Source organism: Mustela putorius, unplaced genomic scaffold, assembly GCF_011764305.1.
Source record: "Mustela putorius furo isolate JIRA1106 unplaced genomic scaffold, ASM1176430v1.1 tig00000430_pilon_pilon_pilon, whole genome shotgun sequence".
NCBI classification, from domain to species: Eukaryota; Metazoa; Chordata; class Mammalia; order Carnivora; family Mustelidae; genus Mustela; species Mustela putorius.
Genome location: NW_025421377.1, coordinates 4642177 through 4714265, shown reverse-complemented (window position 1 = coordinate 4714265; position 72089 = coordinate 4642177). Strand labels below are relative to the sequence as shown.

Sequence of the window (72089 nt, the reverse complement as noted above, 5' to 3'; positions counted from 1 at the left end):
AGTCGCTGGAAGGGAACACGGGCTATGAGAGTAGACCCTGACCCCAAAGGAGCCCCGCTGTCGGTAGAAGGAGCTAATGTCCTTAACCACAAGAGGGTCCTTGAGTCTCTGTCCCCTCAAAATTTCCAGCAGAGGCAAAGTCCTGCCTCCTTCAGGTGGGAGTGTTGTTGGAGGGGCAGAAGAGAGAGGGGGAGTAGGGGAAAGTGGGAGGAACTCTAACAGCCAGCCAGCCAGCCAGTAGGCAATCCATTGGTGACCAAGTTAGCCAGCGGGTGGACATGGCTTCCCTCTCGTCAAGGGACCTCACGAGATGGAGGAAGTAGAGCTTCCACAAGGTGGCTGACGCTGGGTCTGACAAAGTGAAGGGGACACATGAGGTCAGAGGGGTGGCTGGGAAAGAAATCTGCCCCAGAAATGTGGGCCCTGCCCCAGTGGGGGATCAACTCTGCCCTAGCAGGGTGGTAAATCCAGGACGAGGGCCCCGTCCGTGTATCTGAGACATGTGTAAGTCAGGCAGCTGTAACTCAGGTTGGAACGTCAGTTTTCATAATAGAGAGCTTTGGACTACGCATCAGATTTTTATGATAGTCCCTGGAAATGCTTTTCCCCAACAAATTTTACAAGAGGCAGGACCCTGAGGAAGGTGGAATGCTGGGCCAGGGAGTCAAGAAAACTGTGGGGGCACCTGGGGGGTTCAGTGGGTTAAGCGTCTGCCGTTGGCTCAGGTTATGATCTCAGGGTCCTAGGATCAAGCCCCGAATTGGGCTCTCTGCTCAGCAGGGAGCCTGCTTCCCCGCCTCTTTCTCTACCTGCCTCTCTGCCTACTTGTGATCTCTGTCAAATAAATAAATAAAATATTTTTTAAAAAACCTGCATTCTTGTTCCAGCTTTTCAACCATTTAGTTGTATCCTTCCATCAGTCACCCAGTGCCTCTGAATTCCGTCTTCTCACCTGTAGAGTGAGAGCTGATTTACCTGGGTTCTGGAGTCCTCTCCAGCCCTGTGATGATGAACTCCAGGATGCTGAAATGGGCAAATTCTCTTAGGATTTGCCTAAATCCTAAATTTGATCCCAGGGTCCTGGGATTGAGCCCCGCATCGGGCTTCCTGCTCAGCCGGGAGCCCGCTTCTCTCTCCCTCTGCCTGCTGCTCCCCCTGCTTGTGTGTGCTCTCTCTTTCTCTCTCTGTGTCAAATAAATAAAATCTTTAAAAACATTTAAAAGAGCATACTGATGCTCAAAAAGCAAATAAGAGGGGCGCCTGGGTGGCTCAGTGGGTTAAAGCCTCTGCCTTCAGCTCAGGTCATGATCCCAGGGCCCTCGGATTGAGCCCCACATTGGGCTCTCTGCTCAGCAGGGAGCCTGCTTCCCCTCCTCTCTCTCTGCCTGCCTCTCTGCCTACTTGAGATCTCTGTCTGTCAAATAAATAAATAAAATCTTTAAAAAAAACAAATAAGAAATGAGAGGCAAGAGAACACAACTCTTGAGTTACCAGATTCCACTAAGTGAAAATTTTGTTGGAGAGCAAAGAGAGAAGAAAGGTGAAGCCTGGTCTCCGGAACAGAGGAGACATCAGCTATTACAAGAGTGACCACTGTCAAGTAGGGTTAGAGATTGGAATGTTTCCATTTCTCCCCACTGGACTCCCTTCCTCTCTACTGACCACCCCCACCCCAGGTTGAGTCACTGGGTTATCAGAGCTATTGGGCCGATATAACAAATGACCATGGACTGGGTGGCTTCAACAAACAACAAATACTTCCCACAATTCTGGAGAGGGGGAAGTCCCAGATCAAGGGGCCAGCAGATCCACTATCTGGTGAGGGCTCTTTTCCTGGTGTGTAGACGGCTGTCTTCTCCTTGTATGGTCACATGGTAAAGAGCAGAGAGAGAGACAGAAAGCTTTTGGGTCTCTTCTTTATAAGGGCACCAATCGGATTCATGACAGCTCCACTCTTGTGACCAAATTTCTTCTCAAAGGCTCTACCTCCTAATGCCGTCATATTAGACAGTAGGATTCCAACATAGGAATTTGGGGGGGCAGACAGTCCGTCCATAATACCTGTCTCCCTGGAGGCATACTGAAGAAACAAGTGAATTATCATCTTAAATGTAAAAAGAATCTGGAAAAAAAAGAAAGAAAACAAAAGCCATAGTCAACATATTGCTAGATAGCTAAAATTTTTAAGGGAAAAAAATAAATCCAAGTGGAAAACTGCCAGAAACATTAGAAAATGTTTACAAGGATATTGTTAGAAAATTTCTGTTATGGCAAAGAAAATGTTTATATAGTATCTTACTCTGCCAGGAAGCAGTACAAACATGAGGAATCTGTCCACTTTCCTTTTCTACAAAGTAAGCTACAATTGAGGAGGAATTAGAATTCCCAGTCATCCTGTAGCCAATTATAGAGTAGGAACTCTGGTGCTATCATTAACAGGAACCCCAAATTTCCCTAGAGTTGATTTAACTTCTAATCCATAGATTTCTTCAGAACCCCTAAAAATAAGGAGAGCTAAGAGCATGTTGTATTTTAAGGAGAGCTAAGAGCATGTTGTATTTCGCTGGGTTGCCAGCTTATTAATCATTTCAAATTTAGCCACCTTCTCGAAGTCTCCAAAGCAGTCCCCTTGAGCTTCTTTCCCCCAATCTACCACAGGCCTGAGCCTCCTACTTCAAGGCAGTCCAGCGGGTCTACTCAGAGGGCCCAGAGTCAGGGAAGTTGTGGTCAGCCACACCCTCAGCCCACCCCAAACATCAGGGCCTTTATTTTACCTCAGGACTCAGCAATGGCAAGTGTGTGCCAGACCACACGGTTAGAGGCCCTCTGACTAAACTCATTGGAATAACAACCAACAGGTTAAGGGGGATTACAGGGCTCTGTGTACTTTCTGTTAAAACCAGTGAAGGGTGTATCCTTAGACTTGCACAGAGCACACGACTTTGAAGCACACTAGCGTAAAGGTGTAAAGAGATTATTAAATATGTTTTTCTTTTTTTTCTAAGATTTTATTTATTTATTTGACAGACAGAGATCACAAGTGGGCAGAGAAGCAGGCAGAGAGCAAGGGGGAAGCAGACTCCCCGCTGAGTAGAAAGCCCAACTTGGGGCTCAATCCCGGACCCTGGGATCATGACCTGAGCCAAAGGCAGAGGCTTAACCCACTGAGCCACCCAGGAGCCCCTACGTTTTTCTTTAAGTGTAGACCAAAGATAATGTCTTTGCAAAAATAAAATGCATGCATTTGCCTTTTCCCCTTTTCTCTATTTCCTGGGAGACTTCCATCTCTGGATCTGAGTTTCTTCTTACCTATCTTCAGTTCTTCTGCTGGTTTTCTATTCTGGTATTAAAACGTTTCACTGAGGGCACGTAGGTGGCTCAGTCAGTTAAACTTCTGACTCCTGGTTTCATATCAGGTCATGATCTCAGGGTCCTAAGATCAAGGCCTGCATGGAGCTCCCTGTTCATTGTCGAATCTGCTGGAAATTCTTTCTCCCTCTCCCTCTGCCCATACCCCTGCCAGCTCTCTCTCTCAAATACATAAATAAAATCTTTTTTTTTTAAAGATTTTATTTATGTATTTGAGAGACGGAGATCACAAGTAGGCAGAGAAGTAGGCAGAGAGAGGAAGGGAAGCAGGCTCCCCACCAAGCAGAGAGCCCGATGTGGGGCTCCATCCCAGGACTCCGGGATCATGACCTGAGCCGAAGGCAGAGGCTTTAACCCACTGAGCCACCCAGGTGCCCCTCTTTTTTTTTTTTAAACATTTCGCTGAATTCTTAATTTCAAAGATAGTTTTTTTGAGAATTCTAGAATTTTTTTTTCAAACCTGCCACGTCACTTTTTATAGTTTTCGTTTCCTGTCAGAATATTCAAGCATGGCTTTTATGTCCTTGAACATAGTAAGCATAATTTTTGTAGTCTGTATCTGATAGATCCCATACCTGAAGCCTCAGTGTGTCTGTTTCTGTTGTTTCTGCTCATCATGGTTTATGGTGTCCTATCCCCTATTGTGCTCAGTTATCTTTGGTTATGTAGTGGACATTTTGTGTACGAATTACTTGTAGAAATACTTTGAGATCTATTAGCTCCCTCCTAAGAGGATTATTCATTGGATTTTATTTTATCATATTTTATTTACTTATTTTGCCAAGAGTCTTGGGCCTTCAGCCATTTGGAGTCACCTCAGTCTCAGTTCAGGGCTTGAGATTTTTTTGGTCCACCAAGATCAGAGCTTCTCCAACTGACATAACTTGTGGCTCTTGTTAAAGTGAAAATTTTGATATAGGAGAACTGGGGCAAACCTTGAGAATCCTCATTTTCCAGAAGCTGCCACCACCCCAGTGATGTCAGTGATGTGATGGTTAAGTTTACATGTCAACTTGACAGGCCAGAGGATGCCCAGATTAAGCATCATATCTGAGTATTTCTGGAAGGGTGTGTCTGGATGAGATTAGCATTTAGATCTGTGGACTCAGTATATTTCTCTCCTCATATGGGTGGACGACATACAGTTTAGTGAGGGCTTGAGTAAAACAAAAGGTGGAAGAAGAGGGAATTCACACTTTTTTTCTTCCTGCCTGGTTGCTTGAACAGAATATTAGCTCTCTTGGTTCTCGGGCCTTCAAACCCAGACTGGAATGTGTATCATTGGCTTTCCTGGTTCAGGTCTTCAGATTCAGACCGAATTATACCACCAGCTCCTCTGGGTCTCCAGTTTGCCGATGGTAGATTATAGGACTTCTCAGCCTCTGTAATTGTATGAGCCAATTTCATATTATAAATCCACTTATATAGATGGATTTATCTATCTCTATCTATCTATCTAATCTCCATCCTATTGGTTCTGTCTCCCTGGAGAATCCTAATGCAGGACTGATGGTCCATGATTCCATACTTTAAGGAGCAAGGACTTAGAATGACTTGAAGCAGGCTTGAAGTTCTTTTGAGTGATGACTTATTTCCAGTTTGTCCTAACATGGGTTTTCCATTTCATTTCTGCTTCTAGTAATTCTAAAAGTTTATCTGTAGATTCTGGTGGGTTTTCTTACATAAACAAATCATATGGTCTGAAATAATGACAATTTTATTTTTTCTTTTCCAATTCTTATACCTTTTATTTGTTTTTCCTTATACCTTTTATTTGTTTTTCTAGCCCTATTGCTGTGGGTAGGACCTCTAGGACAACTGAAATGGTCATAGCAGGCATTCTTTGACCTCATCAAAAAAGCCATGTCTGGGAACATCTGTGTGGCTCAGTTGGTTAAGTGTCTGCCTTCAGCTCAGGTCATGATTTCAGGGTCCTAGGATTAAGCCCCCACGTCAGGCTCCCTGTTCAGTGGGGAGCCTGTTTCTCCCTCTCCTTCCTCTTGTGCTCTCCCTCTTGCTCTCTCTCTCTCTCTCATATAAACAAATAAAATCTTTAAAAAAAAAAAAAAGCCATGCCTGATCTCAAGAAAAAATTTTTTTTTCAATAGTTTTCTCAATAGTTTTTTTCAATAGTTTTTTTTCCAGTCGTTTTTTTCTCAATAGTTCAGTGTTGCCATGTTCACTGTAAGTACATATACATTATTAAGTTTTCTTCTTATTCCCAGATTGCTAAGACATTTTCTAAAAAATGGTGAATGAGGGATGCCTTGGTGGCTCAGTCAGTTGGATGTCCAACTCTTGACTTCATCCCAGGTCATTATCTCAAGGTCATGGGATTGAGGCCCACGTGGGGCTCCACACTCAGCGTGGAGTCTGTTTGGGATTCTTTCCCCTCCCTCTCTCTCCCCCTCTACTCCTCCCCCTGCTCACATTTTCTCTCTCTCATTCTCTTTCTCAAATAAATGAATGAAATCTTTTAAAAAATAATGAAGGGTATCAAGTTCTAACAAATGCTTTCTTAGATAAATCTTTTCATATATTGCAGAGGTGGAGAATTATATTGGTTGACTTTCAAATGTTAAACTGAGACTGCTTACTCCGTCATTTACTGAGAACAGAGGATTGACATCTCCACCTTGGATAAGCCATTTGAGATGTAAGTAGGTCCTGAGAGCTTGATGAATGAGTAAGAAGGAGACCAAGAGAAAGAGATAATCGGATCTGCATTAGAAAGTAACAGATATATGGGGTAGATGTGGAAACCAGAAAAGGTTAAAACAGAGATTCCTAAACTAGCTGATGTGGAGGGCACAGAGGATTTGTAAAACAAAGGAATATCTATTTAAAGTTGTTTTGGGTTTCTATAATGTAAACTCCTCCCTGTCTTTCCAAGATCTTCAGCAAAATAAGCTAATAAACCCCACAGTGAGAGTGTTTTATTTTACTTTGTTTTGAGGAAGTCAAGGGAAGACTCGAGTTCTAGGTGTGCTTGTCACAGTAGAGAGGTGACACTTGCTGTCAGTGTAGACCTGCTTCCTCAGAACTTTGGGAAATACTGAGCGCCTGCAGAGGGCCCAGCCCTGGCTGGGTGTATTAAATGCACTCTCTCTACTTTGCATTGTAGCCTTACCCAAGTCAGAAATGCAAGCGTGAGACCAGCTATGAACTGAAATATGACAGTGGAAAATAATTGAGAGAGACCTTAAAAACCTGAACCTTGCTCTTTAACCTCCCCACAACTCACAGGAATCTTGCAGGGAGAGGGGGGCAGGGACACTGTCTTTGGGAAGAAGTGGAAGGTGTATTCAGGCCATCTTTTTTTTTTCTTTTTTCTTTTTTTTAAGATTTTATTTATTTTTTTATTTGACACAGAGAGAGAGAGAAATCACAAGTAGGCATAGAGGCAGACAGAGAGAGGGGGAAGCAGGCTCCCTGCTGAGCAGAGAGCCCGATTCGGGGCTCGATCCCAGGACCCTGAGATCATGACCTGAGCGGAAGGCAGAGGCTTAACCCACTGAGCCCACCCCAGGTGCCCCGGATTCAGGCCATCTTACCCAGAGCTGAAAGTAAGGGGACCTCAGTTAGCATCTAGGTCACATAACTTAGCGGTATTTCTATCAGGAGATAAGGTTGCTAAAGCACTTGGCTTAGTAGACGGTCAAGAGTCAATAGTTACTATTCAAGCTGTTTCTGTATCTTTCTGTCCCCCCAAATTGGCAGTAAGAATTCAGAGAAAAGGGCAGTGTTGTTCCAGTTTGGGGAAACCTCTACCACCACCTGGTGCTAGCACAGAATTGTAAGAGACATGAAGTAATACGGTTGCTGTTGTCAGGTTCTCGAAGTTCCCCAAATATGATTAGGCTCGAGGGTTGAATTAGTGATTTACTGACACACAGCAAATTGTCCCAGTCCCCTGGGGCTTAAAACACTAGTTACTGTCTGTTAAGAATTTTGGAGCAGCCAAGCTGCATGGTTGGGTTTAGGTCTCTCGTGAGTCGCCGTCAAGATGTCGGCTGGGGCTGAAGCAGAGCTTGAAGCTTGGCTGAGGCGGGAGGTACCATGGCTGAGGTGTTTCACCAACATGGCCGCTGGCAGGAGGCCTTAGTTCCTCAGCACCTTTTCCTCACGGCTGCTTATGATATGGCAGCTGGTTTTCCTCAGATCCGGGAGAGTGAGACGAAGGCGGGAACCACAATCTCTTACAACCTAAGCTTGGAAGTCGCATGCCGTCACTTTCACTGTATTCTCCTCATCGGGAGTCACTCAGTACGTCTCTCCCACACTCAGAGAAGGAGAGTTAGGTGGAGCCAAATCACTTGTAGACGTTTTGTATTTTTTTATTTAAACTTTTTTTTGAAATGTGAATATAGTTGACACACAATGTTACATGAGTTGCAGGTGTGCAACATAGTGACCTGACAAGTGTGGGGGGGCCCTCTGTCCCCATAGAGCGCTAGTACAATTGCATTGACTATATTCCCTGTGTTACGCCTTTTATTCCCATGACTTATTCATTCCATAACTGAATAATGGAATTATTATTCAGTTATGGAATGAATAAGTCATGGAAGTGGAATCTCCCATTCCCCTTCACCAGTTTTTTTTCACCGTGATAATATCATTTTATTATCATATCTACTATTTATGAAGTAACCAAATAATGCACTTAATCTCTACCAGGCATTTGATTTGTTATAGAACCAATCCCGTCAACAATCGTACATTATAGATCCCTTCACCAATTTTGTTTTTACTGATTATTTATTTATTTATTTGACAGAGAGAGAGCAAGCGAGCATGAACTGGGGAGAGGTGCAGAGGCAGAAGCAGGCTCCCCAGGGAGCAGGGAGCCCGAAGCAGGACTCCATCCTGGGACCCTGGGATTATGACCTGAGCTGAAGGCAGATGCACAACCAACTGAGCCACCCAGGTGCCTCCCCCTTCACCTATTCTGCCCAACCCCTCTTCCCCCTCCCCTCTGGCAACCATCAATGTGTTCTCTATATTGATAGGTCTGGTTCTGTTTTTTGTTTGTTCACTCATTTGGTTTTGGGTTTTTTTAGATTCCACATATGATGGAAGTCATATTTTTCTTTCTCAGTCTGACTTACTTCACTTAGCACAATACCTTCTAGGTCCATCCACGCTGTCCCAAATGACACAATCTCACCCTTTTCTATGGCTGCGTAATATTTTTGTGTGTTTATGTATACATATCCCATCTTCCTTACCCATTTATCTATCCATGGACACTTAGGTTGCTTCCATATCAGGGCTACTGTAAATAATGCTAAAATTCCAAAGCAGTGATTCCATTTTCTTTGAGAATATACCCAGTAATGGAATTGTTGGATCATATGGTATTTCTATTTTAATTTTTTGAGGGACCTCCGTACTGTTTTCCACAGTGGCTACACCAATTTGCATTTCCATTAGCAGTAAACAAGGGTTCCTTTTTCTCCACATCCGTATCCTTCATTCACTGTGCAGAAGTTTTTTATTTTGATGGAGTCCCAATCATTTATTTTTGCTCTTGCCTTAGGAGACATATCTGGAAAAATGTTGCTACATCTGATATTTGAGAAGTTACTGTGTTCTCTGTTAGGACTTTTACAGTTTCAGGTCTCACATTTAGGTCTTTAATCCATTTTGACTTTGTGTGTGTGGTGTAAGAAAGTGGTTCGTGACCATTCTTGCATGTAGGTGTCCAGTGTTCCCCAGTACCATTTATTGAAGAGATGGTCTTTGCCCCACTGTATAATCTTGTATCATTTATTGTAAATTCATTGGCCACATAAGCTCGTATGTATGTCTAGGCTCTCCATCCTATTCCATTGATATATGTCTTTTTTTGCTTCAGTACTATATTGTTTTGATAACTACCACTTTGTAGTATATCTTAAAATCTGGGAGTGTGATACTTCTAATATTGTTCATCTTTATCAAGATGATTTTTGGCTATATGGGGTCTTTTGTGATTCTATATAAATTTTAGGATTATTTGTTGTAGTTCTTGGTATTTTGATAGGGAATGCATTGAATCTGTAGATTGCTTTGGGTAGTATGGATATTTTACCTCTTAATTCTTCCAATCCATGAGCATGGAATATCTTTCCATTTGTTTGTGTCATCTTCAATTTCATGCAAGTTTTATAGTTTTTATAATACAGGTCTTTTGCCTCCTAGGTTAAGTTTATTCCTAGGTATTTTATCCTTTTTGGTGCAGTTGTAAAGAGAACTATTTTCTTAATTTCTCTTTCTGCTACTTTGTCCTTAGCATATAGAAATGGTATTGATTTGGGGGTATTAACTTTGTGTACTGCAACTTTACTGAATTCATTTCTTACTTCTGGTAGTTTTGGGTGAAGTTTCTAGGATTTTCTATGTATAGTATTATGTCATCAGCAAATAGTGACAGTTTAATTCTTTTTTTTTTTTTTTGCCTCTATTTTTTTGGCAATTTCATTTTTTTTTCAGCATTCTAAGATTCATTGTTTATGCATTACACCCAGTGCTCCATGCAATACGTGCCCTCTTTAATACTCACCACCAGGCTCATCCAACCCCCCACTCCCCCTCCCCTCCAAAAGCCTCAGTTTGTTTCTCAGAGTCCACAGTCTCTCATGGTTGTCTCCCCCAACTCATTTCTCCTTTCCTTCTCCCAATGTCCTCCATGTTATTCCTTATGTTCCTCAAGTAAGTGAAACCATATGATAATTGACTCTTTCTGCTTGACTTATTTCACTCAGCATAATCTCCAATCCCATCCAAGTTGATATAAAATTTGCATATTCATCCTTTCTGATGGAGGCGTTATACTCCATTGTATATATGGGCCATATCTTCTTTATCTCTCCATCTGTTGAAGGGCATCTTGGCTCTTTCCACAGTTTGGCAACTGTGGCCATTGCTGCTATGAACATTGGGGTACAGATGGTCCTTCTTTTCACTACATCTGTATTTGGGGGACAAATACCCAGTAGTGCAATTGCAGGGTCATGGGGAAGCTCTGTTTTTAATTTCTTAAGGAATCTCCATAGTGTTTCCCAAAGTGGCTGCACCAACTTGCATTCCCACCAACAGTGTAAGAGGTTTCTCCTTTCGCCACATCCTCTCCAACACTTGTTGTTTACTGTCTTGTTGATTTTGGCCATTCTAACTGGTATAAGGTGATATCTCAATGTGGTTTTGATTTAAATCTCCCTGGTGGCTAATGATGATGAACATTTTTTCGTGAGCCTGTTAGCTGACAGTTTAATTCTTTATCAACATAGATGCCTCTTATTTTTCTGTCTTTCTTTTGATTACTGTGGCTAGGACTTCCAATAGTATGTTGAATAGAAGTAGTGAGAGTGGACATCTTTGTCTTATTCCTGGTCTTAGAGGGAAGGCTTTCTCAGTTTTTCACCATTGAGTATGACGTTAGCTGTGGATCTTTCATATATGATCTTTATTATACTGAGGAATGTTCCCTCTACACCCACTTTGTTAAGTTTTTGACATAAATGGATGTTGAATTTAATCAAATGATTTTCGGCATCCATTGAGATGATCATCTGATTTTTATTTTTCATTTTGTTGAAGTGATGTGTCACATTGATTGATTTGCACATATTGAACCATCCTTACATCCCTGAGGTAAATCCCACTTGACCCCAATGATCCGTTTAATGTATTGTTGAATGCAGTTTGCTGATATTTTGTTGAGGAATTTTGCATCTATGTTCATCAAGAATATTGGCCTATAGTTTTCTTTTTTTGTTGTCTTTGGTTTTGGTATCCAGGTAATGCTGGCCTCGTAGAATGTATTTGGAAACTTTCCTTCCTCTTCTATATTTTTGGGATAGTTTGAGAAGAATAGATATTAGCTCTTCTGTATTTTTTTAATTTAAATTCAATTAGCCAATATATAGTACATCATTAGTGCCAGCTGTCAAACTGATAATAATTTATCAGTTTTGTATAACACCCAGTGCTCATCACATCATGTGTCCTCCTTAACGCCCATCACTCAATTACCCTAATCCCCAGCCATGTCCTTCCAGCAATGCTCAGTTTGTTTCCTATAGTTGAGAGTCTGATGATTTTTCTCCCTCTCTGATGACTTCCCATTTTGTTTTCCCCTCCCTTCCCCTATGGTCCTCTGCCCTGTTTCTTATGTTCCACATGTTAATGAGCCCATATGATAATTGTCTTTCTCTGATTGACTTATTTCACTCAGCATAATACCTTCCAGTTCCAGCCACAACAATGTAAATGGTAAGTATTCACCCTTTCTGATGGCTGAGTAATATTCCATTACATATATATAATATACATATATATATGTATGTATATGTATATGTATATTATTATATATATTATACATATATTATTATTCCATTACACATATATAATGTACATATAATAATAATAATGTACATATATGTACATTATATATGTGTAATGGAATAATAATATACCATTATATATATAATGGAATATTATGGATATAATATAATAGAATGGATAAAGAAGTGGCATGTGTATATACATATATATACATACATATATGTATATGTATGTATGTATGAAGTGGTATATATGCATGTATATGTACACACCTATGCATATGTGTATGTATATGTATATATACACACATGTATATGTGTATATGTATGAAGTGGTATGTATATGTGTACATACATACATATATGTATGTGTATATATGTGTATATATACATACCACTTCTTCTTTATCCATTCTTCTATTGATGGACATCTTGGCTCTTTCTATAGTTTGGCTATTGTGGACATTGCTGCTATGAACACTGGGGTGCAGGTGCCCCTTTGGATCACTACATTTGTATCTTTGGGGTAAATACCCAATAGTGCAGTTGCTGGTCATAGGGTAGTTCTATTTTTAACTTCTTGAGGAACCTCCATACTGTTTTCCAGAGTGGCTGTACCAACTTGCATTCCCACCAACAGTGTAAGAGGGTTCCCCTTTCTCCACATCCTCGCCAACATTTATTGTTTCCTGTCTTGCTAATATTAGCCATTCTGATTGGTGTGAGGTGGATCTCATTGTGGTTTTGATTTGTATTTCGCTGATGCCAAGTCATGTGGAGCATTTTTTCAGATGACATGACACTTTATGTGGGAAACACAAAAGACTCCACTCCAAAATTGCTAGAACTCAGGAATATAGGAATATAGGAATTCAGCAATGTGGCAGGATATAAAATAAAAAATCAGAAATCAGTTGCATTTCTATATACTAACAATGAGACAGAATAAAGAGAAATTAAGGAATTGATCCCATTTATAGTTGTACTAAAAACCGTAAGATACCTAGGGCTAAACCTAACCAAAGAGGTACAGGATCCATACTCCAAAAACTACAGAACACTTATGAAAGAAATTAAGGAAGATACAAAGAAATGGAAGAACATTCCATGCTCATGGATTGGAAGAACAAAATTGTTAAAATGTCTATGCTACCCAGAACAACCTAGACATTCAGTGCAGTCCCTATCAAAATACCATCAACATTTTTCACAAGAGCCGGAACAAATAATCCTAAATTTTGTATGGAACCAGAAAAGACCCTCAGTAGCCAAAAGAATGTTGAAAAGAAAAGCAAAGCTGGTAGTATCACAATGCCAGACTTCAAGCTCTGTTACAAAGTTGTAATCATCAAGACAGTATGGTACTGACACAAAAACAGACCCATAAATCAATGGAACACAATAGCAAGCCCAGAAATGGACTCTCAAGTCTACAGTAAACTAATCTTCAACAAAGCAGGAAAGAATTCAATGGAAAAGGGACAGTTTCTTCAACAAATGGGGTTGGGAAAACTGGATAGCCACATGTTGAAAAATGAAACCAGACCATTTTCTTAAACCATACACAAAAATAGACTCAAAATTGATGAAAGACTTCAATGCGAGGCAGGAATCCATCAAAATCCTAAGGAGAACACAGGCAGTGACCTCTTCGACCTCGGCCACAGCAACTTCTTACTAGACATATCACCAAAGGCAAGGGAAACAAAGGCAAAAATGAACTACTGGGACTTCATCAAGATCAAAACCTTCTGCACAGCAAAGGAAACAGTACGCTGCCTCACATCAAACATAAAGACGCACTTCAGACATAAAGACACAGACTGAAAGTGAAGAGAAGGAAACACATTTACCATGCAAATGTAAGCAAATAAAAAAATAGAGAGTAGCAATACTTATATCAAACAAAACAGACAGAATCAAACAAAACAAAAACTGTAGCAAGAGACAAAGAAGGCCATTTACATGATAAAGGGATCAATCCAACAAGAGATTATAACAGTTATAAATATAATGCACCCAACAATGGAGTACCTAAATGCATAAAGCAAATTCTAACAGGCATAAAGAGAGAAATTGATGGTAAAACAATAATAGTAGGGGAGTTTAACATCTCACTTCCATCGATGTATAGATCATCCAGGCAGAAAATCAGTAAGGAAGCAGTGTCTTTGAATGATACTCTAGATCAGATGGACATAACAGATATAGAGAACATTCCATCCAAAACAACAAAATAAATTAGCAGTAAAGCTTTCTTCTATTACCTCATATTCTATATTTTATCAGAAATTTAAGAAACACAATTTGGTGAAATGCTTTTACTTAGCAATATATTTTATAAATTGATAGAATTTCCCACTGCATAAATGCCATATTTTTTTTTTCCAAATTGAGGATCTTTGTGTGTAGTTCCCCACTTTCATTCATCTCTTCTTCTTCTACTTTTGTTTTCCTTAGACTTGCTCAGTCAATGAATCCTGTTTTAAATAGCCTATAAAAAGTATTTGGGAGTACTCATATGAAAATGATGATTATTCTCATAATGGTGTCCTTCTTTGTAGGATCCAAATCTAAAAAAAAAAAAGTAATTGACATGTAAAAGCCACTCAGAAAGGTACATTCTTACATAAAATTTCAACCATAATCTATTATGGTTTTAACTTATCTATTATAAAATCAGGAGAGAGATGATCAATTTACAAAACAGCAAATGCAGAAATAAAAAGGGATTCATGCACATGGGAAAGGCAGACTACACATTTAGCCTTCAGAGTCCTCTTTCCATGGTTATGAATCATTCCAAAAGCACAACTGTTTAAGAATTATTGGCTGATAACACTGTGGAAAATAAGTCTGGATTTTTCTCCAGTCTTCAGTTTGAATAATATCCATTTTATGGATGAAGGGATCATGAAACCTGAAATGTTATTTATGTCACATTAATGCATATGTAATCTACTTTGGCACAATTTCAACTTCTAAATCTTCTGTAGGTGCTACAAATGAACCACTCACTTTGCTGATGAATAATTAATTAATTATACAGCTTTGGTTGGGATGATGAAATACAAAAGGCACTAGAAAGGAAACTAAGACCTGAATAAATGAAGCCACTGACTTACTTTTCTTCATCAGCAATTGCAATATCCACATAACCTCCAAAATGCAGATAGGAGGTCTGGGGTTTTTTGTCATCTCAAAACAGTAAGAAATTTAAAATAACACCTCTGATCTGCTATTATCAGATTAGAACTGAGTCCTAGGGAAGTAATCAAGGATATGCCCAAAGATATAATAAGGAGTCCTCAGAAGACTTTTTATAATAATGAAAGAATAAATGTGTAAAAACAACTAACTTGGTTAGCTATATTTGGTACATCCATATAATAGAATATTATGCAATCATTTAAAAACATTTTCAGAAAAATACATTATTATGGAAGGAGGCTCATCATATGCTATTTGGATGAAAAAAATGAGATTATAAATAGAATGACTATACAGAATCCCTTGTACATATAAGTTTCACACAATTCTAAAGTTGAGATGACTGTGTGATATATAGATATATGTGCATATAAGAAGCAAAGATGCATCCAAAACTTTGAATTGCTTAGCTCCCCACTAGAACATAATCTCCGTAGGACAAAGACTTGGTTTTATTCACCGTTTTGTCCTCAGTATCTAGCACAAGGCCTAGCGTGGGGATGACATCATGGTACTCAATGTGAACCTATTGAATTAAGGAATGGAATTTTTGATGAACTTAGTATTCTTTGACTATTTTTATTTGATAAATGTTCAATACATATATATACACACACACATATATATATGTTCAATACATATATACGTATATATATAAATGTTCAATACATATATATGTGTGTATATATACATATATGTTCTCTCTCTATATATATATATATGATTTTTAAAATTAAGACAAGGTTTCTACTTATGCTTCTGCTATTTTCATAATTACTCTGAGTGGGAGAGCAGATCTAGCTCCCTTCACAGGTGGTTTGGATCAATCTGCAGTTGTGATTAGCTAAAAATATTTTATTTGGACTTCTCCACACTCTTTTTTTTTTTTTTAAGATTTTATTTACTTATTTGACAGAGAGAGACAGGGAGAGAGGGAACCCAAGCAGGTGGGGTGGGACAGGGAGAAGCAGGCTTCCCGCAGAGCAGGGAGCCCGATGCGGGGCTCGATCCCAGGACCCAGGGATCATGACCTGAGCCGAAGGCAGATGCTTGACGACTGAGCCACCCAGGTGCCCCTTCCACACTCTTTATGTATGAGAATAAGGAAATGGGGGAACCTTTATCTTCCCAGATTTTCAAGCTTCCGTGTAAGAAGTCACCTCCGTCAACCAAAGGCAGAAAACTCTGGATTTCACTTCAGTGACTACTACAGTGTTACTGTTGCTCTTGTATCTACCCCCTACTCAGCATTCACCATGCACTTCTTTTTTTTTTTTTTCCTCAAACAACTTTATTGAAATGTGCCAAGAGTACATGGGCAGCACAAAGGTAATGAACGGGGTGAAAAAAAAAATCACATGTATCACCAGGGGCTATTCTAGGAGCACTAGGTTTCGTTTAAACCTTAAATTATCTTAGGAGGGGAGCACTACTGCTTTTCCCATTTTGCAGGTGAGAGACTCGAGGCTTAGGGAGATTAGCCAAGTTGCCCACAGTTCCCCAGCTGTTTGCTGGCAGGCGTGAGGACTGGAACCCTGTCCCCTGTGTCTCTCGGAGCACATGTTCTTTACCAGCGTATAACACACGCAAGGGGGGAGATCAAACACAGTGATACAAGGAGTCAAGGCTCGGTGTAGCTCTCCTTGCCTTCATTCCCCACACTTTGGCATGGCTTTTTCTTGTTGTAAGGAGAGACAAGGAAGAAAAGAAAACAGATACATTCCACCATCCCTCCCCCCATGCCTCCACGCCCGGGGGGAGCAAATCAAATGAAGTCTGAGAAGCTTCTAGAGCAGTGAGCTGGTAAAAGTAGAAGAAATGTCAGATAATAGTAAAGTACATGGGCTTGTAATGTAATGTTCTGGGCTTGGTTTTATGCAGACATTTCTTCTCATTATCTAGTCATGGGAAGAAAAAAAGAGCACCTCCTCCAAAGCACATAATTTGCTGCAAATGGGTTTCTCAGATAACCTCTATTTAGAACTAAACAAAATCCAATATATTTCACATGCTAGAATCTCGGCGGTGGAAATGAGTTATCTACTCTACGTAGCCTCCGTCCTAATTGCACATTAGAGTAACTGGGAATGATTTTTTTTTAAAAGATTTTATTTATTTGACAGACAGAGATCACAAGTAGGCAGAAAGGTAGGCAGAGAGGAGGAAGCAGGCTCCCCACTGAGCAGAAAGCCCGATGCGGGGCTCAATTCCAGGACCCTAGGATCATGACCTGAGCCAAAGGCAGAGGCTTTAACCCACTGAGCCATGCAGGTGCCCCGGGAATGATTTTTTTAAGACTCAGAGCCAGAGGTGGGGCGCTCCAGGTAAGTCCTTGTACGGTGAGAGCTGAGACCCTCAGCAACCCAGCCCTGCTGACAGCTCCCACTTCGGAGCTCTGCCACTCACTAGCCGTGTAACCCTAGTGTAGTTATTTCATTTTCCTCAGCCTTAATTTCTTAGCTATAAAATGAGGATAATGAGTGTACTGACCCAATGGTCGCCCACAGAGAGAATACCCAAAACACGCAGAACAGAGTCCGGGACACAGAATCCTCAAATATCCGCTATCACTGCGGGGCTGGTGGTGATGCAGATGATGCCCAGGTGATCTTTCTCACCTGACCCTGGGACCGTCACCTTTTACTCTATCCCAGAAAGCAGGGACCTAACTTCAACCCAACCAGGATCTTATCATTCTGACCGTGAGCAGCCTTCCCTGAACAAACCTCTAGAACCATATTTACTTCGGAACTCGCCACGGGATAATAATATATTTAGGTCCATAGAGGGAAGGAAGGCAGATGCCTCAGGAAGGACTGTACTCACCTAGGATTAAAATGAATTTCCTTTGGAACTTCCCTCGGGTCTGTAACTACTTTCTGGTTGTCTCTGTAATTAATGGGGTCATCAGGGATCCTGAATTTGGCCATCTGAATTTCAGAGTCACTCACTTGAGCACGGGAGATTCTTGCATAACCCAGTCTGTGGCAGAAATAGAAACAGTCTGTAAAGGTTTTATCACCGTACAGAAATCTGATGAGACCTAATAGACATCACCCACGTCATTAGGCCAATTTCCCCATTCATGACTCTACTGGGTACATCGCTAGAATTAGCTAGATTTATTATCCCAAATATTTATCTAAATACTGCTCTTATTATATGAATGAATAAGAAACATGCACACATTTAATCAACGAAACGCACACTAATGAATATTCTGGTCTCAACAAATCACCTATCACACAATTATGTTCTGCATCAGGAACAGGAATTCTCCAGAATGCCAGGAGGGTATGCCTAAATGCTTTCTTACCTTTCAAATACTATCTATTTTCTTCCACATTTACAACTCTAAAATAAAAGATTCTATATGTCTGAAAAAAAAAATTGCACATCCTGTTTTTGCTTAGAGCATTCCGTTCTCCACGAAATCAGAGCATTTTATAAGAGGCCCAGATGGGAAAACGGGGGAACCATGGGCAACCAAGAATTCATTTTATTTTATTTATATTTTGCCTCTTCAAAAAACAAACAAACAAACAAAAAACTAGCTGTGTCATTCATTCACTTATTCAGTGAACAAATATACATATCAAGTTTCTACAACACGCAGAGGCATCCTTCTAGATGGGGGGGAGAAACAGGGAACAAAACAAAACCCTTGTCCTCAAAGAGCTTTCAGTCCAGTTGGGGAGAACAAATCAAGTACGTGCGTACGTATGAAATCTATCAGGTGGTGAAAAGTACCCAAGGATCCCAGAGGAATTGGGTAGAAAGGACAGGGAATGCTAAGTGGCAGAGGTTGGTAGTTTATAGCAGATGGTCGGAGCAGTGACAGGGAGCAAAAGACTGAACGGAGTAAAGAATCAATCCAGACAGATGTTGGCAGAAGGGTGCTCTAGGGAAAGGGAACAGCCAATGCAAATGTCCCGAAGGAGACTGGGCTGGACTTTTCTGAGGCCCAGCGATGGAAGCGGAGTGCACAAGGGCAAACCCTCGGGGAGATGTGTTTGCACGCGTGTCAGGGATGGCGGAGGCCGGAGCTCTCCGCGCCGACCACTCGAAGGACTTCCCGATATTCTTCGGACAGTGAGAGGGACATCCGAGCGGTTCTGTGCAGAAATGCAGTGGCGGCTGTGTAGAGAACAGACTCCAGGGAAAGGGTGGGAGAAGGGAGAGCATTTGAGGCCACGGCAGTAATTTGGGTGACAGGCGGTGGGGACTGGAGCCAGACAAGTAGTAGGAGACAGATTCAAAACAAAAGCTGTAGCTACGTACAAAATAGAGACAGAAAGCCAGAGCTGGGGTGCATGGAGGTAGCAGGTCTGCCCACCATGAAGGGAAAGAGATCTGTGACAGCATCACAATAAGGTGTCTGACAGGCTGAGCTATTTGTCTAAGCTCAGGTCCCCAATCTGTGCAGTTCCCTGTCATTCTAGGTCACTGTCTCTAGTAAATCTAACTTTTGTTGTTTATCAAATCTCTAAGATCAAAGTTCCAACTCATGTCATAGATGCTGCCTTCCAGGTCCTTCTAAAAGTCCTTGACATTAAGGAACCAGACAATCCAAGTGGTCTTCTAAAACAAAGAACCTCTTATTATCCAGTAAGTATTTATTAAGTGCTTATGAAGTACACGACTTTAAATGAGGTGGCTGAGATCAAGGTTATAGAATTGGTTTTATAGACAGAAATCAAAAACAATAATCCCTAACTTAATTAATTTGGGTTATTTTAAACTTTAAATTCCAGTTACTTAACATACAGTGTAATATCAGTTTCAGAATCGTGATTCCACACTTCATACATCGTGCAGTGCTCATCACAAGTGCCCTCCTTAATCCCCACCACCTATTTTACTCATGCCCCCCACACCCCCTCTGGTAGCCATCAGTTTAGCTAAGAGTGTCTTGGTTTGCCTGCCCCTCTCTTTCTTTTCCCCTTTGCTCATTTGTTGCTTAAATTCCACATATGAGTGAAATTATATAGTATTTGCCTTTCTCTGACTTATTTTGCTTAGCATTATAATCTCTAGCTCCATTCATGATATTGAAAATGGCAAGATTTCATTCTTCTTATGGCCAAATAATATTCCACTCTGCGTGTGTATGTGTGCGCACGCGCGTGTGTGTGCCACTTCTTCTTTACCCCTTCATCTATTGATGGATAGTTCGGCTGATAATAATTTGGCGATTGTAAATAATGCTGCTATAAACATAGGGAGGCATGTATCCTTCTGAATTAGTGTTTTTGCATTTTGGGTGTAGATACCCAGTAGTACGATTCCTAGATCATATGGTGATTCTATTTTTAACTTTTTGAGGAACCTCCATACTGTTTTTTCCACAGTGGCTGCACTAGTTTGCATTCCCGCTGAGGGTGCAAGAGGATTCCTTTTTATCTATAGCCTCGCCAGCACTTGTCATTCTTGTGTTTTGGACTGGAGCCATTCTGCAGGTGTGAGGTGATTTCATTGTAGTTTTGATTTGTGTTTCCCTGTTGATGACTGATACTGAGCAATTTTTGGTGTGTCTATTGGGCCATCTGGATGTCTTCTTTGGAGAAATGTCTGTTCATTTCTTCTGCCCATTTTTAGTTGGATTATTCATTTGCAGAGTGTTGAGTTTTATGAATTTTGGATACTAACCCTTTATTAGATATGTCATTTGCAAATACCTTCTATATCTTCTCCCATTCCATAGGTTGCCTTTTAGTTACGCTATTTCCTTTGCTGTGCAGGAGCTTTTTATTTTGATGTAGTCCCCATAGTGTATTTCTGCTTTTATTTCCCTTGCCTCAAGATATATATCTAGAAAGTAGTTCGTACGGCCGATCTCAAAGCAGTTACTTCCTATGTTCTCCTCTAGGATTTTCATGGTTTCCTGTCTCATATTTAGTTCTTTCATCCTTTTGAATTTATTTTTGTGTTTGTTGAAAGAAAGTGGTCTAATTTCATTCTTTTGCATGTGGCTGTCCAGTTTTCCCACCACCATTTTTTGAAAAGACTGTCTTTTCTCAGGATTTTCTGTCCTGCTTTGTCAAAGACTAGTTGACCATAGAGTTAAGGGTCCATTTCTGGGTTCTTGATTCTATTCTATTGATCTATGTGTCTGTTTTTGTGCTGGTCCCATACTGTCTTGATGACTACAGCTTTGTAATAGAGCTTGAAGTCTGGAATTGTGATGCCTCCCATTTTGCTCTTTTTCAAGACTGCTTTGGCTGTTTGGGGTGTTTTTCAGTTCCATATAAATTTTGGGATTTTTTTTTGCTCTAGCTCTGCTACCTTTTCCATCTGTTGTAAACTAAATGTCTGTATCATCCCCCAAATTAACCCTAGTGGGCCATATTTGGAGATGGGGCCTCCAAGGAAGTCATTAAGTTAAATGAGATCATAGGGCTGGGACCCTGATTCAATACTGTAGCCACTCTGGAAAACAGTGTGGAGGTTCCTCAAAAAGATGAAAATAGAGCTACCCTATGACCCAGCAGTTACACTACCGGGTATTTACCCCCAAAGTTACAAATGTAGTGATCCAAAGGGGCACCTGCTTCCCAATGTTTACAGCAGCAATGTCCACAATAGCCAAACTATGGAAAGAGCCCAGATGACCATCGACAGATGAATGGATAAAGAGATGGTATATATACACAGTGGAGTATTACTCAGCCATCCAGCCATCCAAAAAAATATCTTGCCATTTGCGATGACATGGATGGAACTAGAGGGCACTATGCTAAGCAAAATAAGTTAATCAGAGAAAGACAATTACCGTATGACCTCATTGATATGTGGAATTTAAGAAACAAAACAGAGGATCATAAGGGAAGAGAGGAAAAAATGAAACAAGATGTATTCGGAGAAAGAGAAAAACCATAAGAGACTCATAATCATTGGAAACAAACCGAGGGTTGCTGGAGGGTGGGGGATGGGGGAACTGGGTGATGGACATTAAGGAGGGCACTTGATGTAAGGAGCACTGGGTATTATAGAAGACTGATGAATCACTGATCTCTCCTTTAAAACTAATAATACATTACAAATTAACTAATTGAGTTTTTTTAAAAAGATTTTATTTATTTATTTGACAGAGAGACACAGCAAGAGAGGGAAACAAGCAGGGGGAGGGGGAGAGGGTGAAGCAGGCTTCCCACCTAGTCGGGAGCCTGATGTGGGGCTCAATCCCAGGACCCTGGGATCCTGACCAGAGCTGAAGGCAGACACTTAATGCCTGAGCCACCCAGGTGCCCCAACTAATCAAATTTAAATTTAAAAAAAAATTTCTTTCAAGAAGAGACACCATACAGCATATGTGCGCACACGCACTCTCTTTTTCTGTCTCTGTCTCCAGAACAGTGAGAAAATAAATCTCTGTTGTGCAAGCCACCCAGCCATATTTAGCATATATATGTAAATATTTATATATTAAAAATCTGCCACCTCACTCTTCCAAGGGGAGGTGATAAAGGTCTTGGGCCACAAGTATACAGAGCCAAATGATCAGCTATTATGGGCACTGGTACTATAAATATCACTGTTCCTTAGCAACTCACAATATTTCCAACTTCATTTTATACCTACTTTAGTATATATCATAAACAGTTTTTTAAAAGCTCTAATATCCGCATTAAAACAACGAGTTTAATAGGAATGTAAACAGAAACAGTGTTTTCAATCTGGTATCACATACTTTACAAAACTCACACTTTGGCATCTCCCTCCCACCTTAACTCTTCGGAAACACCAAAAAATAATAGTCAAGCTATCTGTCCTACAGCCACATGGGCATGTTCTGGGCCTTTTGGAGTTCATGAGTATAATTATTAGTGTAACCGGAACTATCTTGGCAACTCAAGGGTCTCCCTGTCTCCTCCCAGGAAGCATATGAACCCACCAGGAACCAATAAGGGTCACCATTTTATCAAGTCAGATCCAACGTTCTCAGGAAGAGTCCACATGGGTGGTCTGCTGCCTCCCTTCCCTGCCCATACACTCCCCTTCACCTCTTCTCCCACCTCCTCACCCCTGCACACACGCCAGCCCTACCTCACTTTTCATCAGACACATCTGCCCTCCTGCCTTTGGGCTTCTGCACAGGCCAGTCCCTGGAAGGCTCTTCTCTCCGCCACGGGGCCCACTCCTTCAACTCTCAGCTCCAATGTCACCTTCTCGTGAGACCTGCCCAACCCCCATTTCCAGCGGCACCCCACCTCCATGCTCTGGACGCTCTTTCCCTCGCTCAGGTGCTTCCCACCATACTCATCACCTCCTACACTACGACACCATGGAACTGCGACTTTCTTGCCTCCGCCAGGGCAAGGATCCGGCTCGGTTTTGTTTACTGCTGGTGCCTGGCACATGTCATGCCCCACCAGTGCCCGTTGCCTGATGAATGCAGTGAAGAGGGGTTGGGCAGCACGGGACTTCGGACGGAGCAAGCCGGGACTCCGGGGAGAGAGACTGATCCTGTCACTCCGTCTCACCCCTAGAAGCCAACCGTGTTCTCTCATAACCAGAGACCACAGATCTTGCAGTATAAAGGCCACTTGGGGGTGATGAGTTCAACGTCAACTCCTAGCTTCAGGTAGCTGATGCCAAGACACCTCTGGGTGATGACCTGGTCTGCGTGGAGAAGGGACTAAGGCCAGAGAGGTCCAAACCTAGAAGCGCACATCAGAGTTCCCAGCACTGTCCCGAGGAGGGTAGTGAAGAGGCATCAGGTCAAATATCCCCCAAAGACTGTGTGCTTGCAGGACGAGAGCTGTGAGTTTCAGGGACTGTCTCCAGCGAGTTCCCGCCACTGACGAACCCTGTTAGCGGAGGGACCTGCGACTCAGTCCACTGTCTGCATGATCTGTCCCCGCTCACCTCTCTCACGTCCCCTCGGCTCCCATCGCACTCAACTCCAGCCACGCCGGCCTCCTCGCTGTTACCGACCAACACCGAGCACGCGCCACTCCGACTTCTGCACGTGCTCCTTCCCGTGCGGGCAGCGCTCTTCCCGGGGCGGACGCACACGACTGCACGCGGCTCTTTCCGGCCGCTGCCTGTCCTCTGGACCCTGGCACAGACGCCCCCCGACCCGCACTCCGCATCCCCATCCTTCCTCCCTGGCCTCATCCTTTCCATCACATGACCACCTGGCGCTCTCTTTCTTCTGCGCTTATTTTCTGTCTCCTTCCACTAAAACGTAAGCTCCGTGGTCATCGAGGATTGGTTTTGGTCCTGTTAGATCCCCACTGCTGAGAACAATGCCTGGCACGTGATAGTAGGTATTTAATAAATACTTGTTGAATGAATGAATGATTGAAAAAAATGAATGATTGGTCCCTTTTTTGGTATTAACCTGTTTTAGCTTTGTTTTAGGAAATAGGGCCTACAAAACAGATTTACACAGCTACAAATTTAATTTTAAGATCCTTTAGATACATCATATGTGGATATATATATTCACACTAATAAATGCATATATTGTATGGATATTATTCACTTTTTTATATCCGGGATATTTTATAAAATATAATTTACCTAGAGATCTCGCCATAATATAGTAGTGATTCCAACAAGCGAGTTAGCCTACTGAAAATTACATGATTAGAACTTGGCAAAGCTGGAATTCAGCCTAGGGCTTTCTTACTCTGTGATCCGTGTTTCCGCCATGCCCTCCAGTCCAGTCTGGTACCCTTCCTAACATGTGCTCACAATTATGTGCTTATCATGCCTAATAACTTATACAGTATCCTTTTTATATAATTAAGCTTAATTTAGCATTTAGGCTTTCTTAAATGATTAGGCCATGCCTTGGAAAAAAAAATGTTCAACTGTGTAACTAGCCAATGTTTATAAAAAGTAACAAAATTAATTGCTTCTATAAAGTTCCTCCTTCCAGGAGAGACCCAAAAGATCACAGTGATGGTAGATAATAAAACAGCAGCAACCAAAAACCTCTGCTCACCTGATCAGCCCTCGGTACATAATATATTCACACCATCTGTCTTGATCTGTGCTGTCAATATCCTAAATAAAGAACAGAGGAGAGAACGTTTAAAGCATAAAAAACAATGCCCTATCCTGAATCGCCAAGCAAATGTGTGAAGGACAGTAATAAACATGCATTTTGTGCACACAGTTTTTTCTGCCTCACTCCTAACGATCCGTTAGGATCCCAATTATTTGTTCATTCTACAGATATTTCTGGAGCATCTCCTGGGGGCCCATCTCGGCCCTGTACTAGGAGCTGGGGGTACAAAGGTGAGGGTTGGTTGCAGAGGTGGGCCAGAGAGCTGGCTCCCACCGGCTTTCCAGGTCTTTGACTCCAACCAGAATTTACTGCTCAACCCCCGACCCCGAGTGGTTCTCCGCAGTGCTCTGTATACACCAGCTACACCCTTCCGCATAGTTGCTTCTACGTCTCCAGCCTCCCCTTCCCCAGCAGAGGCCTCTTAATCACGCTGGCTCCCTGGTACTTAGCATGAAGCCTGGCATTCGGCAGGAGCTCAGTCTGGGTTTGTTAAATTGAATCATTGGAAATAAACACATTTGGGGAGCAATCATGAGTCTTTCTGATGTTGAAAGCTAAAGACCAGTGTTATTTTTCATCAGAGAAGCAGAACATAAACATATTCTTTTTCTGTAATGTGCTGGGAAAACACTAAATATGGAGCTTTTACACTGAACAAATTTCCATCTTCTTCTTTTTAAAGAATCCTATAAATGAAAAAGAGAACTGACTCTTGATCTTTTCTCAATTTTACTGTTAAAATTTAACTTAAAGCAGGTTTTTAAATCCCTAAAACGCTAGTATCTCTTTCTTAATTTTTTCATAAGCTTAATGGCGAACACAGGGACACTTGTCCATATTTATTAGGACGTACATGTCACACTTACATACACCCATGTACGTGCCTTGGCATACATGGGAAAATGAAAATACATTTTTTAAATTAAACTTTAAAATGTTAAGGATGAAAAAAGCAAATAAATTGAAAGACTACTATCTGGTTTGCCTTGGAAAGAAAGAAAAATTTAGTCATTCCCTTGTATATACAGGGAATAATAAACAATGAATACATTTAACAGTCATGTTTTAGATTTTTTAATGATGCTGTCAAATTTGAAGGCTGCAGGATTCAAATACTCATTTCTTAAAGAGAAAAATCTGTTCATCCGAGCATCTATGATTAAAACTCCTCTCTGCATTAATAAACTTCCTAATAGAAAAAGCTATAGAAGAATCCACTGCCAGTCTTGACACAGCATCTGACCAAGGTAGTGGTAACCAACAGAGGATTAAATAAAAATCAAATAAAATCTCTCTTCTTTAACACCGTCCACATCCCTTGCACACACAGAGTATAAGAACTCCTTCTCTTATTAGGATGCATTTTTTCCCTTAGATTTGCCAAATGTTGTGTTGTCTAACATTCTCTTGCACTTTAGAGACCATGTACTTACACAATTATCTTATTTGATTTTATGCGTACATCCACATGTACGGAACACACACACATAGCGAGCATTTACCGAGTGCCTCGTCTGTACAAGACTGAGGGCTCTGAGACATTATCTTCTATTTTGTCCTCATAACCACCCCGTGATGCAACTGGTATGATTATCACCACTTCACAGATGCGGCCACTGAGGCCTGGAGAATTTCAATAATTTGACCCCAGGTCACACCGCTGGTAAGTGCGGCCCCTGTTGGGCTAGTGAGACCACATGGAGACAGAGGCCCAGCCAACAACCAGCACCAAAGCCCCAGACATGTGAATGAGGCCATCTTAAACCCCCACCAGCCACCGCCGCCAGCTGACTGCCCGGGTGAACCCAGGCGAGGAGGGAAAACCACCACACAACCCACAGAATCAAGGGAATCTTAAACTGTTGTTGTTTCTAAGCTACTGTGGTTTGAGGTGGTTTGTTATATGGCGTTTAGTGACCAATACAACCTTTTATTCTTCTGACTTCTCCTTAATCTCTGTTTGTTACACAGTGCTTGGTGACCGATACAACCACCTTTTATTCTTCTGACCTCTCCTTAATCTCTCTTCTGAGGTAATTCCCTCACCAGCAGCCTCCCCCAGCAGCCACATTAAATGCAGCCTTCCCAGGGGACCCCCCTCTCGCACTTCTCCAATTTCGTAACCACGTCATCCACTTCCATGGTTCCCATGACCCCACAGACGGTGGCAGCAGCTTAATCTCTGTTTCTAGTCCTGACTGCCCACCTCGATTCCAAATCCGTACACCCGGCTGCCTGCTGGACATCTTCATCAATATCCCACAGACACCTCCACTCAGGCTAGAGCTGAACTCATGGTCATCCTTGCGGAACTCTTCTTCCTTCAGTGTTCTCTTTAGTACCATTGCCGTCATGAACCTTCTGACAGAAGCCCAAATCAGGGGTCCATCCTGACTTCCCTTGCCGCTTCATCCACTGTCGCCGAGATTCACCCGTCTCCCAGGTATCGGACTGCCTTCCTCCCCCAGTTGTAGTATTTTTAGCTGTGTGTATATCAAGATTTCATAGTGAAGTCCTGACCTCCTGTACATCGAGGTGTGGCCATGTGACTAAATTCCAGTCCATAAAATCTAAGTAGACGTGTCGGAGGTCAGTTTCCTGGCATTTGCCTTTAGAGATGACTTGCATATGCTCTTGGCCCCTTCTTTTCCCCTCCTCTGTCTTGCTGGCTAGAATGTGGCTGCTGCCATCGAGAACCACGAGGCGAACCTGGGAATGCAGGCTCTGTAAAGTGAAGCCACAGGACAGAAGGGGCACATTCCTGACACCCTGGAAGGCACCGGTACTAAAAGCACCTGCCCAGACTTTTACATGAAGAAATACATTGCTCTCCTCTGTAAGCTACAGTGGAAACCCTCATCACACCCTGGTCCTTCTCATCTGTCTTTCCAAGCACTTGGTAAAACGGGTAAGCCTTTATCTCTGCAAACAGCTCAAGACATGATGTTGAAAGCAAAAGGTAAAGGACCCAGAAATCTACATAGGGCTTAATGAAATATTACAATTCTATATTTCATGATCAGTTCATGCATTTAACATTCCAGTGCACATATGTACCAAGGATTTGATTTGTGTGTCAGTTCCCTGGAGTGTGATAGTATCTGGGGACATTGACAAACTGAGGTTTTAGACCCGAACAGGTAGGGACTGAATCCATGACGGAGGCCCTGTATGGCTGGTCAACCCACCTCTCTGTAGATTTCCTTCTGTGTTTTACTCTCAGCATCATAATGAAGTCACATAAGGTAGCAGATTATATTTCCTAACAAGGCTACAATAACCCACTTTCCACACGGCATTCTTCTAATTTGACTTTGATACTCCTCCCATGGAAAGATGGGGTTTCTGTCTCTCCCACTTAAATGCGAGCAGGAGTCACATGAGAGCGGAGGTCATGCTACGTAACCCACAAGGCTGGAGTCCTATAACGCAATACAACTTTTTCCTGATTCTCTGTGGGGCATACTCTGAGAACCCAGCTGTCTAGAGGGAGGAAGCCCAAGCTAACCTGTGGAGAGAAACCAGGATTGCCAACCGCCAGCACCAACACGCTACCTGGGAAGCATCTGCAAAGTGGACCCTCCAGCTCCCAGCTGAGCCTCCCAGCTGTGGGACACGGAGATGAAGCCCCCCCCCCTGCCCCCAGCCCTGTCCACACTGCAGATCCAGGAGCCACAGACAATAGCTGTTGTATAAAACCAGCATGTCTCTTGGTTTTCTGTGCAGCGGTATATAATCAAAATACCTATTAAATTGTTGCACTGGGTTGTTGGGGTTTTTTTTTAACATGAAGAAGAAACATTTTACCGAAGAAATCAGAAATCCTTTTAAGATTATGTTACCTTGACGTTGCCGTGTTCAGTGAGCTGTCTATAATCTCTGGAACCAGGTGCTGAAGTGACGTAGCCCAGAAATATCACTTGCTCAGAGCTCCTTTTCAGTAGTTTTGAAACAGCAATTGCCTGAAGTTTCCTGTCAAGGTCATCTCTAAAATGCAAAAATGTACTTCTTTATTGTATTTGCAAGACAATTCTTAAAAAGCGCTAGTCTGTAAGTTCCCAAAGAATATCTTTCCACAGTATGCAAACCCCAAGTAATTCCTACTTGGATGAATGAATTAACGCTATGCAAATGCACAAGACAGAGACACCGCACTTTGGCCAGGCAGGCTGACAGACTCTGGACGAAGAATGTGATCTTTCCCCACATATCAGTTGAAGTCAAGTTGATTGAAGTATCTAGTCAAAGACAGCATTTTGCTCGGGTTTTCATCAGAAGAAATAGCATCAGTAATCTAAGAGCTGATCGCCAGTGTTACAGCTAAAGACTAGTAGGCAAAATAATAATAATAATAATAATAATAATGATAAAACACAATTTAGAGAATTGTTAAAATAGAAAAAGAGCCAGAAGTACTGGTAAGAGGAAAATTCACAGACCACACCCGCTTTATGGAACCTACTCAGCTCCATCAACTGAACACTTTCTAAAAGCCTCTTTGGCTCTTCTGGTCAAATGCTGGCTAAACATGATGCTTTTATTAGGCTCAGCACTGTAGATGTGTCACCGAGATAATTAGGTAGGTACATCATGCATTGAAGGGGCCTAAAGTCAGTCTGTATAGGGAAAAATAGGGATATCATATTTGACATTATCCAGCCAGGAAAACGGAAACCACTCTAGGTGTTTCAAACAGGCAGAATTTAGTATAGGAAATTAAGTATAGGAAATTGGTGACCTAGGTGATGGGAAGCAGAAGAGGAATCAGTGAGGCAACCAGAGTTTAGCAACAATGAGAAGCCAGTACCACTGGTCGGGCTAGAGAGACAACAGGAGGAAATGATATGCCCAGAGTCTGCAAGCCAGCCCTGACTGATGGGAGATGGTACTGAGGGGGCGGGCGGCCCAGAAGTTGCTGGGGCCACCTAAGGAGCAGTTAGAGCCACAGGAGAGACTCAGCTGCTGCCAGAGACAGCAGAGAAAGAAGAAAGAGAAAAACAAGAGAGAGAGAGATGAGAAACTCCTTGTGTTCTGTCCTCTTCCAGGCCTCCAGCCTTGCACCAGTGCCCTCCATAGGCTAAACCTATCCAGGAGCCAGAAGGCAACAGAGTTGGGGCACCTCGTTGGCTCAGTGGGTTAAGCCTCTGCTCATGCCTCAGGTCATGAGCTCAGGGTCCTGGGATGGAGCCCTGCATCAGGCTCTCTGCTCAGCGGGGAGCCTGCCTCCCCCTCCCCTCTCTCTGCCTACTGCTCTGCCTACTTGTGATCTCTCTCTCTCTCTCTGTCAAATAAATAAATAAAATCTTAAAAAAAGAATAAAAAGAAGGCAACACTCTGGGAAATGTGGTTCCCTGCGATGTTTAGGCAAGAGGGAGACAAGCCAGTAATGGATCCAAGAGCAAATAGGCAGTAGAACCCGCATAAGCATCTATAGAGACAGGTAGCTGATAATGACTTAAGCAAAACAAAACAAAACCACAAATAAATAAATAAATAAATAAACAAACAAACAATGACAAAGGCAAATAGAGATGGCCAAGAACTGTCAAGATCAGAGAAACCTCACTGAGGTTTCAGGTAGGATCTGAAGGCAGAAGTAAGCCTAGATAAGAATGTACAGACAGCTGAGTACTATTAAAAGATGTCTCAAGAAATAGAAGGGTCAAAGAACTGCCATTTGTTAAATGTCTTTGCTATTGAATATTCACAATCAATGAGAGGCAGGCATTAGCTCGATTTTTAAATGAGGCTGAGGCGCGTGCCTAGGGTTATTTTGTAACTTCCATGTCCTGCTCTGTTCTCGGCCCTCCTGTGTGCCCAGAGAGGCTTATCCATGCAGAAAAGCATCTCCTGGGCTCTCTCTTTTCTGCTGATATCCAGTTAGGTTTGGCCATTTGGAGGCACCAGCAGGAGATAAGAGTTTGGGAGAGAGAGAAGTTTGGGTATTTCTTCCCCAGGAGCTGTATTCGTTATACTTCGTGGTCTCTCTTCCCGACTGCTATAGTATCTCTTATCTGTTCTTCTGACCCTTGCCATCTTGGTGAGTCGTTTCTTAACTAGGTCTGAGGTGATTTCTGTTCCTTCTGAAACACACAGCTGGAATTCAGATCTAGCCAAGAGAATTCCAAGGTCACTGTACCACAGAGAGTGTTTTCGTGCAAATATATTTTAGCAATATATTATTGGGAAAAAATCTATGCATTTGGTTTCACATTTTCTTAGGAGATTAATTTCATTCATTGATAATAGTAAAAATAAATAGTATGCTGGGGTGCCTGGCTGCCTCAGTTGGAGCAACATGTTGACTCTTGATCTCAGGGTCATGAGTTTGAACCCCATGTTGGGTATAGAGATATTTAAATAATTTTTTTTTTTAAATAGTGTATGTATGAGTATAAAGAAAGGAGAGGAAAGGCCGGAGGAAATGTGATGGGGAGGGAGTGAGAGAGAGAACACATCTTCTGTTTCCTTACCTGTTAGTGTTTGATCAGCCCAATAACCCTATAATGTGGGCTGGGAAAAATAATTTTATCCAATTCCGAACAAGAGGACTGGAACTCGCTGAGGTTCTCTTACAATAGGACCAAAATTGTAACTACAGACTACAAGTTCTGCACTCTTTCTTCTATGTATATTTATGATGTTATAAGAAAAAAAAAAGTGGTGATTACCTGGTGACTCAATTAATTGCAGAAAATAACATTAATTTTAGTTACGGTGTACACCTAAATGCTTCTAAGGAATGCTGCGATTTCCTATCTGTTGGTGGTAAAGAGGTATTTGTGTAGTTGGTAATTTAAAAATTCTTGTTGAATCAGCTAATAACATGCATAAAAATTCCATAATTCACTCCTCATATGACTTCCTATTTGTATGCTCTAATCACTAGGAAATGAAATCTCTCAATATTTATTCACATAGTGATTTTTTACTAGTATTGTAGAAAACAACGGCAAATGGAAACATGTAATGGTAGCTTCTCCGTTTATTCAAAGGATGACCGTCTTCACGTCACCTGTTGGGGGGAGCTACAGTGCTCACGCACAGGGTATCAGCAGAGCGGTGACTCCCGGGGCAAAGACCATGCCTAGCTCTGTGCCTGGAACACGGCAGCTGCTTGATCTGTGTTTGATGAGGTCATTCTTTTTCACACTATCCAACAGACCTTACATTTAGAGTTCTCTGATTTGGTTTAATAACAACGCCGGTATGAACTAAGCACTTACTATATCCATGTATTTTGCATGAGATAATATCTCATTTAATTCTCATAAGAACCCTATGAAATCAGTATGTTACAAATGTGACAATGGAGGCCCGAGACAATTAAATAACCTGGTGAAGGATACACCTCCAGTTAGGATTCAGACCAGAGGGTCTGATTTCCATGCTTCCCACGGTCTGGAGTTCCATGCTTCTAGCCACTCAGATACACCGATTGCCTCCCTGGGGTCACCGCTGCTCAGGCTTAGATAGCGTTGTTGCTGCCATTGCCACTGCACGTGTGCACACAGGTGTGCATGTCCTCACGCACGCATGGTGTATGTGTGCGTGCGTGTATTACCAAATCAAGTGAACAAGCCAGAACATGGGAAAGGTGTGTGGATCAGAGAGCTTTACATACGCGGTTGATAGAAAGTTAGAAAAAGTAACTCTTCCCTCCCCTTTTCCAAGCACCTTCTGAGGGCTCTCTTTTCTCTTCTCTTTCAAGTCTATTTACATTTTGGAGGTTAGAAGGAGTTAAACATGGCAGGAGGAAAAAAGCAAAGAACAAATGGGAAGGGTTCTAGTCAGCCGTTTCTTAGATGAAGACCTTGCAACTTGAAACACAAACGCTCCTATTTTTTAAAAGCCAAACCCAATGCGATATAAGGTCAGCAGAATGGGTTTTTGAATGCCTGTTCTTGTGATGTGAAAATTATTGAGAGAAACAGAGGCGCTTCTTCAAACAGCTTTTTAAAGGTCTTCAGAGACCATCGGTATCATCTGTCCTCTAAACACCCTTCCTATTTCTAAAGAGACACGCAAGGGTCCAGTGACGAATGGTTCACTTTATTACATTTGGATGGTTTGTTTATGTTACTGAGCTGTGACTTAGCTCAGAAGATATTCAAGTATGCCTTCGCAGATCCAAAGAATGCTGGGAGAGAACCAGAAAATACGGGAGCAGACACATTGGTTTTGTTGAGGCGAAGCTTACAATACAGCGGTATTATTCTGATGGTCCTAGTGTGACTTTAAAGCTCTGTGGCCTCTTGTCGTTGATGTGGACAGGACCTGTATGCCCTGTCTCATAGCACTTTAGGTTAGTATTTTTTTTTAAGATTTTATTTATTTATTTGTCAGAGAGAGAGATAACAAGTAGGCAGAGAGGCAGGCAGAGAGAGAGGAGGAAGCAAAGCAGGCTCCCCGCTGAGCAGAGAGCCAGATGCGGGGCTCAAACCCAGGACCCTGAGATCATGACCTGAGAGGCTTAACCCACTGAGCCACCCAGGCACCCCAGGTTAGTATTTCCAATTGTTATGACAGAATGTTTAGCATGGCGGAGTATAAATTATACACTTTTATCTTTACTTTTATGATATACAGTTGGCATTATTCATGATTTATTCAGTACAAAGTCACTGGCTGTAAGTGTCTTCCTTCGGGGATAAATCTCACTCCCCATTCCTCATGTCTCTTTACTGAAGGACTTGCTTAGAAAACCACGCCTGGCCTCTCTCTCACACCTCTCACTTTTTGGGAGGACTTTCCTAACTAGTTGAGTTTGGCAGAATGAACTGGGTGCACCTGCCTCAAATCCTCCCCCTCTCCTCTCTCTGCAACCTGCCAGCTTGTAGACCCGGTGCTTCTGGCATATTCTCTCTACTGAGGGGAGAGTTTGACGGGGCAGACTCTGCCCCTCCCACTCGGTCTGCGGCTCTGGGGGAGTCGGTTTCCTGTATTGTTGGGGGGATGTTTCAGCAGGCCCCTGGGGACAAACTTAAACCGTGCCGCCCACATTGGCTTATCAGAATTAAGAGAGAGTCTGATCTCCCTGCCAGATTCCCCTGCCTACCCATTAGCGGACTGTGAGAACAGGAGGTCAAAGGGGATATCGTTTAGTACCCTCAAATCCCAGCAGTAGTAATCCTGTAGGAAAAGAGAATTTCCTTTTTCTGTAGTCTGGTTTAGCATGTGGCCAAGTACGAGCCGGCCTCGAGCCGGGTCTGCCTCACGCCGTGCTGCACCATCCTGTCTGACAAGTCATCTACCCTCTCTCAGTCCACAGTCTTTATCTGTAAAATGGACTATAATGGTCCTAACTGTGTACAATAATGCACTTAGCACAGCACCTGCTCAGCCACTATTGGCTCACATGGGACCCTGGTCACGGCCCTGGACCCTCACTAAGGACCGCCTGCATCTCAAAGGTTTCTATGCCTCATTCTTAAAACCAGCTACAGATGGAAAAATGCTTGGGGAGTAAATTAAAAAAAAAAAAAAAAAAAAAAGTCAATGTATGGAAATCAAAGTAGTGTGTTAATCATATTTCTTGGGATTCGGGTACTATGAGAAAGACGGAAGAAACGCACTCGTGATTCCCAAAGTGTGTCACCACAAAATCCACGCATTTGCCCGAGATGTTCACGGTCAGTGTGATGGCTGGTGCGATCTCGCCCTCTGGTGACGGAAGAAGGTGATGCTCCGATCGCACAATGGGAAACCGGGACAAAACCATGATCCTGCGTTGGAATGAAAAGAAACATGCACATCACCGTGGGTCCCACCATATCACGGAGACAGGCGTAAGCTCAGGTGTTAAAAAGGGACATGTCACACTTCAGGCAAACCGCTGAGGGCCATTTAGAGCAGGAACGTGCAGTCGGCTAGACAGGGCAATAAATCTCCACTCTTTAGCATGTCTTGCTGTGTCCCTAAGCACAATGCCATCAACTCTGCTTTACTAAATGCTACAGAGACACAGAAAGGGCAGACTTAGTATTACACAAAATCCGTTTTCCTGGCATTGTTACTCTGCCAACATATTTGCATAAACCGTTCTAATATCGATCGGCACATTTGGGAATGTACAGTCTTGCCAGCAAGGACACAGTGTAACAATTCACAAAAGTAGAAATTCCGAATTGTCTGATAAAGATAGGAAAACGTGTCCTACCTCGCTCCACGACCAAGAAGTACGTATGAAAAGGATGAGCAGAGCTCTGGCCTCCGCCAGCGCTCTTCCCCCGCCGCATGAGGGCGAGCACTGGCCCCCGATGGAGTCCCTCCAGCAGGAGCGTCTCTGCAGCGACCTTACAGGAATCTACACACGTGTCCAGCTGGCCTCGCCCCACTGGGCCCTCCAGGCTGCACACAGCTATCTACTGGACGTCGCTTAACTAACCCAGAGGCACGTCAAGTTCAGCACAATCCCATGGCTCTGCCCGGTCAGTCCTATCCCAATACACAGCGTCCTCTCTACCAGACACTCAGGTAAAAACACACCGATGCTGCCCTTGTCCCTTCCCGGCCCCTGACACCTCAACCACCAGTAAGTCCTGTCAGCTCTGTTCCAGAGTAGTTCCAGAATGCGCCCCCTTCTCTGCATGTTCAGGGCTCCCGCTGTCACCTCTCACCTGTCCTAGGGCCTCTATCTCCTCACCTGTCTCCTCGCACACTCCCACTTTTGCCCTCAACAGGCTCTTCCAGGAGCAGCCAGAACGAACTTGTTAAAATGCAGGTCAGATCAAATGGCTCTTATCTAAAACCCAGCCAATGGCTCCCCATCAAAACTGAATTACTCAGTCCTCAGCATGGACTATGGGGCTCTTTAAGATCAGGGGCCTGCCCCTGACCTCATTTCTTACCAGCTGCCCCTCTGGCCCCACATTCAGGCCCACCATGCCTGATCCTGCCTCCAGTCTTTAAACTGACAGTTCTGGCCTTTTCCCAAGGCTGGATCCTGGGTCCTCCTCGGGGTGGGGTCTTCCCAGTGACCATTCTGACCATGCCCCAGCCCCTCCTCCCCAGTCACTTTCCTTTTCTACCTAGCACTCACCACCATTCGAATTCTTATTTATCTCCGTGTGTACGTGTTTGTTTTCTGTTTCTTCACACTGGGACGTAAGCCCCATGCACCCAGCATCGGGGCAGACAGGCTCAGTGCTGAAACCTCAGCTCCTACACGGAACAGTTTATAACCCTGAAGAACTTAAAAATATCCAGCAACAGGGACACCCTTCAAACAATCACAGAATGTGCATTTCTTCCACACCTCCTCATCCCCCCAGGAAGTCTCCTGGGACATACTCATAGGACGAAGGTATGACAACATGAACGTTCCACTCGAAGTCAGGGCCGCCTGGTGTTCGGGGCTGTGTTCCCAAGGTACACTCACCCCCACGTGTGATCCCGCGTGCTTGGGCCAAAGTCAGTATAGAAACCCAGCTTCTCTCCTAGCCACATGGTTAAGTCATTGTTCCCAATGTAAGGCTTAGAGGCATCACTCTCCAAAATGGTTATGAAATCTGCACCTATTCAGGAAAAAAAAAATGCACACAGTGAGTAACCACAGCTGGCAAAAGCAATTAGCAAAACTTTATTCTTAAACTCTTTGCCTTTCCTCCTAAGTAGAGAAAAAAAAAAACCCCACAAAGTAATTTCTAATGAGTCACTAACGTGAAGCTGATCAAACCTGAGCCATAAAAGGAGTTTTCCCATGTTTAGAATGTAATTAGAACATAGGATACCTCGAAGAAATTCAGGAGAGGATAAAAGCATAGTTTCTAAATTTTCAAGTATTTCTAACCTCTTTCCCTAAATTTCAAATAAGCATAATACCTTTCTCAAATAGCCAGATGATGCTCAGAAATACCAGAGTGTACGCAACAGCATTTAGTCCTGGGCTTTTCAGAGCCTGGCCAGAGGTACCTCAGAGGCCCACAATCAGGACAAAGGGCCATGGAAATTTCTCAGTGCACATTAGAATCGTACAGACCCCCAGCAATTCTCAGGAGACGTGGTCATCATTAAGAATAAGCAGCACAGTTTAGTCCTTTCTGTGTCTTGCTCCCCGCTCATGAAGCTGATCTGCATCTGGGAGAGGATGCTTTCTACATGGATGAACACCCCAGGGCACAGAAATTTAAAAACTGGCGCTTTGGCTCCTGCGAACAATCTGCTTTACAAAGGAGCATCGCTCTGACCCGGTCTGCCTTCTAACCCAACTGCTTTCTGATCGCCAGCAGTGCGTCCCCGAGCAGCAGAAGCCAGCAGCAGGAGTATCTCTCAGAGCGCAGGCAGGACAAGAACTCCCTGCAGATACTCCGGAGGAAGCTTTGCTCAGAACCAACGGAACGTATCGCTTTCAAAGACAGATGTGGTCATCCTTCTGCAGCTGCCTCCCCAAGGAAAGCCTTTCTAAGAGATTAGTTTACGACCCAGCAAACCCGCCTCCTATTACTTATGATCTTGTTCATAGATTTTTTTTTTGAGATCTTATTTATTTATTTGAAAGAGAGAGAGAGCATGAGAGGGGAGAAGATCAGAGGGAGAAGCAGACTCTCCATGGAGCTGGGAGCCCGACACGGGACTCGATCCCAGGACTCCAGGATCATATCCTGAGCCAAAGGCAGTTGCCTAAACATAAAAGCCACCCAGGCACCCTTTATGATCTTGTTCAAAATAAAAATTAACAATAGTAGTTTCTCAAAACCTGGAACTAATTCCAGGGAAAGACTTACCTGTTTGATTGAGTACTTGAGCTGATCTTTCTAGACTGGACCATCCTTCATTGTCGTAGCCAAACCTAAGAGGCCAGATGGCGGCTGAGACCTCTGTGGTTGGTGCCTGAGGAATAGTTTTAAGGGGAATTTAGGATGACTGTGCTATCGTGAGTGCTGTGAAGTGTGTAAACCTGGTGATTCACAGACCTGTACCCCTGGGGTTAATAATACATTATATGTTAATAAAAAATTTAAAAAATTTTAAGATGACTATGAACAATGGCAGTTTTCTCCACCTCTCTACCGATATTCAGAATTTGGCAAAGGAATTTTCTTAGTGAATTTGCCCACATTAAATTCATAAAAATAGGGAGCTATCTGCTAGATGATATTCTCATAATAAATCTTCTGTGCACTTCTAGCTTGAGCTTAGAAGTTAGGAGGAATATTTGGAAAGTGAGCACTTATAACAAGCATTGTCTTTGTAATAGCAAGAAAATAGAAGCAACCTGACTGTTGTTTCAATAGGAAAATGGATGAGCGAGTGGTGTCACATACGTAAAATGGTATAGTCCACAGCTCCAGTAAATGAGTTAGGGCTGCGTATTTCCATATGGGTGAATCTTATAAAAGTGATTTTAAGTTAATGTATATGTCAGGTAAAGTCATTTACATTTAGGTAAAGTCAAAAACATGGAAAAACAGTATCCTCTGGGGCTGTATCGTAGATAGTAACAAGATAAAGAAATGTATGAAAATGATAAACACTGTATTCCGGTTAGAGCCTACCCTTGCACAGGAGGGGAATGAGATCACAGGGAGTACACAGAGTCCTTCAGCGGATCTATAGAGCAGTCTGCTGGCTCCGAGTCACACATGTTGTTATTCCCCTACTGTTCTGACAAGGCCAACGTTCAGGAGCACAGCCCTCTCGGAGGCTTCATCTTTTGGGTCCATGGGCTGAGTCAGAGAATCACTGCCCAGCCCAAACCATCCATCTCAAAAGAGTACCTAACTGGTCTATAACAGGGATCCTGAGAAAGAGTATGGCGAGAACAAATCCATCACCACAACTGGAAAAGCAACTTAAAGTCGACCATACAAGTTCGGACTGGGAGAAAGATCAGTAATAATCTCTTTGCAATGGAGGGCCACTACGTAACACAAACAGCTCAGAGCACCAGCCCCATAAGCTGGGCTTTCCATCCTTATGCAGGAAAGATTATTCAGTTGAGTGAGTATCATATAAAGAGAATGGAACCATCAACATGAATTTCAAGAGGCGTGATTATATTCATCATGCTATCCCTTTTTGCAGAACTCTACCATTAACCCTGGATTTCATCACTCCAAAACCCATTATTCTTTCATTCCTCGCCTATCAATAAATGCCACCACCTTCGACCCCGTCACTCAAGCCAAAGCATGGAAGTCATTCCTGACTTCCCCATCCAGCAACAACGAATCCAGCAGCAAATCCTATCAACACTACTTTCAGAATATCACTGACTCTGGAACAACATGGGAGTTAGGGGCGCTGTCCCCCTGCACCGTTGGGAATCTTTGTCACCTTTGTCACCTTTAACTCTCCTTTGAGGAGAGTGTCACCTTTGACTGTCCACACTTAACTATTAATAGCCTCCTGTTGACTGGAAGCCTTACCCATAACCTAACAGGCAATAACACATATTTTGTCCATTATATACCGTATTCTTACAATAAAGTAAGCTAGAGAAAAGAAAATGTTATTAAGAACATCATAGGGAAGGGAGAACACATTTACAGTCCTGGACTCTGGTTGTTGATACTGTACGTTTTCATCATCTGTTTACAATATGAATAGTGGATCAGTCCCTGTATCACTGCGGATGGTACATATATTACTAACAGTAGACGTCAAAAATGAAAAGATAATGTGAAAAACAACTTCATATTTGCTTGCAGCTCTAACAGTTCACGCACTGAGAATGAAGAAGCAGTAATGTTTGCTTTATGGTAACCTAGTGTAATCGATATGGTTGATTCACGGTAGCCTAGCCTATACGCTGATGAATGAATCGTTGTAAAATTTTTATAGCACACAGTATTACAGACATAATTATAATGCGGTATTGGAAACACTGTTACACTTAAGAAAATACACTTCCCTGTAATGATAGATTGATACTTAGTTTCTCCAATTAGGAGAGAGAGAGAGAGGCATGCTGTACAGTAATATAATTCTTTGAAAGCAGAGTTACATAACAGTAGGAAAATGAAGATGTTATTAATTTTACATCAGATATACTCACCTGCTCCCTACATAAGGACAGGCTGTCCACTTCCATGTGAGCCTTGTACACACCATTCTACTGATGAGTACTTGGGCGACAGCACCAACGACGAGCTCGAAGGTCTCCTACAGTTCTTGCGTCCAGGTATCAGATTGCCACACAGAGACGCACACACGCACAACGGATTTATGAAGTGTGCGGCGTGATGATTACTTTCCATTGAGGAAGTGAAAGTGGCGCACCAGAAAGGTCTTCATCCTCCTTGTCTTCACATCGAGTAGGCTGAGGAGGAAGAGGAGGAAGAGAACGGGGTCGTCTTGCTGTCTCAGGGGAGCCAGAGGTGGAGGAGAAGGAAGGAGAGGCAGGTCCACTCGGTGTAACTTTCTGGAAATACACTGTCATTTTTGTCTGGCTTTCTTGCCTTTCCAGTTCTCTAAAAAATGTTTCTGTGTGGCCCAATCCTTCCACCGTCTGCTTTAGGGTCAGTGCCCTTGTCATCAAAGGATGTCTGTCATCAAAGAAATCAAAAGCCATCTTGCATAGTCAGACCCCTTCTGCTGGATTGGCTCATGTCGGTCTATTTTCTGTCGCTGCTGCTTCCAGATCTTTCTCATGACCTGGCACTGGTGCAGAAGCACCCATCTCCAGTGGGCCATCTCCTGGGCATTCTTCTGGTGTGCTGCCTGTCAGCTCTTGAGTTTCTCCAAGATTCGTATCTTGACACCCTTCAGCATCTGCCGGTTTTGCTGTTACCCACAGTCCCTTTCATGAGTCCCTCGACCGGCTCTTGTCATAAATCCTGCAAAGTCACGTACAACATCTGGACACAGTATTCTCCAGTGGGAATGGATTGTCCTGAGCTCGATGGCCTTCAGGGCTTTTACTAAACAATGGCCTCTGCGGTGATGTAATTTTTCCAGACTTCCACGACGTCGAACCTGTCGGATCTCCTCCACAGCGTTAACAATCGTTCATAGATACTGTGTGTAATGGGCCTGAAAGGGCCGTATGACTCCCTGATCCCTGAATCAGAGACGTGCGTGGGGGCAAGTCATCTTCGATGACTTCGATGACTTCCGTGCTGAACTCACAGTGTCCTGCATGGCGGGGGCATCATCTCCTGTCAACAGAACTATAAAAGGCTTTCCATTCTGGCAAGGTATTTTCTGACTTTGGGAACCAAGCATCGATGGGACCAATCCAGAAAAAGGGCTCTCTGCGCCCAGGCCTCCTTGTAGTACAATCAGAAGACTCGCAGCCGGTGTTTATCTCTGCCCTTCAAGGCTCAGGATGAGCAGCTTTAGGGATAAAGAGAGCCCTTGACTAAGCCCAGCTGTATTTGCATAGAACAGGGGAGTTAGTGCAGCTCTTCCTGTCTTAAATCCTGGTGCTCGCTTCTTTTCCATACTGACAGATGTCCTTTGTGGCATTTTTTTCCCCCACAATAGGGCACTTTCACCTGCATCAAAAACCTGTTCAGGCAGGTATCCTTTCTCCTCAGTGACTTTCTGAATGGTGTCTGCGAACTCATCTGCTGCCTCTCGCTGGGCAGAAGCGGCTTCCCCTGTTGTCTTGACATTTTTCTAAGCCAAACCTTTCTAAAATTAAATTCTCCAGCTTTAGATCTTTCACCTTCCTTTTGCTTTCTTGTTCTATAAGGATTTCACTTTCTCTCGAGTCACCTTAGTCCAGAGGTGTGCCTTTCTTACAGCAAACCAGCACCCGCACAAAAGTTGCATTTTCAGTATGAGATGAAAAGGTATTTTGCCAAAAGTGCAAGGTTTCCATGCCTGCGGGTGTGGCTGTGGTACACACTGTGTGGTCTATCCGCTTCTTTCCAATTTCACTGCCCATCGCATCCATCCAAACTTCCACAGTTTCTCCCCTGAATTCCCTTTTCTTCTTTTGCAGTGGCCCTTACACTGGCTTCATTTCTCGCAAGATATTGGTGACGCAGCTGCAGACCCCGATCTGTAGGATGTCTGGCAATTCGACTTTCCCTTGTCTGACCGTCCTCTGCTTCTTGGAGTCCTTCTAGCATCACTAGTGACACTTTGTATGAGTCCCATGGTGTTATTCAAGGTCTACGCATATTGTTTACAGTCAAAATCATGAGAACCACAAAAAATCACTTTTTTAAAAACATTTTATTTATTTATTTATTTGAAAGACAGCAAGAGAGAGAGAGCAGGGGGAGAAATAGAACAAGATGGACAAGCATATTCTCTCTGAGCCTGACACGGGGCTCGATCCCACGATTCCGAGACCATGACCTGAGCTGAAATCTAGAGTCAGCTGCTTAACTGCCTGAGCCACCCAGGTGCCCCAAGAGATCACTTTACTGTGATAAGAAATTTACTAGAGAGACAAACTGCTCACCTGGAGATTAGCATCACACTGCATTTTAAGCTGATACAACACTTGAGCCCACTGCGGCAGCAACAGGAGGTGGCTATGAAATTGTTATGGTAGCACAGTATGTACCACAGCTAATTTTATGCCGTTAGGATTTAATAGTGCAGCTTTGTGTTTGCTTACCTTTCTCTCCCCTACAAACGGTGCCATGCAAGGTCTGGGTTTGTGTATGCAAATTTTGATACTTTTTACCTTTTTCTAATAAATTTGTGTATGCTTCATTAGTAAATGACAAAATAGACTAGTAGCTATTTTATGCATTCATAACACAACTTTTTCTGAAATTTTTCATTATTTCTAGGTAGTGCGCTTTGCCTACAAGTTTTTTCAAATTGTTACAAATCTCCAGAAAAGGTTCCAATACACTCATTGAAAAAAATCTGCATGTAAGTCTATTGGCGCAGTTCAAATTCGAGTTGTCCAAGGGTCAACTATATGTTCTAAGTCTCTCCGCTTCTCTCCAACTCCACTGCCCACCAGACCCATCCAAACTCCCACGGTCTCTCTCCTGAACAACTGAAAAAGCCTAATAACTTCTCTCCCTGCTTCTACTCTACAATCCATTCTGCACAGAGCAGAATGTGTGTGCGTGCGTGTGTGTGTGTGTGTGTGTATACACACATATATATCATGTATCTTCATGCTCCTAATCAAAATACTCCAGTGGCTTCCACTGCAAGAAAAATTAAATGAAGATGCCTCATTGTGCTCTGGGAGTCCCACTATGATAGGACCCAGGCCAGCCTCTCCTTCCTCAGCTTCTCCCACTCTTCCCCTCACGCACCAAGTTCCAGCCACACCGGCTTCACTGGTGGACCTCAGACACACCACGCTTCTTTCCCCTCAGCCCTGTACACGCGTGCCCTCTGCCCAAATCTTCTTCCCCTGGCTCTGTGAATAAGTCTCAACTCAAATCTCATCATGTCCTCAGAGCAGCCTTCTCTAACCACCCAGACCGTGTTCCTCTCTACTCCATAATCCTATCTGATTCTGAGCATCCTGACCTAACGTGATGGTCTTTATTTGCTCCCCGGAATACCACCTTTCTTCCCTACCAGAATATAGGCTCCATGAGGGTAGGGGTCTGGTCCAGCCTGTTTACTCCTATTTCTCTAGAACCAGGCACACAAGAGACATTCAGTAAGCATTTACTAAATGAATGAATGAATGAATGAATGAACGAGTGAATGAATGAAAAGAACAGGTATTAAATCCAACTGAAATGAATGACTCCTTTTAAAAAGAGTCCCTGGCTGACATTAGGGGTCTTCTTCTGACTGACATTATGTTCCAATAACAACAACTAACAATTAAAGGACAAAAGAGGCTGCACCAACTTGCATTCCCACCAACAGTGTAAGAGGGTTCCCCTTTCTCCACATCCTCTCCAACACATGTTGTTTCCTGTCTTGCTAATTTTGGCCATTCTAACTGGTGTAAGGTGGTATCGCAATGTGGTTTTTATTTGAATCTCCCTGATGGCTAATGATGGTGAACATTTTTTCATGTGTCTGATAGCCATTTGTATGTCTTGATTGGAGAACTGTCTGTTCATGTCTTCTGCCCTTTTTTTTTTTTTTTTTTTTTTTTTTGTGATTGCCTGTTTTGTGTGTGTTGAGTTTGAGGAGTTCATTATAGATCCCGGATATCAACCTTTTGTCTGTACTGTCATTTGCAAATATCTTCTCCCATTCCGTGGGTTGTCTCTTTGTTTTTTGACTGTTTCCTTTGCTGTGCAGAAGCTTTTGATTTTGATGAAGTATGAAGATTCCTCAAGAAATTAAAAATAGAACTTCCCTATGACCCTGCCATTGCACTCCTGGGTATTTACCCCAAAGATACAGATGTTGTGAAAAAAAAAGGGCCATCTGTACCCCAATGTTTATAGCAGCAATGGCCATGGTCACCAAACTGTGGAAAGAACCAAGATGCCCTTCAATGGACAAATGGATAAGGAAGATGTGGTCCATATACACTATGGAGTATTATGCCTCCATCAGAAAGGATGAATACCCAACTTTTGTAGCAACATGGATGGGACTGGAAGAGATTATGCTGAGTGAAATAAGTCAAGCAGAGAGAGTCAATTATCATATGGTTTCACTTATTTGTGGAGCATAACAAATATCATGGAGGACATGGGGAGTTAGAGAGAAGGGAGTTGGGGTAAATTGGAAGGGGAGGTGAACCATGAGAGACTATGACACTGAAAAACAACCTGAGGGTTTTGAAGGGGTGAGGGGGGTGGGAAGCTGGGGGAAGGGGAACCAGGTGGTGGGTATTATGGAGGGCACGGATTGCATGGAGCACTGGGTGTGGTGAAAAAATAATGAATACTGTTATGCTGAAAATAAGTAAATTTAATTTAAAAAAAATAAAAATGCAATAACTCATCCTAAGAAACTTTGATTGGAAATAAAAAAAATAAATAAAGGACAAAAGAGAGAGATCATATAATGAATTACTTACTAAGAAATAGTTACCAAAAAAAGAAAGAAAGAAAGACAGAAAGACCAAGCACTTTATGAGGTGCTGGAATCACACAGGTAAATGAGAGAAGCCTGATCTCTCTCCTCGGTGTAGCTTTTCATTTATATGAAAAAAATATGCCTGTTAATACAGAATACTAAAACTCAAGGTTAACCCTCAAATTCTTTTTTAGTCAAAACTGTAACTCTAACTGTGTTACAAAACACATCAGACCTCACAAGAGCAGAGAGAAAGCACAACACTGCAATGTAGCCTTCCTTCTGCCCCCCTGTCTAGAAGAGAAAGGGACTAGAAAGCATTTAAAACTGTAGACAGCAAGAGGGAAAAGGAAGACCAGAAAACTTCCATGACCTATCAATATACAAGCTACCCCAAATCTTCAAATTCAAGAATTATCTGTAAGATCGTTTTTAAATCAGGCTCTCATATTGTTGCCTTCAACAGTATCTGCCAAACAGTACCAAAAAGCCCATTATAAAATAGTTCTTTATTTCATAGTTTAGATATGTTAAATCATGGAATATGGAAATATGGAATATATGTGGGATATGGAAAATATAATTTCATTCAACAAAATTATAAGCACCTTGCCTTTAATAAATGGGTCTATCCCAAGAACCCAACTTCATGAAATAATTCTATTATGTTATCAGCCTATGACCTAAGGCTTCAAGAGATGGTTTACAAGGCTCTGAAGTCATGAGATGCCGATCTAATGAAAAGTGTACAAATATCTGCATGTATATGCATTCATACCATATAAAGTTCTGTATCAAAAGTTTTCATTACTTACCTCTTTGCCCAATTTCCTCTCGTAGGTTTTATGCCGCAGTCCTAATCCCAATAGCCCCACACCAACAAGCAGCCACAAAACTAAACAGAAATAAGAAATAATTGTTTAAAAGAAATGAAGTTTGTCTTTTAAAAAATATTTTGTGAATAATGCTGTAATAAACATAAGGGTGCATAGATCTTTCCAAATTCATGTTTTCATTTTCTTTGAGTAAATACCCAGAGAAGGAATTACTGGATCCCATGGTAGATCTGTTTTTAATTTTTTTTTTAAGATTTTATTTATCTGACAAAGAGAGAGAGACAGCAAGAGAGGACACAAGTAGGTGTAGTAGGAGACAGAGAACTAGGCTCCCCACAAAATAGGGAGCCCTAGGACGGGCTTTGATCCCAGAACCCTGGGATCATGACCCAAGGCAAAGACAGCCACTTAACTGACTAAGCCACCCAGGCGCCCCTCTTTTTAATTTTTTGAAGAATCCCCATACTGTTTTCCATAGTGGCCGCACCAGCTTGCATCAATGAATGAATAAAGGAGATGTGGTATGTCTATTCACAATGGAATATAACTGAGTCGAAAAAGAATGAAATCTCGCCATTTGCAATGACATGGGTGGATGTAGAGGGAGTAATGCTAAGTGAAATAAGAGAAAGACAAACACTATAAGATTTTACTCATATGTGCAATTTAACAAAACAAATGAACACAGGAAAAAGAGAGAAACAAAAAAACGGGCTCTTAACTATAGAAGAACAGACCAGAGGGGAGGTGGGGGGGGGCAGTGAATGAAATAGGTGAAGGGGATTAAGAATGCTCGTGTGTTGAGCACTGAATAATGGATAGAGTTCTTGAATCCTGTACACCCAAAACCAATACAACACTGTATGTTAATTATCCTTGAGTGAAAAATAATAATTTTATGAAATTATTAAGTCCATTAGTCAAGGATTTTACGCAAAGGAGAAATGTCTAATTCCTGGGTTAGTTTTCATGTGTGATATGTATGCATTACCCACACTTGCAAATCACATTTGTTCTAGGATTTTTTTGTTTTTTGGTTTTTTAAATTTTATTTATTTGAGAGACAGTGAGAGCAAGAGAGATCACAGCACGAGAGGAAGAAGGAGAAGCAGACTCACTGCTGAGCAGGGAGCCCGACACAGTACTCGATCCCAGGACTCTGAGATCATAACCTGAGCCAAAGGCAGACGCTTAACCGACTGAGCCTCCCAGGAGTCTCTGCAGCTCAGGTTTTAAGGGATCTTCCCTGAAAATGCTCCAAGAACCATAAATATATACAATAAAAAATACGTAAGAAAACAAGTCTCCATGAGCAGAAACCAGCAAGGGAAAAAAACTGCAGAATCAAACTCACAAATACTTCAGATACTGCAGCTTTTAGAATCAGAATACAAACTACACATGCTTAACGTGTCAAAAAATAAAAGAGGGTATTCAACAGAGTATTCAACTAAGAAACAGGAGATTAAATTAATGATTAGGAAATTGTGTGAAGAAATAAAACAGACTTCTAAAAATAAAATTATATAGTAAATAGAATCATTGAAATTAGAAACTCAGTGGACAAGAAAGGTAGCAGTAGACAAAGCTGAGTAGAGAATTAGTGTAAGGGAGAGCTTAAAAACCAAGGTGGAGGGGCACCTGGGTGGCTCAGTCGTTAAGCCTCTGCTTTCAATTCAGGTCATGATCCCAGGGTCCTGGGATTAAGCCCCACATCAGCCTCCCTGCTCAGTGGGAAGCCTGCCTTTCTCTCTCCCACTCCTGCTTGTGTTCCTTCTCTCACTGTCTCTCTGTCAAATAAATAAAATCTTTACAAAAAAAAAAAAAAAAAAAAAAAAGGTAGGTAGGGGCACCTGGGTGGCTCAGTGGGTTAAGTCTCTGCCTTCAGCTCAGGTCATGGTCTCAGGGTCCTGGGATCGAGCCCCGCATCGGTCTCTCTGCTCAGCAGGGAGCCTGCTTCCTCCTCTCCCTCTCTGCCTGCCTCTCTGCCTAACAGAGACAATAGTAAAAAGATCCAATACAATCCAGCTACAGTCAAAAAGGAAGAAGGGAAAGCATGAGAATGTGGCAACATTTGCAGAAATAAAACCGAGAATTTTCCAGAGGCGATAAAAGACATGATTCTTCAGATTCAGAAAGCCCAAACACTAACTAGCAAGATGCGGGGGAGAGGGGAGATGGATGGGGCAAGGCAGAAATCACATTCAAATATATCACAGTGAAACTCCAGAACACCAAAACAAAGAGAAACCCTAAGAGCTGCCAGAGAAAAAAGGCAGATGATCTCCAAAGGAGCAGAGATCGCAGGACAGCTGACGGCTCAGTGGCAAGAACTGGAGCCAGATAACAGAATAGTATCTTTCATGCGCTGAGAGAAGAAAAGCAAAACAGAAAAAAATGAAAACAACACAACAAAAAAAACCCCAACTACTAAAACAATAGAACTTGAAGGTATAATGTCCCAACTAGAAAGAGGAGTAGGAAGGAGGGGATAAGAAAAAAATAAAAAGAAAACCAAATCAATGCAAAAGAAAGCAAGAAGAAGAAGAGGAAGAAATATACCTAGAGAAAGTAGAAAAAGCAAAAGCAAAGTAAGATGACAGAAGTAAATAATAAGGCATGAGAAATCACAACAAAACTAGATCACATTTTCAAGCGGAAAGACGAGACTGATGGTCCAGAACAGGCAAAACAGTGGAGACTGTGAAAAGATTCAGTAGTCGCCAGGGTCTGGAGGAAGGACAGAAGGATGAACAGGTCAAGTACGGGGGATGTTTAAAGTAGCAGAAATATTCTGTATGATGATACCATAATGGTGGAGAGATGCCACTAGACGTTTGTCAAAACCCACAGAACATACAACAAAAAGATGAGCTCGACTCTAAACCATGGACTTGACTTAATAATAATGCATCAAGACTGGCTCATCAGTTATAACAAACGTACCACACTAATGCGAGATGTCAAAAATGATGCTGTCCCTGTGGAGGAGCGGGTGTGACGGGGTGTATGAGAGGGAACTCCGTACTTTGCACTCAATACATCTGTAAGTCTAAAACTGCTCTGAAAAATAAAATCCATTCATTTTTCTAAGAGACAAAGATAGTGGTTGCCATTGGGAGAGGCAGGGAAGGTTGGACAGGCAGAGCACTGAGCATTTTTAAGGCAGTAAAATTACTCTGTATGACACTATAATGATGGCTACAGATCATTACGTGTCCGTCCAAACCCACAGGAAGTACGACAGTAAGAGCGAGCCCTAAAGTAAACCACAGACTCTGCATGATAGTGATAATGTCAGTGTACATTCCTCAGTTATAGTAAATGTACTAATTGGAGTGCCTGGGTGGCTCAGTCGGTTAGGCATCCAACTCTTGGTTTCAGCCCAGGTCATGATCTCAGGGTCATGAGATCAAGCCCAGCGTCAGGCTCTGTGCTCAGTGCGGAGTCTGCTTGAGATTTTCTCTCTCTCTCTCTCTCTCTGTCCCTTCCACTCTAAATAAATAAATAAATAAATAAATAAATCTTTAAAAAATAGCAATAATTAAATATGTAATAAACAACCCGGGGGGGGGGGGGTTACTGATAGTAAGAAAGGGCTTCTGTATGTGGGGCCAGAGGGTATCTGGGGCATTACTGTACTTTCTGGTCAAACCAAAAGTGATTCTAAGAAATAAAGTCTGTTTTTAAAAAAATTACATAGAACTGTCTAAACAACTTCATAAATAAATGGTTCCAAATGCCTCAATCTGATGAGTGACCTAGAGAGTTCTGGTTCTTAATTCTACTACTGCTACTAATAACAACAACGGCAACAATAAAGACAAAGACTGTCAGGATTAAAAACAAACAAAACCTACCAAGTCTTAGTTTTAAGAGATATACTAAAAAAAAAAAAAAAAAAAAGAGCAAGAAAAGAAAGAAAGACATACCGAAAACATAAGAACACACAATACAAAACTGTAAATTTTTAAAATATCCCCAACGTCGTAATATAATCTTTTAAAATTATGATGGAACATATGTAAAATATTTACATAATGGTTTTGCTGCTTTGTGATATCTCTTTTAGAAATATATTACAATTTTATTTAGCTTTATTTTTTTCTCTTTACACTATAATATTTGGTCATCTTCATAAAAATATCAAGTCACGGAGGATGGAGACCTGCTTTTACACGTCTTCGTATCCTGCATGGTGCTGTGTAGTTACGGAGTGCGCTGGATCCTAATACACTATCTGCAAACACTGTCCTTGCAATAAACATTTTTACTTAATCCAGCTCATTTGAAATTAGACCAAATCACAAACTCACTTCACTTCTGAATTTCTACTTCATCAATAGTCTGAATGTCACCATATTTAAGCTCCCCCAAAAAGGAGAACAAGAAAGAAAGAAATAGTCTGAAATAGAAATAGTTCTCGTAAGAACAAAGCATTTGGGAAATTCTACCTGTGAAATGATCTTATCTACATGAGAAGTGAAACAAAAGTAATGCAGCGCATTTGTGGTTGAGACGAGAGGCTGTCTGAGATGTGCTTCAAAGTATGTTGCCAAAACCAGTAAGAAAATAGCTGTTGACAACACTGGCAAAATGTCAGTAATCTTTGGAACCGGGTGAAGGGTACTGGAGGGTTCATTATACTCTTTAATTTCATACGTGTTTGAAAATGTTGTTATAATTGAGTGCTTTAAAAGAAAGAAAGCAAAACTTACGGAGTTTCATGTATTTTTCACTCTTTTTGAAAAGGGCTTTAGGACTATTTTTGGCTTGAAGAAAGTCGAGGCTTTTCTTCGGACCAAATAGCATATTCAGGCCAATAATTAGCATCACAGTCCCTGTTAAAAGAGAAAGCAAGAACATAATGCATTTTAAGCCAAAAATCCTCCCTGTGGTAAATTCGAGGAGCCTAGATTGCATTTCAGCGGACGTACCCTGAAAATTCAGTAACCGGCTTCATTTATCTCAGTACCTAAGCAATTATTCTAGTAGCGCTTTTGATCATTGGGATTGATCGTAAGAAAAGAGCGAGGGCTCTAGGAACCCTGCTTTAAATGAGAAGACCCCAGCCTGTTCTCGATGAGGAATGTCTTTCCATTTCCTGAGGGTTTCCCGTTGTTAGGTTGGTAATAGCGTGTTTTGCTGCTGATTTTGCAGGGGAGGGAGGCGTACAGAGAAAGGAGCCTTTTGAACTGCTTTGGGGGACTGAGTTTTCAGCACTGAAGAGACCTCGAGAGGAAGACAGGTAGATTCTGAATCCAGCCGTGTTTGTGACCGTAATTCTGGCCTGGGGTGTCGGTCCTCATGGAGCAGACATCCGAGAACCCTTGCTGAGCCCGTTAGGGAGCTCCGTGGATGCATTACGATGGAATCTGTACGTAAAGTTTACATCCTTCTCAAGTCATACAATAAGAATGGAAACAGAGGTATGACTGAACAATATCTAAATGAGGAAATATCAAATAGAATTTAAACTTAGGTGGAAGACTGGCAAAAAAAAAAAATATTACATGCAACTTGCAGGAAATGGCATGGCAAGCTTGACAGTAAATGTATTACTAGTTTCCAGTTTAATACAGATTCTCTTTCATTCAATTAAAAGCTACACTAGGGGCACGTGGGTGGCTCAGTGGGTTAAGCCTCAGCCTTTGGCTCAGGTCATGATCTCAGGCTCCTGGGATCGAGTCCCGCATGAGGCTCTCTGCTCAGCAGGGAGCCTGCTTCTCCTCTCTTTGCCTACTTGTGATCTCTCTCTCTCTCTGTGTCAAATAAATAAAATATAATCTTTAAAAAAAAAAAGCTGTGCTGAACATTACCAACCTGCCTTAGTTTTTGTGGCCTTATCAATATGTCACTCTTACTAAAAAAAAAAAAAGTTTCTTTGTATGCAGCTATAATAAAGCCATTTCTGCAGTCCCATAAATAGTGAGAAGAAAACTGAAAAAGCATGTCATTCATAACATTCCAAAGAAATGAATTTAGGCTTAGGATGGCTCTTACTGTTGCTCGTTTTCTCCACATGGCAGACCCCTAAGCAAGCTGAAGTGAGAAAAAAGCAGGGCATTGGACAAGAAGACAGAGCAGGACAGAGTACACACACCTGAAAGAAACCAGAAGAAATACACAGTTTGCAAAGCCAAGATTACTGCAGAGGAAATGCAGCAATGCATGTCTCCAAGTGGATGAGAGCACGGGTGTTTACCAGAAATAGCAAATTCTCAGTTGTTTTTACACATTTCATATAAGTCAAAGGAAAAAAAGCTTCCAAGTCAGCCTTTCCTGCCAGATGCCTAGCTCAGGATGTAGGGAAGTTTATGTGAAAATGTACAGTTGTTGGAAAAATACCGAGGGCCCAAGGGGGAACTACAGGTGGAATTGTAGCACTCACCCCAACTGTAATTCTGTTGTTGTCTGCTTTTCTGTATGGTGTTGTCCCCACTGCGCTGACAGCACAGACTCTGTGCCCCTTCCATCCCTGGTGCCTGGCACCATGCCTGGCACAGGCAGGAGCCAGTAATTTTTTTAATGAGTAAATGAGCAAATGGGAAAATGCATTGGTTAACCAACAAGGACTGAATCCCCTACAGACATGTTCTGTCTCCTCAGTTTTTCACAATTTTTATCCTGGAAGCATTTGACATGTTTTACTCAAACTAAAATGACAGGCGACATTTGATTTGTATATGTCTGTATCCGTCAGTACTTTCATCCTTGCCGGAAGGCGATTTTTAAAATAGTCAACTGAGCTAAGTTTATGAAATTTCCATTTTGGTACATAGTTTTTAACCACTGAAATGGAAAATATGTATTCTATGATTTGGGAATTTATCATTCATACTAAGATTCATGCATGTAAGCTATATTTTATTGGGAAAAAAATATGGTAAATAAAAACCATAGATAGGAAACCTGGGTGACTCAGTTGGTTAAGCCTCTGCCTTCAGCTCAGGTCATGATCCCAGAGTCCTGGGATCGAGTCCTACATTGGGCTCCCTGCTTGGCAGGGAGTCTGCATCTCCCTCTGCCTGCTGTTCCCCCTGCTTGTGCTCTCTCTCTCTGTCAAATAAATAAATAGAATCCTTAAAAAAAAAAAAAACACACAGATAAGATTTGGGGGAGCCACAAAAAATAATCACAATTCCTTTTTATATTTATGAGCCAACACCAAAAGAGCAAGGAGCACACCACGATCGTACCTTTTCCTGACATAGCTTGTAATACAACTGTTACATAGTATTTCTTTATACTCTACTATGGATTAAATTTGGTTAAAAGATCTTTGCCATAATAAGTATTACTGAAAACAAGAGGGGACTGGGGAGAGAGACAAACCATAGAGACTCTTAATCTCAGGAAACAAACTGAGGGTTGCTGAGGGGTATAGGGGGAGGGATGGGTGATGGACATGAGGGAAGGTATGTGCTATGTTGAGTGCTGTGAATTGTGTAAGACTGATGAATCACAGACCCGTACCCCTGAAGCAAACAATATATTATGTGTTAATTAAAAAAAAAAAAAGTCAAATAGTTAAAAAAAAAAGTATTACTGAAACTCACTGATGAATTAAATCTTTTAAGTAGCAATTTACACATTCTTCCAGTTGTTTTATTTTTATCAAGAGACTCTATTTGAATTTTAAAAAAAAAAAAAAAAGGTAAGATCATCCTAGTTAGCTCCACCAGGCACATAAAATGCTAAATCCTAGTCAGCCTGAAGGGTATTTTCAAGTAGTTACTCTAATCCAGACCTTTCAGATATACTCACCCAAAAGCACATCAGATCTCTCTCTAGCATAGACACCTCCTGGCACAAATTTAAAAGCCGTGCACCATGCACAGAAAAATATCTCTAGAAGATAAAATATCATGGCAGTGGTCATGGCTTTCCCAGGGCTCGCCCCTGAGCTAAGAAGGTGTCCAAGCACGTGAGGCCACACAGACGCTGTGAAGACGGCCAGCACACAGCCAGAAACAGCGGCTGCCCCCGTGGGCAGGTATAGGAGGCCCGCAGCTGACGCTGCTCCTGTTGGTGACAGAGAGAGGAAAAGAATCAGTCAAAAAGGCAGAAGAGTCTCTTCCATTTTCTTAAAAACAAACAAACAAAAAAACAAAAAAAAAACAGAAAGAAAGAAAGAAAAGAGGAATGGGGTTATAGGATGACTGATACACAGCTGTTCAGATCCCTAAGGGACCTCAATGGCATTCAGGTCCAGCCGGCAGACTGACGAGCAAGAGAGGTCTCACACAGTTACGTGATTCCCTCAAGGTCACACGGCTCATTCCTTGCAAACCTGGAGGCAGAAGGTGAGTCTAGTAATTCTCAGTCCAGAGCTATTTCTTCAGGAGGTGTAGGAGGAGAGAAAAAGGCATTTTTAGGTTGTGCTACGATCCTAATAGCAAAACAAACAAACAAACACCCTGAAATAATCTGTAATACCAAAAATATGTTCATTTAATTTAGCCAGCCAGATCCAGGACATGAGGAAACATGGCAAGTCAGCGCGGTTTCTAGGATGTTTTTGTTAAGGAACTTTCTAACCGACTTCCCATCCGCTTAAATGCCGCCGCTTGCCCTGCAATATGTAAGTGGGCTTTCCCAAGCACACGTGCCCCAAAGAAGATGTGTCCGAGATGGGATGAGAGGGTCAAGGCATTAGCAATTCTGCTATAGGTTCATTCACGACCGGACAGCCCAGTCGGTGTTGAGGGCAATGCCACCTGCTGGGTCCGCTGCAGGTAATTCATAAATGTCTGCTAGTTTGCTGAGCCCAACCTGACCGCCTAACATTTCTCCCAGTTCCCGTGAGATCAGTTCTGAGACAGCAGGTCAGGGTCTTAACCGTAGCCCACTGGGGATCCCTCAGGGTAACACCTTTCCGTCGAATGTGACATTCTACAGATGGTCGAATGTGACATTCTACAGACGGTTCTGTCGGTGTATAACCGTGACCCATCCTTCCAGGATGTCTCTAGCACGATGCCTCACTCACTGCTGGGGCAAAAACTCCAGAAAAGGAGTGGGGAGCAGGAAGTGGCTCCCGCCAGGACACGCCCCCCCAACCCCCACCCCGTGGCTCATCCATCCGAGAGTCCCACTTGTAACACGGCCGGGCAATGCCGTGGGACTGCCTTTCCCTCCCCGCCCCCACTTCAAAAAGAACATCACCCTGATGAACGCGAGAACCAGATCCCAGAGCCCTCTCCAACCCACAGAAGTTAACTCCACAGCAAGACCTTGTAATACGTAGGTCTGACAATGGTTATTTTAGTAACCAAAATATTATTTTATTTTGAAATCAACAAATGTAATGACTATATACTGTAAAAAATTTTTTAGAATACAGAACTTTAAAGCAGTTAAGGATTGCCTTAAGACCAAGCCAATCACAGCCAATGCTCCTATGTTTTTTTCCCTTAAGTCTTGTTCTATGTATATATAAAAGTATTTTTATGTTAATGGAATCATACCACATGTTGAGGATGATATTTTACATTTTCTCATAACATTGTTTTTTTAAAAAACATTTTTGTGGGTGCCTGGGTGGTTCAGTGGGTTAAGCCGCTGCCTTCAGCTCAGGTCATGATCTCAGAGTCCTGGGATCGAGTCCCGCATCGGGCTCTCTGCTCAGCGGAGAGCCTGCTTCCCTCTCTCTCTCTCTGCCTGCCTCTCCATATACTTGTGATTTCTCTCTGTCAAATAAATAAATAAAATCTTTAAAAAAAAAAACATTTTTGTGTATATATACTGTATATATACTATACTCTGGGCAAATACCCCACAGGATAAGACACCATTTTCCTACTGTTGGCCATTTACAAAGCTTCCAAAACTGTGAGGAACATCTTTTTTTGTCAACTAACCTCTTACTCCATTTTTTATCATCTCCTTAAAATACTCTTTAAAAAATAGACCACAAGTACAAGTACCATGTCAAGAGATGAAAGCATTTTAAAGAGTCATTATTTATAGTCAACAGCTTATGAGAGGCTCTAGCAATCTTCTTTCCTCCAGAAACCTTGCCAAAAGTCTCACCTTGTGAACACTGCCAAAATTATCTCTTTCCAAAAATCTTTACCAAACTAATGATGAAAACAGTATCACATTGTGAGTTTCGCTTTTCTGATGATTAGTGTGAGCGGATTTTTCCTGTTTACCAGTTTACAAGGGCTGTTGTTTTTTGTTTCTTTTTGTTTCTAAGAATGAATCCTGAGTTGATACCCTAAATGAAAGACATTCTCATGACTGTTGTTTCTGTCTTACCACAAAGAATTATTTGGAGGGTGGGCACCTGGGTGGCTCAGTGGGTTAAGCCGCTGCCTTCGGCTCAGGTCATGATCCCAGGGTCCTGAGATCGAGTCCCGCATCGGGCTCTCTGCTCAGCAGGGAACCTGCTTCCTCCTCTCTCTCTCTCTGCCTGCCTCTCTGCCTACTTGTGATCTCTCTCTGTCAAATAAATAAATAAAATCTTTAAAAGAATTATTTGGAGGGGAAGAAAACATCTTTTCAAATTCCCTTGACTGTCACTGCTTTTATTTTTAATTTCTATTTTTAAATGGGCTGTCTATCTTTAAATCCACTACACTTGTATTTTTAAATAGGTTATAAATTCAAAATCCGAAATTCCAAAAGGTGACGAGCAGTCTCTCTGGCCCCGACACCCACTAGACCCCCCTAGTGGAGGAAACCATTGTTAGCACTGTCTTTGTCTCTGGATTTCCACTGCCTCTGGATTTCCAGAGATCTGCTGATGGATGAAAAAAATATATGCGTGTGTGTGCATTTCTGTCCCTTTTTCATACCAGTGGCGGCATTTGACACACACCGTTAATCACTCTGCCTTTTTCATTTAACTCTGTATCTTAGCCGTTTTGTGTTTGAGACCGAGTCCTTCCAAGTAATCGCCTCCAAATCTTTATATCTAAGCTACCAGGCAGAATTAAGAGTAACTGAATATTCCAATAATATTTATAATAACTAATGTGCTAGTTTTCAATAGATCAAATTTTCCATACAATAAAATCATAGGACCACTGTATATAATACATTGGGCTCCTCTCCATGCATATGGTACACCTGTTCTTTTTTTTTCTTTTAATAGGACTTTGATTTTAATAATTTATTTGCCACCAAGATTTAAAGCTCCTGTATCTTTGCATTTATAAAATTCTATTGGTCACTACCGTCATTTATTTCACGCTGGGACCCACTGGATTGCAAATTTTAACTGTACAATGAAAAAAACAAGATTTATTTTTCTACAGTCTGCTTTATGAGATGGTTTCCAGAGGTGGGTCACAGTGAAAAAGGGGCACCATTTCTAGATAATTGTGTGAGTTCCAACTTGTTTTAGGTGAGCGGAGGCAGAACTGAAGCCCATGAATCGTGGTCCCACTTTTCTCTTTACTGCAAAGAGCCCCTTAGAAGCCTCAAATCTGCTTGCCCCTGAGGTCTTTTTAAACTATCATTTAATACTTTAGAGAGACAGCAAAACTAGAGTAGGTCTGACTCTACTTCTCTGGGGATATAAGTATCAGCATATCACTAGAGGTTCACAATTTTTCTGTCCTTTTATGAACAGTTTATATATTTCTGGGGACCTCCGTTCTCCCATGTTTTAAATGAAACTGCCAATTCCCTGCCCAGGAAGCATGTTGCTTATATCCCATGTGAAAAAGGCACGAGATCCGTGCTGAAGAAACTTCCAGTGGGCCTCGCGGACCTTTCCACGATGGCGTGTAGAAGAGGCTGTACATGCTCCCTGCGGATTCGGCATTTATGAAAGTCTCCAGCCTTTTTCTTGAGGAATCTTATGAGGCATCTCTCTGATGAGAAGGAAGGGACTTCTGTGTTCTACTCCTACACCCACCCACAGACCCCATGTAGAATGTCTACCAGAAAATACGCATTTCCTGAAAGTAGAAACAGCTCAACCTACCTGCCAGGCTTTGCTCCTACAGCTCCAGGAGGATGGGGACCCAGCTAAGCTCGCGAATGGAGCCATCTGTGCGGACTCCACGTATGTCTCCATGCAAGAGTGATGGCCCTCGGGGTGTGAAGAAAGGCTAGCCAACCCGCATCTTCTGTCACCGCTACACAGTCTCGAACCCACCACGGCATCCGGGAACACTCGGGATCGCCTGGTTAATGAACACGTATGGGGGCCACTCTCCTCACAGAAACCAGAGATGCTGGTTTCTCTGTCACGGAGTGGGGAGCTGTTTATTCAACACTAAAGCTGATTCTAACTGCTTCTGCCTTTTAACAGGAAGGGAGAGGGTGGCATGATTCAGTCACAGAAATAAAATAGAGTCATAAAAATTAAGTAGTTGCTCCTCAGATAGGATGGTCTCCATCAGTATTCCGGGGGTGATGGGGAGGAGAGGGTGCCTTGCTCAGCCTTCGAAAGAGCAAACGTAGACCCCGAGAAGGGTGAGAGCTAAGGAGGGTGTTCCTGAAAACCAGAGAAGCAGGGATGCTTGGAGAGGACAAGAGGGTTGGCAGCATGGTGACGTCCGAGCACCATCTCCTCAGCCCCGTGGGGATGCTGTTGCCAACACCCGTGGCTTGTTCGGGAGATGGGGCAGGGTATGGAGGTGCCGTCAGGTAGCAGTAGGGAGCTACAGGAGGACGGAGGCAACAAAGTAGGAGGAAGCAGGAACCTGCGGCCAGCAGGCACTGGGCCCCGTGGTGACATGTGGGTCACAGGGGCAGCAGCTGGTGACCGCAGCCCCGCTTGGCAACAGCACAGAATGGTATGGCCGCCTTGGCCATCGGCTTCCACTCCGGGTGCACACGCCTGCACAGAAATCACCAGCCAGAGCGAAATGCCTGACACATCTACAGGCAAACTCCACGTACCTGTGGCCCACCAGATTAACCCGGAGCTGGGAAACCACGGACACGCTGAGAGCGTCAGTCCACTCGCCAAGCCCAGCAGAACTGCGCCTCTGTAAGAAAAGGACATGTTAGGGCACCTGGGTGGCTCAGTGGGTTAAGCTGCTGCCTTCGGCTCAGGTCATGATCTCAGGGTTCTGGGATCGAGTCCCGCATCGGGCTCTCTGCTCGGCAGGGAGCCTGCTTCCTCCTCACTCTCTCTCTGCCTGCCTCTCTGCCTACTTGTGATCTCTCTCTGTCAAATAAATAAAAAAAAAAAGAAAGAAAAGAAAAGGACATGTTAGGGGGCACCTGCCTTCGTGAATATTTCATTGTCCCAAATATAAAAGGGAAATACACCTCCAGCCTCTAGGTACATCCGAGAGACAATATGAGGGTGAAAAAAAATCACTGAGGTCCTGAGAGCCCAGTGAAAACCAATATAAGATCCATTTGGAACATAGAAGTAATAGCGCCCAGACTTGAGATACAAGGTATCTTTGATCTTTCATGGTCAAAGTGAAACTCAGCAACTGAGTCTTCTCGGACTGTTAATTTCGAGTCCATATTGGCCATGTGACATTTTATGGTATTTTTAAAGATTTCATGTATTTATTTGATAGAGAGAGCAGCACGAGACGGGGAAGAACGAGGAGGAGGGAGAGGGCCTCGCAGACCCTGTGCTGAGCTCAGAGCCCACTGCAGACTTTCAAATCCAGGCCCCTGAGACCGAGACCCGAGCTCAAACAATTATCTGAGGCTGATGCTTTAAAGGATCCTCCAATCTTTTTACGTGAAAGGCTGGGCCTGAACCCAGGAGAAAACAGGTATGCCAAAGATGAGAGAAAGGATCAATGAGGGCCAAGTACATGAACCAACACTTTAAATCAAGATCCGTGGCCTCCCCAGGTGCCCCGTGGTTGGAGCAGGAACCAGAGGATGCAGAGAGCCTCCTGGGCTTCCCCCCTTCCCAGAGAACACAGATCAGTGCCCAGACTGCCAGCCTGCTCTCTCTCTCATCAGGGCACTGTGGTCTCGTCCCACCAAATGCCAAATGAGGGGTGTGGTGGAGACAGGCCTGGAATGCCATACCTCCCCTGCCCCTGATATGCTCCTCCATGCAGGGATTCCTCAGAGTCCCCACGCAAGAGCTTCCAGAACCTCTTACCCAGCCATGCACACCCCTCAGCCCTCCATCTTCTGCTTTCTAGCCATCTTTCCGCACAGGGCAAACACCCTTCTGGCTCCTTCCCCGCAGTAGGCAGTAATGTCAGGCAATGTTTCTGCTGGGTCGGGAGAGTGGGATGGGATCACCTGGCTGGCACAGATCTAGCAGCTCCACAGAAGAAGTATTTCCTCCTTCAACTATCATAGCCAATTTCTCGATCGCAGCCAAACCGAGACTCACCCAAACGGGTTAGGATCTGGCCCTGGGTGGGGGTGTCCGCTCACTGCCCATCTGGAAACAAGCGAGACCTCTCCAAAAATCCAGTGGGTGAGGAACACGAGACTGCCAAAGGCAGCCCCTGCCAACCACCAGGCAGGCCGGGAGGCCACGCCCTTGGCTGCCTCTCCAGGCTTTTTTCCCTCTGGTTTACAGCAGTCGCCATCTAGGATTTTAAAAAAAGGGGTGAGGGAGTCAGTTACATGTAAATTTACCCTCCGCTTTTCACAGTCTTTTAGCAAGTTAAGAAATGGTACCTGGCTTCAAGGAGCTTATTTCAGAAGGGAGGGTGAGACATGAAACGACAATACGAAGCAGAACATGCTGAGAAGCTAGTTGGTGGGAGAGATGATTTCAGGCTGGCTAGATCGGGAATGGTTTAGAGAGAACAAGGCGGGGGGTGGTGGGGAGGGAGGCCTGGGTGGCTCAGTCGGTGAAGTGTCTGCCTTCGGCTCAGGTCATGATCCCAGAGACCTGGAATCAAGTCCCATGTCAGACTCCCTGCTTAGCGGGGAGGCTGCTTCTCCTTCTCCCTCTGCCCCTTCCCACCACCCGTGCTTACTCTCTCTCTCTTTCTCACTCTCTCAGACAAATAAATCTTTAAAAAAAAAAAAAAAAAGGAAAGAAATGCAACAAGTTATTTATTGTGAAGTTAACAGTTATGAGCCAAAACATGAAGAGAAAAAGAGACTGGTATGTTCAGGGAATACCAGGCCATGTCCCCCCACAGAACAGGGCTCTCATCTAATCTGCTGTGCAACCAGAGGAACACCAGTTTGCTGACTAAGCAGTAACTGTTCCCAGCCTTTAATACGAACTCATTCCAGCCTGAGGTAAATTTCATTACTAGTCCCATTTTACAGATTAGAAAACTGAGGCCCAAAGAGAATAAGCCACTTGTCCGAGCTCATACTGCTGGTAAAGAGAGCTTAGGCAGACTGGTTCCTGGGCCTCTGTGCCTAACTGCACCAGACTTCATGGGACTCTTTGACCAAGAGGTCTCATTTCATCGCACCAATGACTTCGTGTACAAAAACGTAAGACCTGGACAAAATGCCGGCAGAATTATTTCTTTGCAGGAATGGACGGCCTGTTGGGCAGATGCTTCATGATTCCGTGAAGCTCTCAGTATAGTAGAAGAAAGCCTCAGGGTCTGTCTGTGGGGCTGGCAGCTGGATTTCACAAGGAGGAGACAAGCCCTTCTACTAAGGAAAGAGTCAGAGGAAGGAGAGCAGAGCAGGGAGCCACAGGGATGATGGGGCGGGCGGTGAAGACGCAGGAGGCCAGGACCTGGAGACTAAGCAGTCTTTAGGAAAGGAGAGACTTAAACTCAATTTGCTAAGTCTGTCACCGCGGTGTCCTTTGGTGCGGGACCCCTCCCCCGGGACCCAGCAAATCTTCGATAAAACTACAAAAATGCCTGGTCTGAGCTGATCCTGGGGGAGACGAGGTGAGGAGTCTGGAGTTTTGTAAACGAGGCCCGGGGCACGAGTAGGAAGAAACCAACAAGTGGGTCACACACATTTACAACAGGCGAGAAAGAAGAAAACTCAAGTCAGGAAATGTAAGCGATACCCGGACGCTCAGATCCTTATCGGGCTGTACCCGTGAAATCCGCTGCCGGAGCTGCCACCTTCAGATGTTAGTGTTTTACAAAACGTAAAGCTTGTATTAGGCACCAGACCATGTTCTAAACGTTCTAAGTAATATTAATGTCACTTGACCAATTTGCTTGCCTGATGCCCCCCTGGTTTCATGCCCAAACTAGGACCAAAGAGGGATTATACTAGCACTTTGTTCGTGGTGAGCCAAAACCCTCTAAACTTCCATTAATCTGCGAGATTTCTCCTCGTATTGACAAAAGAACAGTGACTCACTGAGACCGACACAAAAAGCCCCGGGGAAGGTTAACCAGAATCTAGTAACACTTCTCCCTTCTTTTGAGGCGATCTCAAGTTAGCATGTGTCGCAAACATCCAAGTCAGCTCTGGGTATGTCTGAGAGAGTCAGTGCCAGAGAGAGAAGTGATTTGAAAGGCCATGTAAAGAAGCAAGATTTCTTTTTCTTTTCAAGCGTCAGATTTGGAGCTTAAATATCTTCAGACTCCCGGAATGCCTGGCTCTCAGTTTTGGCTCAGATCGTGATCTCTGGATCCTGGGATCGAGCTCCATGTTGGGCTCCCTGCGCAGCAGGGACTCTGTTCATCTCCCTCTCCCCCTCTCTCTTGTCTGCCCCTCCCCCTGCTCGTTTGCTCTCTCTCTCTCTCTCTCAAATCAATCAATCTGAAAATACGTAAGTATCTTCAGACTCCCAGGGGGGGAAAAAAAAGACACAAAACACAAAAAACCCAGAGAGTTCTCCAACCCTTGCTCAAAACCAAATTCTCATAGTGTTAGCGATAATCCTGGGGTCAGTATCGAAGAGGAGAGATGAAGGGTCTCAGCCCGGAAAGCCCTGTCTAGGGAGTAAAGGGAGAAAGAGCTGAAAGCCAGCTGGGAGTCTGAGGCCTGGTTTACCCTCCCCCTCCACACTGATAAGAGCCAGAAATTTTCACCCTCTGTTCTGGCAAGGAAAAGGTGCCTTCTGCTTAGGTAACACCCCACTGGCCCCACGGGTTACTATTTCAGAGGGAGAGGACATTGAAATGGAGATCTAGTGCAGAAAGACTTTATCTTTTCAAGAAGTGCTGCATTCAGATAAGAAAAATAAACTATGTAAGAGAGCAAATTCCTTTAAAAAAAAAAAACTGAACGTATACTGACCTGTGTAAATGCGGTCAAGTGTGGCTATGGTACTTAATGTCAGTATCACTCTGTTGGACATCTGATAACTCCAGATTGGGTTTAGTGAAGTGTACCAGATGCGGAGAACAAGAAGAAGAATCTGTCCTAAAATGAATCCCCAGATTCTGAGGTACCTGTAGATAGAAAAATATATTTAACAACTTTTTCTGTGGTTTCAGTGTACTATGTTCGTAGCAAACGTCATAATTCAGAGCATGAGTATATGAAATAGTCCAGGTGGTAATTTGCAGTAAGGAACATGCTCTTGGTCTTTATAGGCAGCTTGTTATAATTCCTTAATTCTCAAAACAGGATGGAGACTGAGAGCAAGCATTCCCATTATGATTTTGTGAAAAAGGAAGAAAAAAAGAGAGAAAGAGAGAGACTTCTACAAGCCATATGCAAAGTAAATACTACTACTTGGGTCTTCTGCTCGCAACTTCCCACTTGGTAAGTGACCACATCTGTGTGTCTACAGGCATAAGAGACGAACCTTTGTCCATAGATAGAAGATGCCATACCTTTGCAAGCCACTTCCTGTCCACCACGTCACAGCATGGACGATCAGCGAGGAAGACACGCCAAGTGCAAGGACCACCAGCCGAACCCTGGCGTTTGGAGCCTGGAAGGAGGCGATGCTGCCTACAGACAAATGAAGGGGAGCTCAACCTTTCCGGCAAATGCGCGTTGGAACTCCATGATCTGCACTTGGTAACTGCTGTGTCTGGCACCATCTTTATACTCGGGAAGATCAAGTTAATAAATGTTTGTGTGTATACATCTTTTAAAAAATCTTTGCAGTGTCAACATAAAATCCACTATGCTAAAGTGGACAATTCAGTGGTTTCTAATGTATTCACGAAGCTGTGCAACTATGACCACTAATTCCAGAACATTGTCACCACCCCCAAAAGAAATCTATACCCATTAGCAGTCCCTCCTTCCTTGTCCTTCCTATCGTCCCAGCCCCTGGCAATCATTAATCTACTTCCTGTCTGTCTGGATTTTTCCTGCTCTGAGCATTTCAGATTCCATTTCAGATAATGGAATCATATCACGCGTAGCCTTCTGTGGAGGGCTTCCTTCCCGGAGCATAAGGTTTTCAAAGCTTATCGATACTGTAGCGTGTATCAGTGCTTTGTTCCTTTTCACGGCTGAATAATATTCCACAGCATGGATATACTGCATTTTGTTCATCCATTCTTTGGAGATGGGCATTTGCGTTGTTTCCATTCTTTGGCTACTAAGAATAATGTTGCCATAAACATGTGTGAGCATGAACTAGCTTAATAGTTACGTACATAGTAATTCATTTAAAATATTGGAGGCATCAGAGGTGATAGCATGTACCACCCAGATCTTCTCTGTAGTTATACAAAGATACTTTGGGACTCTTTAAAAACAAAGTTGTTTCATTTCCTTAAGAAGCATCTGAAGGGAGTTTTAAAGTAAACCGTGGCTTAAGGCAGCCTCTGTTCAGCCTCGGCAAAGCGCAGGGGCGACTCAGAAGAGGATATAGCCGCACTGGTCTCTTTACCCTCAACTCTACATCACTCTCCTACCTCCTCTGTTTTCTCAAATTTAATTCGAGTTCTATTCAAAGTGATGGGTCTTCATAGAGGAAAAGCACCCCAGACACCATACCTACTACAAGCTTAGTAATATCACATCCCTCACAGCGACCAGAAGTTACTGGGCCAGAAGTGGACTCACATAATAAAAAACGACCCCCGTCACTCTCAGTCTGTAGGCTTTGCAGGTAAAGCTGCCAGAGGCAGCACTGAGCAAAGGCAACGGAAGAAGGCCCACTGAGGAGACCGTGCTGGGAAAGCCAACCGAGGAGTGTGATGAGAAAATGAAACTCGCAACACAGTAACTCATGAAAGGAGACTGGGAGCCCCAGGCAGTTTAACTCAGTTACTAGACACTCCATCTGGGGTAGAACATTTCATTTCTGTTATTTCTGGAGCTGAAATTTGCACAGTCGTTTGACAGGTCCTTCCATTTCTATGGACACCGTCCTCATAAAGGGTGAATTTTTCAGTGTTCTTTCCCACTGTTCTTTCTGAGCCTGGGATCCTGAAAAGCCAGAGATCTGCAGCCTCGTAGGGACCCATAGAAACTCACTGCACTTAACCTTGTTCTGCTTTCTTCAGCGACTGGCCCACAGAAAAGCAGAGGCAATTCCTTAGTAATTCCTGCCACTGTAGTCAAATGATTGTTTCCGGAGAAAAGGAATATACAGCACAGTTCGTGCACAAATGCCACTTGGAAAAGTCAGAGAAACCAACTGCTTCATAGCAGAGGAGCAAGACACCCAGAATTCTCAGCCACAGAGCCAAGCGGACTGGACTCTGCTATTTTTGTTTTCTAAACCTTCTCTTCCATGACTACTCCTCCTTTCATTTTTTTTTTTTTAAGATTTTATTTATTTATTTGACAGACAGAGACCACAAGTAGGCAGAGAGGCAGAGAGAGAGGGGGAAGCAGGTTCCCTGCTGAGCCAAGAGCCCAATTCAGGGCTCAATCCCAGGACCCTGAGATCATGACCTGAGCCGAAGGCAGAGGCTTAACCCACTGAGCCACCCAGGCACCCTTTCTTCTTTCATTTTTACTACCAGTACTTCTTCAAGGACTCTCAACATCCCTTACTAGGAATACTCTCAAGTCTTTGTGATAGTAAGTGTACATTTAAAATTTTTCATTGTTCTGCTTCTCCCTCTTCCTCTGCCCCTCCCCCTCCACGTATGCTGTGTGCCTGGCTTTCTATCAAATAAATAAATTTTTTTAAAAATTTTTTAAGGAAAAAAATGGGAGGCACCTGGGTGGCTCAGTTGGTTAGCCATCTGCTTTCAGCTCAGGTCATGATCTCAGGGTCATGGGATCAAACCCCACAGCAGGCTCCCTGCTCAGCGGGGAGTCTGCTTCTCCCTCTACCCCTCCCCCTCCACTTGTACTTTCTCTCTCTCAAATAAATAAATAATCTTTAAAATTTTTAATTGCTAAAAAAGCTCACAATTTTTCATGGCTAATTTTTGGCACTGTAACATACTCATATTCAGAATTCCGAAGATACAAAAGGTATATATTGCCTATGTCTAGCTAGATACCATATTCAAACAACTAACATGCTATCCGCTTTTTAAAAAAATCTTTCTAGAGCTTCTTAATGCATGTTCAATTAGATACTAAATATATTTCCATCTCAACTTTCTTACACAGATGTTCATACTCTGCACAGTTTAGTGCTTCCTTTTTCTCCCCACTTAATATATTATAAAGAATATCCCATTTCCTTACAAAAATGATGTTCTCTTCTTTTACCAGATACACAGTATTCTATAGTATTCCAAGTTTCAAAACCATAATTTACTTAACCTATCTCATTTGATGATGTTTAGGTTATTTCTAATCTTGTGATTGTAAATATTTCTGCAATGATCAAATAATCTTGTATTTTTATGATTTTAAGATATATGTGAGTGTATCTGCAGGATATATTCCGAGCACTGGAATTGCTGGGCAAAAGAATATATATATATATATATATATATATATATATATATACACACATACATACATGCACACACATATATATACACACACACATACATATGTATACACATATGTATATGTGTGTATGTATATACATATATATATTTGTAATTCTGCTAAATGCTGCTAAATTAACTCTGCAGAACTTGTGCCAATTTATATTCCCACCAGCAATGTCCAAGTGCCTACTTTCCCATCCTTACAATATTGTATTCCTCAACTTTCCTCTTTGACAATCCAGTATGTGCAACTACATACAAACACGTATGTATGTGAGTGTGTGGTTCATATGCCACACGTTTTAGTATTTTTAAAGAACCAATTATATTTCCTTTTCAGTAAACTGTTCATATTCTTTGTTATATATTGAGTTGCTAGTCCTTTTTGTTGTTGATTTGTTAAAAACTCTATATGTTAGTGAAATTAGCCCTTGACTAAATGAATTGCACATATCTTTCCTAAATTGTTGTTTGACTTTACTTACTACAGTGTTCATCATGCATAATTTTCCTATTTTCACGCAGGAGCATTCAACAATGTGTAATGGTTTCTGAGTTCTGTGTTGTAGTTGGAAAAAGAACACAAAATTTTCAAGAGCTGAAGTGTTCTCCCTCTTCGCTTCAGTGATTTTTAGGCTTTTCCAATCTGACAGAAAAAGTTAGAAATATAAGAGGCATCGACTCTTGGTCTAGCATTCCAATTCCACTAGAACTATTTAAGGTAGTAGTAAGAGAAAGAGGAATCTTGTTTCATTTAATTATTTAGCATTCAAAAAACAGTCTACATATTTTCACTTGATTTTTGACATCAACAACAATAACAAGAAAAATCTTAAAGAAGCACTTTTGAATCTTACCCACAGTAATGATCCGCAACAGGATTAGCATCCACTTCTTGTTAACCAATTTCCAGAAGGGAGGAAATATTAGGAATACTGGAGAAAGAAACGCTATGCCAAAACCTTCAAGCCCAGTGAGTTCCAGAGTTTGCAGGGGAAAGTAATAGATCATGGGTCCCAAGCCCTGGCAGAGAGACCAAGAAACATATCCTAGGGGCAAACAAACAAACAAACACGTTTTAAAGGACAAGTGCAAAGGCCTCCTTGTTTCCCAGAGTAGCCCTGCCCCTCCGCCGCCTCCACCATAACTGCTCTGGCCGACCCACCCTCCCTCACAATTCTGACCTTAACCTGGTTCCACTACAGAAATCCTCCCCCTCCCCCATCAGAAAGAGAATGTCCCGTGACACCCCTTATTTCCCCCTTTACCCTTGTTGGCACCCCCAGAGGTCATCCCTTTCTTAAAACCTCTTCATCTGGACCATCTGGGTTGAACTGGATGTTCTGTCAGAACCCTAGCTGAAAAAATGTCTTTACCTAAGTCAACCCTTCTATAAAAAGCAATATCATGAAAATCAAGCAGAGGAACAGACAGGGGTGCCTGGATGGTTCAGTTGGGGGACATGCCGCTGGATCTCTGGGTGTGGTTTCAAGCCCCATGTTGGGTGTAGAGATATGGGGGGGGGGGGAAAGCAAACAAAAGAAAAAGAAGGACAAGCAGCATGACTTTCTCCTTTTCTCCCACTCCAGAGCGCACCCAAAGGCAGGTTAGTTAGGCAACATATTCTTGTAAGTAGACTATTTTAAACCTAACCTTAGGAGAAAGAGCCGGGTAAGTGAAATACCTAGATCTGACTCAGGCTCACCTCTGCCCACTACTGACTGCATAATCTTCTACCGTAATGATAATTAACTAATGGGCCCTTCCCATGGGCCAGCGTCTGGGCTAAGTATTTCCAGAGATCATCTCTTTAGGTCCTCATCCAACTCCTGTCCTATGAAATGGACCCCTTTTACTCCCGTCTTACAAAGGTAAAAATAACAAAAATGTCTGAGATTCAGAAAGTAATCGCCAAGATCAAAACGGTAGCACATGGCAGAGTGAACCTAAACCCGGGCAGCCTGGTTCCAAAGGCAGCCGTCTAGCCATCGGGAGTGGTTAACTTTATCCCCACGAACGTCCCAGCCTGACGTTCTTCATCAGCAAAATAGCCCTGTTAGCCACCTCACAGGGTTGCGAGGATTACCTGAGATCAAGTACTAAGTACCTAGCACCCTAGGTACTTACTACAAGTAATTCATTTCACATTGCTGTATTAAGATACATTCGGAGCCAGGGGAAAGGGGGGGGTGCTTCTGAATTATTAGCAGCTCCCAGAAAATCAAGTTTTTAGGCAGGTGCCCCTCCTAAGCAAAGGAATGTTTCATAGTAAACAGCGAGATGATAGCATTCTCCCCAACGTTCGGTTGGGAATTCTGATTTTAATCATACAAGTCGGACAGAATTACACCAATAATTGTTCTCGGGACTTTTTTGCAAAGCTGCTAAGCGCGCACAGGTTCGATGCCCAGCCGTGCGTGAGCTGTGCTCACCTCACGCCGCGGGGGGACACGGTGGGGGGGGGGGCTTTCCTGCAGAAAGTTAAGATCCAGTACTGAAGTTTATTCACTTAAATTAAAGGTTTGGACAGGGGGTGGGGGGTGGGGGCGGGACCTGTACCAGCAGCGCCGGTTCAAGGCCTCCACGTGGGGAACTGGGCGCGATCCCAGGGTGGCGTGGGAGCTCGGAAGCACCGTCTCCCCGCGGAATCCTCCTCGGCTTCCCAGCCGCGGTCGGGGACTTGTCTTATTTATTTACTTACTTACTTTTTGACTTTGGTGGCAAGAGTTCCCAGAGGACGTCTCTATGTGGGGCCCGGGGCGCGCTCCCCCCTCCCAGAGCCCAGCCCCCGGGGGTCCCAGCGCCGCGGCTCCGGGCGCGTAGGGGGCGCGCCGCCCGGACCGCGCGCCCGGGGCTGCCTCGGCTTACCCAGCAGGCTCTCCAGGAGGATCTCGCGCCACAGCCAGGGCATGGCCGCGACGTGGAGCCGCGCTTCCTCAGCAGCAGCACGCGCCCGCCCCCCGCGTACACCCGGCGCCCCGCGCCCGCCGCCGCGCGGTCTGGAGCTGAGTCCGTGCGCCCGCGCCCTCGCCTAGCCCCGCCGCCCCGCACCGACCCGCGCGGCCCGCCGAGCCCGGGCGAGGGTGGGGCCGCCGCGCGTCCGCCTCCGCGCACCACACCCAGCCCAGCCTGCCCGGGCCCGCGCCACCTGCGCGCTCCGGCGCCCAAACCCCCGGCCCCGCGACGGCTCCCGGCAGGCTCGCGGGGGGTCCTCGGACCCCGCCGTCGGGCAAGACCCAGGGCGCCCGGCCCGGCCGCGGAGCAGCCCGGGGAGGGAGCGCTGCAGACCCCCGGGAGGGCGGGAGCCGGCGCAGCGGCGGGCCGGAGGTGCCGGGTTTAAACCGAGGGCCACGGATGTGCGCTGACGAGGGGACGGCTGGACGGGAGGGGACCTGCAGGACGCGCGCGCGCTCTGGGCCGACAGGCGCCGACAGGCCCTCGGCGTTCTTAAGGCCTGGGCGACGCTCGGGAGGCGGGCGGCTCCCCAGAGCGCGCTACTCCCTCTCAGCCCGGTGGTGAACAAATTGTGCTCTAGAAGGGTGGTCCAAAAATTCTAGAGGCTCCAGCATTTTCTGTGGCTTTTAGAGACGCCGCAACCCTTGCACAGAGGAGAGAAGACAACTGATGAGCGCGGAAACTCTGCCCTCCTCAACGTCATGGTTAACGCGGTTTGTGAGCGCCCATCCCTAAGGAGAGAGGCAGAGAAGGTCTAATTAACGATGGAGCCTGCGGACTAAGCCGGTTGTTTCTCGCTCAAATAATACCACACCCCAGAATGTCTTGGGAAAAATTTTTTGAACCTTCTCAAAGCAGTTTATTTTAACTCGCTTTAGTTCCTTCGAAGACTTTATCACTCCACTCTTGGAAAGTTTGTTCTGAAAGGAAACAATGATGAGTCGCCTAAAAGTGTAAGAATCTTTTATGAGCAATTGTTGTTGTAAGTCTGTAGCAGTTTTGAGCAAAGAGATCCTAACCACTTAGTTAATTACTAGTACTCTGTCACAAGGGTAGCATATAGATCAATGAAGCAGAACCAAGAGTCCTGAAATAAACTCTTGGGGTCAGATGATTTTCAACAAGTTTGCCAAGACAATTTCCTGGGGGTTAAAGGATGGTCTTCAACAGATGGTTCTAGAACAATTGGATATCCCTCTGAAAAAGAATAAAGTAGGACCCCTATCTCACACAGTATGCAAAAACTATTCTAAATAGACCAAAAACCTAACTGTAAGACATAAAACTATAAAACTCCGAGAAGAAAACATAGGAGTAAGTCTTCAGGGTCTTTGGTTGGGCAGTGAATTCTTAGAAATGACGCCCAAAGCCCAAGTGAGAAAAGACATGAGAGCCTCATTAACATTAAAAGCTCTGTGCTTTAAAGGACACTATCAAGAAGGTAAAACAAACAAAACACCACAATGCACATACTGTTAGACAGTATTTTCAAATTGTATGTCTGGTAAGGAGCAGCTGTCCAGAATATGCATTAAAAAATATGAGTCAACAATAACAAACGACCCAATTTAAAAATGAACAAGAGATCTGATAGACCTTTCCCCCCAGAACCTATAGGAGTAGCCAATAAGCACAGGCAAGGAATATTCAAATCATTTCACTTGGGAAATGCAAATCAAAAGCACAATGAGATACCACTTCACACTCACTAAGATGGTTATAATTTTTTTAAAGATCATACAATTACAAGTGTTGGCAAGGATTTGGAGAAAGTAGAACCCTTCTACATTGCTGGTGGGAATGTAAAATGGTGCAGCTACTTTGGAAAATAGTCTGGTTACTCCTCAAATGATTAAACATTAAGTTGCTATATGATCAAACAATATTCCTGGGTTAAGTATAAGTATATATACCCAAGGGAAATGAAAACATGCAGAATTTGTACACAAGTGTTCATAGAACCATATTTATAATAGAACGTGGGAACAACCCAAATGTGCAACAAATGATGGGTAGATAAACAAGAAGTGGTATAGCCATACACTAGAATATTATTCAGCAATCAAAAAGGAATGAAGGTCTGATATATGCTACATGGATGAAGCTTGAAAACAATGCTAGGGGCGCCTGGCTGGCTCAGATGGTTAAGCAACTGCCTTCATTCAGCTCAGGTCATGATCTCAGAGTCCTGGGATCCAGCCCTGCATCAGGCTCCCTGCTCAGTGTAGAGTCTGCTTCTCCCCCTGCCTGCCGCCCCCCCTGCCTGTGCTCTCTGTGTCTCTCTCTCAAATGAATAAATAAAATCTTAAAAAGAAAGAAAGAAAGAAAGAAAGAAAGAAAGAAAGAAAAGAAAAGATTACTCTTAAGCAAAAGAAACCAATCACAACATAAATCACCTATTGTACAATTCCATTTAAATGAAACTTTCCAGATAGGCAAATTTATAGTGACCAAGAGTGTATTAATTGCTTAGGGCTGGGGGGCAAGTGGCAAAAGAAAGGGAATGAATGGGTATACAGTTTCTTTCAAGACGGGGTGGAATGCAGTGTTCTAAAATTAGATTGTGGCAATGGTTGTACAACTATGAATATACTAAAAATATTACATTACACATGGTAAATGGGCGAATTAGAGGTGTGTGGGTTATGTCTCAAGAGGACAGTTTTAAAAATGCAATACAGGGGCGCCTGGGTGGCTCAGTGGCTTAAAGCCTCTGCCTTCAGCTCAGGTCATGATTCCCTGAGCTGGGGGAATCTGCCTTCAGCTCAGGTCATGATTCCCTGAGCAGGTCACCTGATTCCCAGGTGCTGGGATTGAGCCCCACATCATTGGGCTCTGCTCAGCAGGG

At 43.1% G+C, this 72089-nt stretch overlaps 1 protein-coding gene across 1 annotated transcript; it reads right to left on the bottom strand.

Moving 5' to 3' along the window:
- Window positions 1-13947: 13947 nt before the first annotated feature.
- On the bottom strand, window positions 13948-69309 carry CWH43 (cell wall biogenesis 43 C-terminal homolog). The gene is made up of 16 exons (XM_004764943.3): window positions 69155-69309; window positions 67144-67335; window positions 63254-63374; window positions 62712-62866; window positions 59914-60115; window positions 58491-58579; window positions 53397-53654; window positions 50348-50470; window positions 45609-45688; window positions 37656-37761; window positions 36311-36446; window positions 34506-34655; window positions 28773-28917; window positions 24865-24926; window positions 17736-17891; window positions 13948-14272 (listed from the first exon to the last, which is right to left on the bottom strand). Exons 1-16 carry the CDS (start codon window positions 69195-69197, stop codon window positions 14194-14196), a joined length of 2097 nt encoding a protein of 698 aa, XP_004765000.1. The 5' UTR covers window positions 69198-69309; the 3' UTR covers window positions 13948-14193.
- Between the last annotated feature and the right edge of the window lie 2780 nt (window positions 69310-72089).

Bases quoted from the DNA above. Each gene is read 5' to 3' on its own strand.
- CWH43 (XM_004764943.3), bottom strand. From the start codon at position 69,197: ATGCCCTGGCTGTGGCGCGAGATCCTCCTGGAGAGCCTGCTGG. The intron at 60,116-62,711 runs GTCAGTATACGT...TTAAAATCCTAG, and splicing joins ACTTGACCGCATTTACACAG to ATGGCGACTGCTGTAAACCA. The intron at 58,580-59,913 runs GTGAGTCTCGGT...CTTTTCTTACAG, and splicing joins CCAGATCCTAACCCGTTTGG to AGGCGCAGTTCTGCTGGGCT.